Here is a 65,639-nt window from a genome sequence, read left to right on the forward strand (position 1 = left end):
TTTCGTACTTTTCTTCGTTTTATCTCGTTGTTAATTTCTTGGCTCAAGTGCGTTTGTTTTAATTGAGTCGTCCTCGTTCTTCTTGAGTCTACAAGAATCCATTCCGATCTCGAGTAACAATTGTGCACCTTGCAAGCGACCGAATCTGAATCCAATCGAGAATCAACATCGACCAATCCATTTGAGTGGTAAAAGGCAAGAGTGTGTGAGTTCATTTGAGTGGTGCTAGCCGAGCACAAACGAGTGTAAACACGAGTGTGGTGAGGTTTCTTTACTACTAACGTGTTTGCTAAGTGTTCTTTGCAGGTACTTCTCCATGGATTCCGATTCATGTGGTGGCGATTATGACTGTTATGACGATGATGGTTGTAGTTATGAAGGGGAGGACTATGGGAGCTATGAAGAGTGTGACGATGGGGAATATGAGACATATATAGGAAATGGTGATCATGAGGAAATTCGAGGGGAGAATTACTATTTTGAAGGAGAATGTGCAGAGAATGGTACTCATGTGTCTCCCGAGGAAGATGAGGATGAAGACCCTTGTTGTGATTCGCATGGTGAAGATAATGAAGCAGAATATTCTTGTGCTATACATCATGAAGATGAAGACGACTCGAGGTATGACTCTCCTTCGCATGTGTCTTATGGGTCTTATGGTGAAAATCTTTATACAAATAGGACTCGTGGAGGGTATGTCTATGGAAGTAGTGGAAGTGCTAATGTTGATTATGGAAGGACTTCTAGTGGGCATGCATATGCTTCTTCTTGTAGTACTTCCTATCCGAAGCAAATGGGCATGAGTGGGAATGTGAGTACTAGTTGGAGTCGTCCTATGTAAAAGAAGGTGGTTCCAAAGAGGAGATTCATGGAGACCAAGGTGAACCTTTGTGGTAGAGAGGGAATCCTTGTGCTTGATGACGATTGTTACACCAATTTCATCACCCCTCGGGCGGCTGAAGAGTTAAGGCTACCTTGTGTGATTAGGAGAAATCCTTACTATGACGAGGGAGGGTATTGGGTTGATAAGAGAGTGATGGTATTCATTTCACTTGGTGAGTACCAAGAGGAGGTTTGGTGTGATGTGCTTCCAATGGATACTTGTCACGTATGTTTAGGTGGCCCTTGGTTTCAAAGGCATGAGATCCCATATGAGCAAGAGTGGCATCGATTTGTAGTGGACAAGAATGGAAAATTTCTCTTTCCATGCATACTTTCTAGGAAGAGTCCAAGTACAAAAGTGCGAGATACCTATGTGAAATGGCCTACCTTAGCTAAGGAAGCTAGTGGAGAAGAATATGAGAGATGGGAGTCCATAATAGATGAAATCTTCACTAGCTACAACTATTCGCAAGAAATGAAGATGGACTTAGCCGTCCAAACTTTTGACTCAAAGCTTGTCCAATATTGGGAGTATGTGAAATGTTGTGGGAGACGAGTGAGGAGTCCAATCAAGACTTGGGAGGACATGAAAAGGATATTGAGAGGCCAATATCCCAAGCCCCATGTGAGAAGAAATAAATCTTTGAAGGGTACCTCTTTTGAGAGAACCCCATGCTTAAAGGCAAGGACGGCGGCCCCAACCATTCCTTCCATTGGTCAAAGGAGCTTACGTGAACATCAAGGTAAGATCACTTATCCTTATACTCCTATATCTTTGTGTGATTTTAATGCCGAGTCAAGTATGAAAGTTACCTTATCGTGCATTAAGCCTAAAGCTTCTTTGTCGTCTATTGGTAATGCCATTATTGAAAGTGTCCCCACACTAGTTGATCCTATTGATGACCGAATTTATCCTTCTTGTAAGGCCGATTTGTGTCCACCTAGTGTTGACATTTGTGCTTTTAATGATAGTGCATTATCGAATAAAGGTGCTCAAACACTAGTTGATCCTTTAGATGACAAAATTGATTCTTTTTGCAAGATCGATTTGTGTCCATCTAGTGTTGACACTTACGAATTGAATGGTAGTTTGTCATATGGTCACCATGTTAGTAATTCTTGCGAGATTGACATACTACCAACTATTGTTGAAACTTGTGTTGATCAACTTGTTTGTAATGATAATTCACTACTTGAGGATCCTTGTGACGTGCTTAATGAACCTCTAGTTAGTGATGATGTTGATATAGTTGGTCAATTGAAAGAATATGACATCTCACCCTTGCTTGTTTCGTGTCAAAATGAGTCTCTTGATCGTACTTTAGTGTTATGTGATAAGACTCCAACTTGTAGTGGTGATGTGTGTCATGTAGATAGTCATGTGAGCGAAAATGCATTGAAAGATGACATTGGTTCTTTTGAGAGTGAAAAGACATGCTTTGATTCCTCATTGTTCATGGATTACTCTCTTGTAAAGGATAATGTTTTATTTGAGGATGACATGACTGTTGAGAGTGAAATACCTAGTGGGATGTTTGGTAATGTTGAACGTTTAGTTTCCTTTGGAGGCTATAATGTGATATGTAACCCACTATGGAATGAAGACACTCTTTCCCATAATGGAGATCTTCCTTTGAGGAATTGTGATCCATTTGTGGGGAAGGAAAGTGTTACAAAGAAAGGTAATTCTTGTCTAGAAATTGCAAATTCTTCCTTTCATGTTCAACTTCATAGTAACCCCTTGGATAATCTTGTCCTTGAACCGTATGGTGAGGTTACATTGGGGAGTGATATTGATGAGGAAGTTATTTTACGTGATACCTTCCTTTATTACTTGTTGGCATATGATGACATTCTTGAGCATATAGGGAGTGCTTCTTATGTGGGAGAAGGCTCTTATGATCTAGCCGATTGTGTTCTTGACCATGCTAGATGGATGTTCGTCCTATTTGATCCAGGTGCCACCTTGTGTGATTTGAAAGCACTATCTTGGGGGAGTCCTTGCTTGAAAAATGAGAGTGTTCTTGTTTGGACATTATGCTACATGTCAAATAGAACCAATGTCGAGTTGCATACTTCGTATTTTGAACCCATTGGTTTTATTACTCCCTTATGTCATGAACCTTGGAGGAATCAACTGCTTGATACCTCATGTGTGCAAATGTTAGTCATGATTGTCATAGATGTGTGGTTGTACCACAAGTTTGTTCATCCTTGGCATGAATATGTGATTATTGCATTGTGTGCTAACCCTCAATCCTTGAGGAGTATGTTTTTGTTTGTCTCCCTTATGGTTTTTCAAGGTTTAGATTCGAGGACAAATCCTTTTCAAGAAGGGGAGAATGATGCAAGACGAGTTGCCTCAAAGACACTTAAAGGACCGTCTCGTAGAGCCAAAGTTTGGTTGATAGCATGGAGAGGACGGATGGGAGATGGAACAGCATTAAAGTGGCCACCGAGCAAGGAAGGCTATACGCAAGAGGCCACATCCGCAAATTCAAGATTTCCATCTCCACAAGACTAGCCAAACAAGGCCCTTGCCTCATTAATGGCATTTATGTAATAATAGGGTCTTCTATTATTTAGTTAGTATAAATAGTTAGTCTTTCATTTTATTTAGGGACTTTTGACATTTGGATGAATTATGAGTGATTTTTTAGAGTTGTCTCTAGAGAGAGAAACTTGTGAGAGAGGCCATGGATGGCTCTTGTGAATCTTTGATTGTGAGAGGATTGGTTGCTTGGGAATTCAATTCCCTTGAGGTCATCCTAAGAGGTTGGTGCTTGTTTATGCTAATTAATTGAGGTCTTTAGGTTTGATATACCTTTAGGTTGCTTTTAATTCCATGTTCTTGTGTCAATCTATCTATCCTTTACTTTCCTTGTTAATTTATTGCTTCCGCGTATCCGTTATTGTATCAATTGGTATCTATTTAATCCGTTATGTAATAATAGGGTCTTCTATTATTTAGTTAGTATAAATAGTTAGTCTTTCATTTCATTTAGGGACTTTTGACATTTGGATGAATTATGAGTGATTTTTTAGAGTTGTCTCTAGAGAGAGTAACTTGTGAGAGAGGCCATGGATGGCTCTTGTTGAATCTTTGATTGTGAGAGGATTGGTTGCTTGGGAATTCAATTCCCTTGAGGTCATCCTAAGAGGTTGGTGCTTGTTTATGTCAATTAATTGAGGTCTTTAGGTTTGATACACCTTTAGGTTGCTTTTAATTCCATTTTCTTGTGTCAATCTATCTATCCTTTACTTTCCTTGTTAATTTATTGCTTCCGCGTATCCGTTATTGTATCACTCCACTAGACATTTCTCTTATACTCGTGAGACCGGTAACCTAGGGCTCTGATACCAACTGTCATGACCTAAATTACGGATCGTACGGGCACCTACCAAATTACCTCAGAGTAGGCGAACCCTCACCAACCACCCATTATTGAAACTCATTTTTCCGATCAATAACTGATAATCATAGACATTAAGTAAGAAAACATAAATGACACTCTTTGCAAAAGTACAACTTACAATTTCCCGGGACCTAGTCTAGACGTATACAAGAGCTTCTACAATACACAGGAATAACCTTAAAATAAAATGACACAACTTCTGCCTTGGAGCGAGATGCACAGAAGTTGTATGAAGATCTCCACCACCGCAGCCAAGTGAAACCTTCAAACAATAAACTGAAACATATCTACACTCGAAAAAGATGTAGCAAGAGTAGTATAAATACACCATACGTACTGGTAAGCATCATAGGCCTACTAAGATTAGTTCATGTAATATGGAATCGCATAAACAGATAGTTACACTTCAACAAGAAACAATGGAAGGAGTTGGTAGCCAATCATGTAACTTTGGTTGGACTATGCAGAGCTGTGATATTCCTAGACCGAGTAGTGCTCCAGGTACAAGTGAATTAGGTGGTGTCAGTATAGTTTGATATCACCCTGCTCAAGTGGAGTCATTTACGGAAAGGTAAATATAACGATATTTTGTTCACTTAAACTAAGAGACTTCTAACTAATTGTTTTTGAGATGAACGCCTTGAATTTTGCTATGTTGTAGGTGTAACGGTTTTGAAGAAAACCCCTTATTGACTCAGCTCACACAAATTGTGAGCAACAACGTTGTAGCTCATGATCAATCAGATGAGTCAGATAGTGATATCCTATCAGATCATGCAGAAACAGACGATGATCACTCATCTGATGATGATGGCCATTCTTATGAAGACGTTACTGCCCAAGGTGATGGCAACGTTAGCTATCATTCTAATGTGATTCCATATTTAGTTAACATATAAAAAGGCCCGGATGATTTTGCCTTCATGAGAGATGACGGTCCAGTTCGGCCTGCACTTTGGGATCATCAAAAACCTGAATTGATAAATTCAGGTAAGTATGCTGGCAATGAATATTCATTTTGTTTGTTGGCCCATTTTTAGGGGGTTCGTAATTTTCCTTGTAGTATGAAATTAGGTATGTTATTTCAGAACAAACAGGAAATGAAAAGCGCAGTGAGACTATATTGTCTCAAAGAAAAGAAAGAGTTCATTTGTGATCAGTCTAAAGGTAAATTTTGGAAGGTTATTTGCAAGCGTCATATGTTGGGATGTGAGTGGATGATCCTTTTTAGAGAAGTTCACTACAACACAAGGCATATATTGCTAGAAAATACGTTGTAGCTAAATATGAAATTTTTCGTGGCTAAACATTTTAGCCACAATATTTTTTTCCGTAGCAAAATGTAGCGTAGCTAAAAGTTAGCTACAGACTTTACATGGTTTGTGGCTAAGGACTTATATTTATTGCTATGAAATATTTTTGTTTGTAGCTGCGATGGTAAAAAAAAAAAAAAATTGCCACGAAAAATATACTTATAGCAAGTGATTTTATTTTTTTGCCACGACAAACAAAATTTATAGCTATCTTCATATTGTGGCCATAGAGTGTTGTATTGTAGCAAAAGATTCAATCTGTTTGCCATGCTAACTCAAATTTTATGGCTATTTCAACAGCTTATTCTCGTAGCAATAGTACTCATATTTAGTTACGAATTAAAAATTCCATAGCTATGAATTAATGTATTTGCCACAAATACTTTTATATGTAGCTAAAAGTTCATACCTTTAGCCATGAAATATATATAGCTAAAAAAAAAAAATCATTAGCTACGTACGAAAAGTGAAAATTTATAGCCATGTTCTTGATACGTGGCAATTATAAAAGTATATGTCTAGCTACAAATTCAAAACTCATAGCTAAGATCTCATCACTTTTTTGTTAGGATGGACAAAATTATAGAAAAGATTTTTTTTTTTTTATTTGCTATGGAAATGAAATCATGTTCTCATTTGCGTGGCTATAATATCCATGTGCTACCAATTCAAAAATATTGTAGCTGCTAATGAACATGTTTAGCACAAATATTGTTAGCCACAGTAATTTATAAATGTAGCTGAGAATTTACTTTTTACTTGAATTTAATAGACAATTGTAACAGAATATCTTCAATTGTGTAATAAATAAAATATATTAGAAAAATGGATTAACAAAGGTTCAACAATATTATTCAAAATAATGAAACATCATTTTATTCAAGCATATCAATATATTTTTACAATCATGTACCCTTCGATTTTGATGCTTTCATCACTTCTCCGCAAGCTGCAATAACAAATAAGAAAATGATACAATAAAGTATTCGTATATAAATTGAAGATCAAATAGATCGATAACGTCAAGTAAAAATATTGATAGAAGTAAAAAAAAATTAATAAAAAAACAAAGAGTACTTGTGGAATTTGCAAATTCATGTACTTCCATAACTGCTTTGTTCACCTCTTTTGACGGGTTATTCGTGGCACTTTTTTCTCGAAGAAAATTACTGATAAAAATATCACAATCTTTCGGTAGCATAAGTTTTATCAAGCCATAATTATTTATAAAGAAAAATAATTATGAAATACAAAATAATTATAAATAAATAACATACAGTTCAAGAACAAAATTCTGTTATTGTAAATGACATTTTAATAATTGAATAAAAGTTTTCTTTAAACAAAATTCTAAATGAGAGAAGAAGTAAAATAAAAAAATTACAAGAACGTGGATGTTTTATGCATGATAAGGCAAAAAGAAACTTTGTTTAATTTAAATAATAATGGGAAAAGGAAGCAACAAAAGAAAAAGGATATAAAATTTACTTTAGCGATGACTTGAGAACAAAAATGGAAACCAGGGATTGAGATGGGCAAAGATGACGGCACCTTTGTTGGGCTTTCTCTATTAGTCTTTTGGGTTTTGGCTCTTTATTCTCTTTAATAGGAAAATAAAATTGTGATTTAGAGGAGAAAAAATAGGGGGAAATAAATTGGAGGGAACTTTTTTGTTTTTGTTTTTTGTGTTATTAATTAGGTCTACTCCTCAAATTTATGCACAGCTTTTATTTTTTATATTGATTTCGTAATTAGAGGAAACTATTATGAAGCCATCACGTTACCTTCCTAAGTTTTACTCCTTCCGTTCAATTTTACTTGTCCACTATTCCCTTTATAGATTTTTATTTTTACTTGTCAATTTTCACATATCAAGGTAAGATCAAAAAAAAAAAAGTTTTACCCTTAGCATTTATTACTCATTTCAAATCATTTTTCTAACTCCAATACAATTATACACCATTTAATAGGGATATTGTGGTAAAATACCTATCTTAATCATTGTTTTTTAAACAGCATGAAAAGTCAAAACGTGACAAGTAAAAGTGAACGGATGGAGTAATACAAACTAATAAAAAAAAGTTAGGTAGATTTTTCTTAATTACATTGTAATTAGGTGTAAAGTAATTAACTTTATCCATTTTAGTTTAAAACTTGTTAATTATTGAACATTGTTTGTGGTTAATACTTATTAGGGTGTTCATGGTCGGTTGAGTCGGTTTTTGGTTTAGATCAAAATCAAATCAATTTAGCTGGTTTTTTAATTATTAAAACCAAATCAAATATAATTCACATCCATTGGTTTGGTTCGATTTTTCCGATTTTAAGAAACCAAATGGTATTTCTCTCTTTCATTTTATTTTTTCCTACGATTAAAAAAATTCATCCTTTTTCAACTTATAATCTATTATTAACATTTATTGTGGTGGCTACATACATATTTTCTTGGATTATAAAGAAAAATGTCTTAAATCTATATATAAGATTTAATCAAGTAATAAAGTTCATAAAAAATACAAAAATGATCAGCCTATAGACATTGAAATTTTACCTGATTTAGGTCGGGCCTCTACAAAACAAGTCCAATATCCATTAGGGTTTCTAGGAGGCTACTCTACCTTAATCCCTAGCTCACGCCTATATAAAGGAGGCATATTCCCTTAAAAATTCATCTCAAATATCCCATAAACTCATGGGTATTCAAGAAGAAGTCAATATGTGGCCGGATATTTCTTGACAACCAAATACTTAAAGAAGATCCACAATATCCTTTCATGGAGATCAAATACATCCAAGAAAGTCCACATATCCAAATTCAAATCATCTTACGTTCGAGAAATAAGCTACTAACGGCCCTCGAATTACGGAGAAATATTAGGAGAGAAGAATCAAGGGAGTAAACAGATCTTGTACCCGCAATATTCATCAATAAAATCTTTGTTTCAACATATTTTATTTGTGGTTGTCATTTATTTCCGCATATTAAAATTTGTTGCAAACAAATTGGCACGCCCACTGGGACCAAATCTGCCCTTCATCTCTTCTCCCACAAATTATATCCGCAAAATCTGGATCCAATTGTCATGAAGGCCGCAGGGAAGATCAACAACATTTAAAAAAGAAAAATACATATGATGTTGCATCCGATGAACGTGTATCGTGCTCGGTTGCTATTCACTCCTACAAGGGATCGTACTTAGTGTTCAATTTGAAGTCAAATATACTTTGATGATCAGTTCGATTGAGAAGTCCTGGAGGGAATATAATCATAAAACAATTGGTGCCTTAAATTATCCATATTTCCTTTGATAAGCCAAGTTGAAGGACTGATTTACATTGGATATTGTTATTCAGTGTATAACTTTGCTATATCCAAATATTCATCAAAGGAACTACCACAAAGTAAAGAAGGAAAACAAGGCTGACTTTGGATTGGAGTCATTGACCATTTGACTTAACGGTTCAGATAAAATTCCTTCATGATTATTTAAACTACACTTTGGAAAAGAAGTGTACATAAATGGCGTCTCAAAAGCAACGCAATGAAAAAATGTTGCCGTCGTGGATACTTTAGGCCTCGTCTTTGAGTTTCGGCAAGCCACACCTTGACAAGCTTTGAAGTAGGGGGCATTTGTAGACACTGAAATTTTATCAGATTTAGGTCGGGCCTCTACAAAACAAGCCCAATATGCATTAGGGTTTCTAGGAGGCTACTCTACCCTAATCCCTAGCTCACGCCTATATAAAGGAGGCATATTCCCTTAAAAATTCATCTCAAATATCCCATAAACTCATGGGTATTCAAGAAGAAGTCAATATGTGGCCGGATATTTCTTGACAACTAAATACTTCAAGAAGATCCACAATATCCTTTCATGGAGATCAAATACATCCCAAGAAAGTCCACATATCCAAATTCAAATCATCCTACGTTCGATAAATAAGCTACTAACGGCCCTCGAATTACGGAGAAATATTAGGAGAGAAGAATCAAGGGAGTAAACAGATCTTGTACCCGCAATATTCATCAATAAAATCTTTGTTTCAACATATTTTGTTTGTGGTTGTAATTTATTTCCGTATATTAAAATCTGTTGCAAACACGGCCAAATCTATAGAAAAATAAGAAACAATCAAATCATCAATTGCATATCTGGCTAGCTACGATATCCTTAATTAACCTATGTGTAAATTATAAAATAAATGTATATTTCAAAAAGAATAAAATCTGAAAAAGAGAAAACTATTGAGTTGTGTAGAATGGGTATACTCTATGCTACCAAACCTTTTACTAATTCTCAGGTCATGCCAATTAAAATTATTGCTATCACGCCAAGGGGCTGGTAGAGTATTGAGATCTTATCTTTGGGAGAAACACTGTTTTGTTTTGCTTCTGAAAAGAATCAATATAACCAAAATCACATATAAGGAACGATGGAGAAAGGATTCAACATGATCGATACAATGCAATAGATGTCGATTCACCACACTAAAACAAATCAATAACCATTAGTGCATTGATGCAAAGCTAGCAAAATATTACCGTAAACTATTCCTAAATTTCGTAATGTAAATTTCCAGTGTTACTAACCTTTTTTCCATATATGTTATATTACATGCTAACCAAATAAGGAAAAATTAAATTTTAGTTGATTTCAAAGTTCCAAATTTTAGATATGTATTTCAAATAAGAAAAGGTTTAATAATCAAATTCTAATTGATTTTTAACTCCTAAATAGGCAATTATTAAATGACTATTTTATCTATTACAGAGTCTTTTAATAAAGGGCAAAAAGTTTAATCAATATTTTTAAGGTCCTTCATGTTTTTAATATAGTATTAATTTAGTGTACATGCTTTGCACGTGTAGTATAGCGATTATTGTAAAATTTATATTTAAAAATAATAATCTTTTAATATCATGCATAACTTAAAAAATATAAAGCTTACAAGAAGCACAGTCTAGCTCTTGAATCTTGATGGTTAACTATAATATCAGTTAATATTGCAAAAAGCGCTTTTCGTTGCTTCTTTACTGAATTTCATGGAGGAAGGAAAATTTAAACTTCCAATGATATTTTCTGTCAAAACTCAAAGGAAAAAAAGTTTATCAATGGAAAAAGAATTCTATTTCAAATTAAACTCGTAAGAAAACTACCTAAATTTAAATGGAAGTTTCCTGTAGTTTAATTTTCCAATTTTGGTATCACTTTTTTTTTAATTATATAAAATTATACTACATAGAATAAAGAATAAGACTCCTAAACCTAATTAAAGGAACTTTAGTTGTATAAATGTTTCCTACTTTGGTTTTTCCTTTTTAGTGTTACTTTATCAAATAAGGAAGCATTTTAAAAAAAATTATTTGTTTTAAAATTTCTAAATTTTAGGAAAATATTAAATCGAAAGGTGCAAAGTCAGAACATCTTTGTGAAAATCTTTCCAAGTCACTTGTCATCATCTCTGGATTCCATTCCTGAAGCTTTATTCATTGGTCTGTGACAAGATAGAAAATATAGTTATGGTTGGTAAAGATCAGCAGTAGAACTGAAAATATTAGATAGTTTTTCAAGGAAGGACGCCTGTATTGAACAGCTCCCACATCTTCAAAGTTTCTCATGTCTTCAACCTTGTACTCTTGGTAAATATTGGTCGACTCTGGATCAAACACAACCAAATTTCAGTTTTATACACATTGATAAGCACCTATTCTGTGCGAGAATAAAAAATGAATTATAATTTATTCTGTTTAGGGGGAATATTTTCCAGTAAGAAGATGCCCTCTTGTAAATAGAAATACATAAGGATTGTTCCATTAAAAAGATATGACCTATCCGAAAAGAAATAAAATCCTATAAACCGTTTTATTTCGAACTACCAAACACATGGTTTCCAACACAACATGAGTTTAGGCTAATGACCTAGTTAAAGCTGAAGTTGATTCCTGTCTTCTCAATTCAAATAACGTCAGAGCAAAATAATCATAGACCATAATAAAAATACATAGAAATGAATTGCATTACTATACTTCTATATTAGTAATACCACTACCTCCATATGATCCTCAGGATAAGTTGACAAAGAATTCTTGACTGGTATAGTATTTTGTCTTGACAAATCACCATGTATATATCTGCAAATATATTTATGCGGTAAAACTTCAATGGGAAGATTGATTGGTATCGGAAGTGTATATTAGTAAAGATGATAAAACTCTTCATTTTGCAGCATTTTCAAAATTATTTGAAAATGATACTTTACAAGTAACTGTTAAGCATCTTAATAATATGCTTAAACAGCAAAACTCTGCTAATATTTACATCACTATTTTGGGTGAATAGATTCTTTCACTACATGATAGAATTGATAAACTATTTTCTCAAATAGAGACATTACAAAGTTCCACCCTTAATAAAGGGAAAAAGCAGGATGTTGTTGCTACTCCAAGTATACAGCCTCCACCTGAAATAAAGGATTTTAAATTAAAACCTTTTTTAGAATTAACTCAAATGCTTGATGAGAAATTTAAAGATCTCCATATAAAAGGCAATCATTTCTTCTTGGGATATAATCCCCTTTTTCATTTGGATTCTTCGAGCAAGGTGCCGGAAAGGCTAGGAATTTCCCTTTGTCTGGAATTTATTGATTCCCTGTAACTAGCAATAGTAGTTTCAATCTGGTTTATCAACTCTTGGCCTGGAATGGTTCCATCATTCAATTTTTGGAGTAATTTCTTCTAGAATTTTGTATAAAAAATCCTGTGAAGACAAGGTATATTGTGCGGGGTATTACCCACTTCCACAGATCATTTCATTATCCATGGGATAGAGGATTCTATGAAGAAATACATATTAGCTATTCCTTCAAAGAAAATATTATTAGTTTCCAAGTCTATAATCTTGGGAGAAACTTCAACCCATTCAGTATATAAACTTTTGAATGGTTCTGGTAAAAACTTTATAGTTGGACCATAATTGATCCACCATTGACAAAATCAATTGGGAATGCTTGGTTTATAAACATTGGCACATACCTTTATGAACCAAGAATGTTTCTTATTAGGATTTTCATATAAAAAGACTTTATTAAAAGCTTCGACATAATCCCAATAATTAAAATTTAACTGGGACCTTTTGTTCAAGATGGATATAATCGTTTTCTTTCAAAGTACTTAGTCCCCATTCATTGGGAGAGAAAATATTTTTTATAATAATTTTTGAAAAGTTATAAACTTTTTTGCTAATAGCAAGATAAAAATGTTGAAATTTTGCTGATCCTAAAGATGAAAGGACCATCTCATAATTCATACGATATTTATAAGTAATCGTAGCATATGATGCTTGATCAAAATACCTTTGCATTATTTGCCAAGGTTCATTTCTCCATTGGAGATCATCATTTTCGATGAGAATTATTAATTCTCAGTTGTCATTCTGTTCATAAGAATCTGTGTTCTTGTGATCACCATCTGCAAGGGCACTAGAATATAAAGGAGGCATATTATCTTTTTGTTTTTGGGATTTTATAAAATTCAAATATTGTTGATATGTGATTTCTTCCTTAGTATTACTCGAAGATTCGGCAATATTGGCGGTTATTAGCCTTTGGTTGCCCATTTGAGCAAGAATAGTACCACGACCTGTTCCTTTTGATGTTGTCCCTCTTTCTCCCCGTCCTCTATTAGAGTTGGGGCTAAATTGTGGCCTCATCCTGCAAATAAGATGAACAAGAGTTATGAATTCAAACATTCCCTTGTTAGAAAATCAAGGAGACTATTATCTGTCCCTTTCTTATAATGAATTTCAAAATCAAATGGAGCTAATAGTGCTTGCCATCTTGCAAACATTTGTTTAGAAACATCATGCTTGCAGTCTTTGTTAAACATAAACTTTGTAGCTTGGCAATCAGTTTTTATTAAAAACTTTTGATTATCTAAATCTCCTTGAAATTTAAGTACACATTTTACTATAGCAAGGAATTCCTTAGCCATGGTAGCATAGTTTTTCTGGCTATCATTCCATTTACCAGAATAAAATTGTATCAAATACTCATGTTTATCTTCTGGAGAATACTACTCCAATATTCCTCCATAGCCAATATCAGAAGCATCTGTTTCAATATTTTTTTGTCAAGTAGGGTTGGCTAAAGTAAGACAAGGAAGATTATGAACTTTTTCCTTAATCCTGTGAATTGCTTGAGTATAATCTTCAATCCAAGGTTTTGGGACCTTTTTTAATCTATCATATAAAATAGATGTATCTTTTGCTAAATCTTTATAAAATGGTGAAATATAATTTAAGCTTCCAAGAAATCGTTGAAGCTGAGTCTTATAAGTAATAATATCAAGAAATTTAGAAGCAAATTCTATACTTCTATTAATAGGAATAATTTTTCCTTTTTCAATATTATGACCCAAAAATCTAACTTTGGTTTGAAAAAGAGACATCTTTGGTTTGGATATAACCAATCCATTTTGTATAATTACTTTCTTGAATATATCAAGATGTTTAAAATGCATTTCTAGAGTATTCGAAAATACTAAAATATCATCAATATAAACAATGATAAAATTACTATAAGGCATGAAAATATCATTCATGATTTTTTGAAATTCTGAAGGGGCATTTTTTAATCCAAATAGCATGACATTCCATTCGAATTGCCCAATAGGGACATTAAAAGCAGTTTTATATTTATCTGCTTCGACAATTTGAATTTTTCAATATCCCGATTTTAAATCAAATTTAGAAAATATAATAGCATTGTGGAGTTGACCCAATAAATCCTTTTTATTAGGGATTGGATATCGAATCCATTTCAAACCCTTATTAAGGGGTTTATAATTAATAACCAACCTAGGAACTCCTCGTTCCTGTTCAGCATGTTTATTAACATAAAACGTTGTACATGACCATGGAGATTTCGAAGATCGTATAAGACCTTTTTGTAAAAGGGAAGAAATCTCATTTTTGCATAATTCTAAATATTCAGAATTCATTTGGCATGGTCTTGCTTTAGTGGGAATATTTTCTCAGAAAAGGTTTCTTCATATGGAAGAAAAACAATATGTTTTTTCCGTTCCCAAAATGCATTGGGATGATCACTACAAATTTGTAATGAAAATTGTCGTAGCTATGTTTTACCTGTTTCGCATGTATTCGGGTGTAGTCAAATACACAGTTTCAAAATTTGATTGTATGTATTTGGCTGACCGTATCATTTGGGTGAACTAGATGTATTTGATTGTATATGTTGTTCGGTTGATTTATATACATATGTATTTGGCTGACTGTATTTCTGAAATTGTGTATTTGAATACATCCTAATACACGTGAAATGGGTAAAAAATATAGTTACGAATTATAATTACAAAAACACTAGTTACAGTGGTTAGAAACCAAGAAATTATAGGTATTTATGTAAATTTAACCTTTAAAAAGCACGGAACGGAAGCCTCTGTCATAATGTGAATGGTCCAAAGACTTCGCTTGAAAGCCCATATTACAAATTGAGTTGGACTTTAGGTTCGTTCTATTCATCTTTTAAAACACTAAAAATTACTTGTACTACATTACAGCTTCAATAAAAACAATTTAAATATAACACAAATTATTTATTTAAAAGAATAATTTTTGTACCAAAATATAGGATTATTAAATTCCAATTACAAAAATTACAGAAGTCATCATGCCTTTAGAGATAATGAAATTGATACCTATGAACACATGAATCCGGTATTTTTCAGTTTAATCATTTTACATGAAATTCATTAGTAATTATTAAGGTGTATGGTAAGATGGATGTGATTAGTCATTTTTCATTGAAAGTATCGTGTTAAAGCCCTAGAAAAGGATAAATCGTGTAGACAAGACATGGCATAACAACTTTTAATGTAATTATATTTAAAACATATTTACCTTTTAAAAGGTTATATTTGCACTTCTAGTTGTTCTATTTGCGCTTAATTTGCAATATAACCACTTCTTGATTTGAACAAAAAAAGATTCGAAGTTGCAGTTTGAATTTCAGGCCACTGGCTTGAAATCCAATTGTTTTAGTTTGAAATGTAAGCTAGAGGCCTGAATTTTAAACTAAACATAATTTAACATTAAGATGGTCTGAAATTCATCTCTATCATAAATTGTGCCTTCTTTTAACTTTTATTAGTTTTCTCCTGCAATATCAAGTTTTTCATCAACATGCATCCAAGCAAACTTGAGGCCAATTTCTTTCTACTTATCTTTTTCCAATTTGGTCTGTATTGTTTTCATTTAGAATTAAAATAGTATTAGTTCCTTTGTTTCGATTTAGAAAATTCATTGCTTTGACGATTGACTTTTCTTTTTCTGAGGTTTGAAGTGCAGAAGAAATTATAAATGTGTCTTCATATTTGGCTAAATTTTAAATACATATTTTTTAAACAACCCGAAAAGTTGGCTATTGCTGCACTTATCACCCTCTGATTGGGAGAGCTTTCTTCTTAATGGGGCCCAAGATCAATGAGTATAGTTAACTTAAACAAGAAAAAACTTCATTTACTTTTAAATTTTACTCCCTCGTTTTTATTTATATAAAAGTATTTTTCTAGACACAAAATCTAAATAACGGAAGATTTTTTGATGCATAAACTAAATAGTACATGTGAAGTACAAAATTACATGAAAGAGGATGATGGTGTTACACACCTTTTCATTTTTTTTTCTCGTCGTGGAGTAATAATTATCTTTTTATATCATATCAATAAAAGTAAAACGAAAATGTTAAAATTAAATAATTTAAAAAAAATATATTGTTCTCTGTATATCAAACTAAAAAAAATGTGTGGGAAAATGGAGTAACTAGGACAGTCTGAAAAGTCAAGGATAAACTTGAAAGAAATAGTGGATTACCTGTGATTAGACTACACACACGTACGAATACATTTATGATAGTCAATAGAGTTGTGAAGAAATCTATCTTGATAAATGGATTTAAAGATACTAGTATTTCTTACGACACTTGACACGCAACATACACTTAAGTGCTCTCTTTGGCCCACTTAGAAGAGCCAAGTGCAACGTGGTATGTCTAGTTTGTCCTTCCCGCACAATTAATACGGCCAAATAGCGTTTACTGTCACTTTTCATAGCGTTTACTTGTCACTTCTAAATCTTATAATGAAAATAATTTCTATCGTAGAGTTTGAATGAAATTGTAATAGAATTTCATTTATGAAATTTATAGCTTTATAATAGTAATTTTTAAGAAATTTATTTTTTGCTGTAATTTAGGATTTTGTAAAATCTCTTCAACATTAAGAGTATAGATTTCTTGTTTTAGAAAACTGATTTGTTGATGTTTATTCATCAACCTGTCTTTTATCTCATTTATAATTCTGGAAAACGGTTCAGTTATAAACTGAAATTCAATAGTTTTTCCTTGAAAGGTTCCTTTAATACCTTTAGTATCCCATTTTTGGATAGGAAATGTTTTTTGAAAAAATGGGGTTCCCAAAATAATTTCATTTGAAATATCTTTTACTAAGACTAAACTTTGTGGTATACAAACTCTGTCTTGACAAATATAGGCTTTTGGTAATTTAAAAGTAATACCCATTTTTTGCCCATTACAGATCTTAAACTATGAGTAGTTTTATGAAAATATGTTGAAGGAATTAATCCTTCTTAAATACAATTTAAATCAGCTCCACAAGAGCAGTAAATTTCGTTTTGAAATTGTAATCAATTAAAAGAGTAACCTTTATGAAAAAATTTTGGGAAGTAATTATTTCCATAGTTGTGAGTTAGTTCGTCCTTGCGCTCCAAAATAGAGATATAATTGTCAACATATTTGTGTATACACCAAGGAACAAAAAATATAATTTGGTTAATCCGAAAAAGATATTTATAAAATTCATTTTGGAAACTTGTTCTTTCAATATTAGTAAAACTTGCAAAAAACCATTTTCTAAATGGCTCCCATTTGGGAGTATAAAATTCATTGCTAATTTTCAGTCTTATGGGTGATCCCCGACTAAAATTATTTTTTTTATCTTGATCCATTAAACATCTTTAAAGTCCATTTCAGACGCAGTCAATTCTATGTCTGGAATACTAGTAACAATATTATCTTAGTCAATCTTAAGACCACTGACTCTACTAGTGTCAGTTTCTCTAATCTGAGAAGTAGAGGCTCTGGATGGAGATTTGACAATATAATCATTGCTCAATTTCAGAAATATCTGTATTAATATTATTTTGAGGAGGTGCTACTCCTTCTATGACCCACTCTTTGGGAAAATCAATTTCATCTCATTTGATAGGTCTTCTAGTAACAACTTTAGATTTACCAAAATTAGTTTCTATTAAAATAGTCTCATTTTTTAAATCCATGATTTTACACATAGGATTCATAGTATATAATGGTTTAAAATATATTCTATAGCAGATATATATTACCTCTGTACCGGGCATATAATCATAACCATGTAATTTAACGTTTAATATTAAAGCATCTAAAGAATTATTATCCTGCAATGGTACCTGTAAGTTAGGATAAGTGTTATACCCCATTTTAACCCGGGAGTTGAAGCGGAGTACAACATATTGGTGATTCCTATATTGCTTTGTTTTAAGGAGTCGCCACCTAATTGATTTTACGGTGAATTAGGACACCTAGATATTAACTAAGGTAAAGCTAAAGCTAAACCTCTGTTAATGGTCTGCTTAACCAGTGTGATTCTAGATAAGGGTTCTATATTATCCTAAAGGGAAGGGGTTAGGCATCCTTTAGAATCCGTTAACTTACGGTTATCCGACCAAACTTGGGTTAATTAATCAATGTTGGATATAGTATTTCAATTTTAAGAAAATAGCTTGTGCAGATAAGACTTGCAAAATATAGCCATTTATGCAAAAAAGGATTTTAAATGTCATTTTATAAAAAGGACTTCAAGTAATAAGGTTGTTAAAATGGGACTAGTAATTCCACATAAGAGGAGATTTTAGAATGCTATTTGAAATAGAAGTTTATAAATGTCGCTAAGATTTAAAATAAAATACTAATAAAACTTATGGAAAAGAAGATAATAATTTGTATAAAAGAAGACTTCAAATGCTATAAAATTTAGAAATGTTGTTAAGATTAAAAAGGTGTCGTTTAGAATGAAATTTGTAGAAAATATAATAATTCGCATAAAAGGAAACTGCAAATGCCATATAAAATAAACTTATAAATGTTGCAAAAATTTTAAATAATGATGCTAATCAAAATAAAAACTCGCATGAAATGTAAAAGCAAAAAGAAAACGCGGGTTTGCGTAATGCCTTAACAAATATTTAAAACAAACTAAACGATGATGTATTGATTGGCTTCGTATTTTGATCAGTCGTGAAATTACGCGATATTCGACGCTAATTCCTTAAGCTTTTGTGACTCCTTAAGCACTTTTGTTGTTATTTTTTGTGTTTTTATGTTGTTTTGTAGGAAAAGATGCCCGGAGAGCATAAAAGAGCAAAATGGATCAAAATGGACCAAAATGGAACAAAATAGAGCAAAACAAGCCAAGTAGCTGAAATGAGTGATCGGAAGAAACCAAGTGAAAAGAAAGTCAAAAAGAGGTCAAACTGGACATTTTTGCAAAACTGTCAAAACTGGACAGTTTTGCAAAAACGGGACAGATTTGCAAAACTGTCAAAAGTGGACAGTTTTGCAAAAACGGGTAGAATTGCAAAAACAGAAATATGGGGGCAGATTTTGACATTTTTTGGACTTGAAAAAATTGGGGGGAGCTACAAAAGAGAGGCTAGGGCAAAACATTTTCTATCTTTGGTCATTTTGCAAGTTTTGGAGGCTAGGGTTTTCACCTACACCATTGGAGGAGAAGATTGGAGCACTTTAATGAGATAATTCTTAAACCTTTCTTCAATTCCTTGTTTTGTATTGAATATTTTAGTGTGTAGTATTTCATTTCTAGACTTGAATCTTGTTTATGAAAATATTCTTGATTAAAGTTTGGATTGAAACTCTTGTTTTGCTTATGTATTGAATGATTCTTATTGCTATTGAAGTGAGTCTTTGTTGATTTAATTAATCTCGTTCTTGAATGTTTCCAAAGGGATTAGCTAACCCTAGGACTCACCCATTTACTTAGATTGAGCTTGGAAAAGGAAATCTAGGTTGGGAAAGATTAATTAACAAGAATTTGGGTCATTAAACTCATCTAATAACTTGAGCTCGGAAGAGGATAGTTACTTGAGGTTAAATTGATTGTGCCTAATATCACACTCTAAGGCTTGGAAAAGCTTAGAGTGAAATTCATTGATTTGGTTGGAAGACTTTCAATGAGATTTTAGAAATCATTATCTATTGACATAAACCCGTTCTTAGTTGTAAAATCGTGAAATACATTGGATCGTTACTTGAGTGTAATCTCCTATTATCCATGCTTGTGGTCATTGATCATTTTACTCGCTTTCTAGGTAATTTTACATTTCCGCATTAATCATAATTTTCTCAAAAACCCAAAATATTATCCATCGTTTGGCTTTAGCTTAGTTGGTGAAAGTTCCTTACTTTCTTAATCGCCTAGCACATTGTTCCCTGTGGGATCGACCCCGACTCATAGTTGGGTAAATATATTGCATACGACCGTGTACACTTTCTCTTTGAGGAGTGTATTTGGACGTTAACAAAAATGGCGCCGTTGCCGGGGAACAATTTGGCGTATTTGAGTTAGTTTGGGATTTAAGCTAACTTGCTTTGGTTCAAACTTTCATTGCTTTATTAAAAAAAAAAAAAAAAAAAAAAAAAAAAAAACTGTCCAGTTTTTGCTTTTGCTAAAATAAATTAAAAAAAAAAAAAAAAAAACATGGCATCTTGGAATGAAAACGAAAATGGGTTTGATGGTTGCAATCCATATTTTGATGACCCATGTCCATATTGTGAAGGACCCCACTTTTGGCAAGATTGTGAATATGCTCCCGGGAGAGAGATGTGTGCACCGTCTCAATCCTATGATGAGAGTATTTGTAATGTATGTGGTGGCCAAGGTGGACATTGGGGTGATTGTCCCAATTATTTTACTTCCCCTCCCCCAAGTTGTTCTAACGAAAATGCGAGCTGTGCTTTTGAGTTTGACAGGGCCAACAACATGACAAGTGAAGGACAAAGTGCCGGATATGAAGGCATCATGGCAATGCTCCAAACATACTTAGATCGAGAAGCTAAAATGGAGGAAGAGCGAAAGCTCCTCCAACAATCCGTTTTAGAAAATGGAGAAGCCATGAAAAGAATGAATGATTCATTGGAGGATGCCAATTCCTCAATTGTCATGGAAGTGTCAACTCCTCAAAATGAAATGGTTGAAGAAGAGATTTCAAGTTTACAAGATGAGCCCGAAAATTCGTGTGACCACAACGAAAGTTGTGAAATTGAAGAAGTGGTTCAACTTGAAGAAGAAGAGCAAAATCTTGAAGAAGAAATCTCCAATTCTCAAAAAGAAGAAGTTGAGGAAATTTTGAAAAGCATAATGGGGAGGAACAAAAACTATGGGCAAGTCTTGACCAGATTGTGGGAAGAAGTTCAACATGGAGATGATGAAACTATCCAAAAGGTATATCTCACCATGGATGGATTTTTACAAGAGTTGGACGACTCTCACAATGAAGAAAATCTTGACAAAATGGAAATTTTGAGCCAAGATTGGCTAATGAATCAAGCTCAACAACTTGAAGCCTATGGAAATCACCGTGAAGGCATTTCACGGATGATGGAAGAATTTCTGAAAATGCATGTTGAGCAAAGTCAAGAAGTGGAGCTACTTGAAATTACTATCCAAAAATTGGAGGCCGAATTGAATGCAAAGATTGAGGCATGTGATGCTCAATATCAAAGGGCCATGGATTGTAGTTTTGAGTTGGTTTCCAATGAAGAAGAGGTCAAGATTGATTTTGATGAGCTAATGGCGAATTGCCAACCTACCAACCCAAAATTAGTGAATGATGCCGAAGTTAAAGAAATGATACTAGAGTTGCATAAAAGAGTTCATAATATAATTTTTGAAGACTCTAGTTCATTTTTTGGTGAGGATGTCAAAACTCATGCAAATTTGGAATTTGAGCGCGCTGGACCACATTCTAACCATTTTTCAACATTGTGCTTGGTTGATGATATGGAAGTTGAACTAACCAAGCCAATGGAGAATTTTGGAGATGAAGAAGAAAGCGTTTTCATATTGAAGTTTGCTATGCCAAGAAGACAAAATGGCATGCCTCACTTACGGGCCAAGAAGTGCAAAATGCGACACCTGAGGGTTGGCCTCTTTGACTTCCTACCACCGCCTCACGAGCATCATCGGAATCTTGATTCAAAGCTGGGGCGCAAATTCATATCTTCCAAATGGAAGGAAAAGTGGTAAAGGTAACCGTCGTGCCGCGACGTTAAATCAAGCGCTTGGTGGGAGGTAACCCATCGTTTTAAAAGTTTTAAATCGTTTGTGAAATTTTATTTTTTAGAATAGTTTAGTTTATGGTTTTTGACTAATCTGCAAAGTTTCAGAATTTTTGGAGTTGTTTTGAGCATGTCGGATATCCGGACAGCCCCCAAAACCAGTAAAAGCTGCGAATTTTTTTTTTCTGGTGTCATAACCTGCGATTCGCAGGTCATACCTGCGAATCGCAGGTCACGTCGCACATGGTGACAGAGACACAAAAAAAAAAAAAAAAAAAAAATTTGGTGACATCACCTGCGACTCGCAGGTCATACCTGCGAATCGCAGGTGGGGTCGCAGGTGGTGACAGTAAGCAAAAAAAAAAAAAAAAAAAATTTTTTTTTTCCAATATTTTTATGTTTTGTTTTGATTATGTGCAGCGAGGACACTGCAATGTTTATAGTTGGGGGTGGCATGTGGTAGCGCATTATATTTTGAAATTTGTTCAAAATTTCTAAAAATTTTGTTCTTTTGACATGTTGTGGATTAGTCACTCTTATTATTTTATCTTCTTTCTTAGCTTCTTTCATTAGTCTTGTAAGTTTAGGTGTAGGTTCTCCTTTGAGGAAAAATGTGAAAACTCTTGGCTTGTTTGGTACTAATAGAGTTAGTCTCTTGCATGTGAAATTGAAATGTGAATACCTCTCCAAATTGTTGTGAAAGTTAAAAAGCAAGGTGCATAGGAAAGAATGATCTTTGTGACAACTTTTTGGCTCATTTTGTGACTCTCTACCTACTAGTGTATTGACTTTGGATTATGAGATATTGAACTAGTTGTTCTTGCTTGGGAAGTGAAATTGATCCATCTTGACTAGTTCATATGCCATGTGTGTGAGTGTTTGTTGAATAAATCTTGTGTTTACTTTTATCATCTAGAACTTGCCCGGTTAGTCGTTCAATGCTAATTTTGATTATGTTGGTTGGAGAGATGACCTTGGGCTATCTTTGTGAAAAAACCTCTTTAGCCTTTGTAGCCTACCATTGCATAAATAATATCACTAGTAACCCCATTTGAGCTTATGACCTTTTCTTTGATTGCCACATTACAAGCCTTTACCATGTTTGATGAAAAGTCTCTCTTTTGAACCTTTCCCTCCTTGAACATGAAATTGTGAATTTGAGGCCAAAAGCCTAAGTTGGGGGTGTTAGTGTTGCTTGAGAGCGGTGAAGGTTGGTGTTGTGAAAAAGTCAAAAGAAAGGAAGAAAATTTGAAAAATACAAAAAGGTTGCAAACTTTTTGTGCAAAAAAAAAAAAAAAAAAAAAATGCAGGTGACACCACCTGCGACTCGCAGGTCAGACCTGCGATTCGCATGTGTCGTCGCAGGTGGTGCCAGCAAAAAAAAAAAAAAAAAAATTCTTCCTTTTCTATTTTTATGTTTTGTTTTGATTATGTGCAGCGAGGACACTGCAACATTTATAGTTGGGGGTGGCATGTGCTAGCACATTATATTTTGGAACTTTATAAAGGAAGTTGGAATAATTGGGGAAACTAGTATGCAAAGGAAGGAGTGTTGTTTTGAAATGAAGAGGAAAGTGGACGAAAGGTTTTGTGGTGTTCAAGGAGGGCGTAGTCACTTGTATCCCAAATACTTATCCTACCCTTCCCTAAGCCTACATTACAAGCTTAAAAAGTCCCTATGTGATCTCCAACTAAATGTTCTTGAGTTAGTGATGATTGAAAATAAGGGCAAGCTTATGGTGTGATATTTGTTAGCACTAGAATTTCTTTGTGAGTGTGAGTGACTTTGTGTATTTGTCCCTTGTGTTGTTGTTGTGAATACAGTGATTTTGGGACTTTCTTTCTTGTGAGGGCATATGGATTACGATAGATTGGTGATGTTGAAAAATCCAAAGTTGAGTCAACTGAGCATATCTAGTAAGCTCGTAGTTTTGAGTCACTTATTGAAACTTGAGTGTTGTTGCTTGATAGTTTTATATCTTTATTGCATTCTTGAAATTGTATTTTGAAATGAGGGAGTTATTTGGTTGAAGCTTCACATGCTTGTAGTCTAATTGTTGGTACCAACCAAAGTCATGTTTTTGTGCTTAAAGTAGTTCCTCATTGAGATTTTTGTTTTAGTTTGCTTGAGGACAAGCAAAGACTTTAAGTTGTGGGTGTTGATCAGTCGTGAAATTACGCGATATTCGACGCTAATTCCTTAAGCTTTTGTGACTCCTTAAGCACTTTTGTTGTTACTTTTTGTGTTTTTATGTTGTTTTGTAGGAAAAGATGCCCGGAGAGCATAAAAGAGCAAAATGGATCAAAATGGACCAAAATGGAACAAAATAGAGCAAAACAAGCCAAGTAGCTGAAATGAGTGATCGGAAGAAACCAAGTGAAAAGAAAGTCAAAAAGAGGTCAAACTGGACATTTTTGCAAAACTGTCAAAACTGGACAGTTTTGCAAAAACGGGACAGATTTGCAAAACTGTCAAAAGTGGACAGTTTTGCAAAAACGGGCAGAATTGCAAAAACAGAAATATGGGGGCAGATTTTGACATTTTTTGGACTTGGAAAAATTGGGGGGAGCTACAAAAGAGAGGCTAGGGCAAAACATTTTCTATCTTTGGTCATTTTGCAAGTTTTGGAGGCTAGGGTTTTCACCTACACCATTGGAGGAGAAGATTGGAGCACTTTAATGAGATAATTCTTAAACCTTTCTTCAATTCCTTGTTTTGTATTGAATATTTTAGTGTGTAGTATTTCATTTCTAGACTTGAATCTTGTTTATGAAAATATTCTTGATTAAAGTTTGGATTGAAACTCTTGTTTTGCTTATGTATTGAATGATTCTTATTGCTATTGAAGTGAGTCTTTGTTGATTTAATTAATCTCGTTCTTGAATGTTTCCAAAGGGATTAGCTAACCCTAGGACTCACCCATTTACTTAGATTGAGCTTGGAAAAGGAAATCTAGGTTGGGAAAGATTAATTAACAAGAATTTGGGTCATTAAACTCATCTAATAACTTGAGCTCGGAAGAGGATAGTTACTTGAGGTTAAATTGATTGTGCCTAATATCACACTCTAAGGCTTGGAAAAGCTTAGAGTGAAATTCATTGATTTGGTTGGAAGACTTTCAATGAGATTTTAGAAATCATTATCTATTGACATAAACCCGTTCTTAGTTGTAAAATCGTGAAATACATTGGATCGTTACTTGAGTGTAATCTCCTATTATCCATGCTTGTGGTCATTGATCATTTTACTCGCTTTCTAGGTAATTTTACATTTCCGCATTAATCATAATTTTCTCAAAAACCCAAAATATTATCCATCGTTTGGCTTTAGCTTAGTTGGTGAAAGTTCCTTACTTTCTTAATCGCCTAGCACATTGTTCCCTGTGGGATCGACCCCGACTCATAGTTGGGTAAATATATTGCATACGACCGTGTACACTTTCTCTTTGAGGAGTGTATTTGGACGTTAACATATTTTAGAAGTACAAAATATTCTTTTTAGTTTCTATTTGCCTGTTAATGATGTTTCAAAATTCTCAAGATAATAATATGTGAATCCTTTAATATATGGTCACGTCATTTTTTTTTTGCAAAATTGATTATTTCAAACAAAAACATGAAGAGAAGAGGATAATTTATGAAATTGATTGCTAGTTCTTTCTTAAGTTGACTACCCATAACTAAAACTAGTCCACTAATTCATCTAAAGTTCATCTAAATTAAGAAAATAACACAAAAAAAAGTTAGTCATACGATACAAATTAAATACACAAATATAAACAGATGAATATATAATTTAAATGGGCTCGACCCATTTTGAGATTGTTGTTCGCTGTTGGCTACTGCTGGGCTTCGGCCCAGCAGATACTTTTATTACTGGGCTGCTGCTGCGGCTGTTTGAACTGGGCCTGGCCCAGAATAATGATTTTTTTTTTTTTTTTTTGTTGTAGGTAGGGAGCTGGACAGAGAAGGGATCCAGTTGGGTTTTTAGCCCGACATCGAAAGCGGAGAGAGAGACGAGTCTTTGGACTCGTATGCGAGGTTCATGCGAAAAAAGAATGAAAGAAAGATTAGTATACGATCAATGGGTTAAACATAGAATATGAATTCAAACAACGTCATAAATTATGTATATATCACGTATACTTAAGGATAATCCATGCCTACACAGATTAACCACCACACATATACAAATAGGCAATCCTCATGACATAGACAGAAACTTCAAACAACTGCACATCATGTATTTTAATCAAACGTAAGGACAACTACCAGTTTATATTTCAATTTTTGTTACTTACATAGGCGAACAAACAGAACCCATAGCATTTTTTATGTCATAGAGAGGGGGACAGCGGGCAGTGACAGGTAGTCCAGCCCGAACACTCATGATATAATTCAAACGTAGAATCTAGCAAACATGTTATTTAGGCAGATATTTTAAGGAATTAGTCTATGACACATATACTTAAGATGGTCATTAATAGATTTGATAATTTCAAGTCACAAAGAGGCAATAATCTCAGCTGAATTGAGCAGAAACAGCCATGCTGTAAAATTAATAGCAAAAGCAGTAAATGGTCATGATGAGTTCAGGATCCCCTTTTGACATCTTTGCACATATTATATATAGGCAGTATTATGTTCAGGAATGGGATGAAAAAAAATGATAAATATGTTAGCTTATATGAGGGTCACAATAGGATTATATGAGTGGGTCTGGACTGGATCATGTTTCATACGACAAGATCAACAATTTGAATTTTCAGGCAAAGGCAGCAATCACAGTATGGGGAAAACCAGCCAAACAAATGACCACAAGAACTAAACAAGGGGTGACTGCTGGATATACACCATGCTAGGATCCTATTTTTATAATTAATTCTGGATGAACAAATATAAATAGAAAGAGCCAGATGCAAAGGATCAAGGATGATAACACAAACAAAACAAACAAGAACCTCAGGTCACTCTTAGCCCAATTGAGACTTAATTATGCCCTAGCTGCTACAAACATACTCATGCATCACATCAGTTTATCAAGCAATGTTTTGGGAAGCAAGAGTTTACACATTTGAACAGGATTTAACCTCAACAAAAATAAGAACATGATTTTAACAGGTTTAGATTTTCAATGGTATCATACTCAAATCCTTTGTAGAGTCACTATCCTATTTGAACTAAACTAAGAATTACATCTAACACAGTAGAAATTAAATCACATGCCCAGATGACAAGGGAAAAAAGAGGCTGGACTAAAACAACAAGATTTGGGAATAACAATGTCTTGACCATGCCATTATTATCAACTCAACTACCTAAACTTTATGCTAAACAGGTTCAACTTAACAAGCTGAACTATCACATGAATATGCTTGACTGGACTGATCAACCCAACCCAGGAGCCAAACTGAATAAGCATCTATCTTGGCCAATCAAACTAAACTAACACTTAAGTGCACTCAATAAGCTAACTGTCATGCTTGAATAATTCAAATCTAACATGAACATGCTTGCAAAGACCAACATATAAGTAGTTTAAACCAAAAGCACCAAACTGGACCAAACATAATCAATTGACAGGCTGAATCTTCATGCTTAAAATAGGCAGATCAAACTAACACAAGCATGCTGCACAAACTTGAGCTAAGGTCGGTTATAAGTATAAAGTAAACTCAAACATTAACCAGGAGCATTCAAAACAGATCCTAAACTGAACTAACATATAATGCAGGCAAACTAATATTATTATCCGAAAGGTGGGTAGACAGCTAAACAACGGTTCGAATATCGGCTAGGCAATACTCGAACATTGTTGTGTTCATACCAACAAATCATCACTTCCAATCTGATATTCAAATAAACACATATCAACACACATTAAGGATAAAGTAACTGAGTAAATTTAAACCTATACGAACCTATGCAAAAAGAAAACTATATCCAAGTAAACACTGATACAGTTATTCATTACCCTTGACAAAAACCATAGCAAACAGCACAGAACAAATAAAAAAAAATAAAAAAAAATAAGAAAATACGAAGGGGAAAGGGAGAATCACCTGTTTCGGGTGCAGCGAAATGGGTACGGGGGAGTCGATCTATCCGCGAACACTCCGAATCTCCTTCGACCCAAACTCGAATCAAACTTGGGTGTTCTCGAATTCGATGCAATACAAAAAGAAAGAAAGAAAAAAAAACAGAAGATCAATTGCCTATTTTAAATCGATGTGGAACGTTGTAACGACTACGATCTTAATGCTTTCTGGGGAATTTCTTGTGATAGAGATGAGGGCTTAATGATTTCTTTTTGGGGGTTTTTCCGATTTTTGATTTTTTTGAGGATTTTGACCACTGAAAATTTGTTCCTTTTTTGAGGGTTTTGGTTCGTTGCTGTCCGTCTCCCCCTCCTCCTCGTTCTCCCTCTCCTTTATAGGTTTTTTTTTTGTTTGTTTTTTTTGTGCTGAAAAAGGGAAGGAGGAGCGGGAGAGAGATAAAAGTGGGGACAAGGGTGAGTGGGGAACAGGGCATGGTGGGGAGCGGAGAAGAAGGAGTGAAAGGGGGAAGTGGGAGCGTCGGCGGAGAGGCGGGAAAGGAGAAGAGGCGGCTAGGGTTTTTTGGGGGGTGAAGGGAAAGAGGAGAAAGGAAGAAGAAGAGGCGGAAGGCGGAAAAAATGAGGGGAAACCCTTATTTTGATGAAAAATGTATCGGACCCGGTCCATCCGTGGACCGGGTCAATTTTAGACTGGGTTCTAAAAGGATGGACTAGTGAATTAAAACATGTACTGGTCTAAAAAAATGGGATAAAAACGTGGTCTAGTCCAACAAATATTAGGAGTTAATCGGACTTTGATTTGGGGTCCGGTAAGTCAAAATACGGACTGAGTGCAAGAAATAGTTTGGCCTCTAAATTTGAATAAAAGACCCATTTTGATTAACGATGTACCAAGGGTACCAGAATATCACCTAGTACGAAAAATGTGTAATTGTAAAAGACCCGGGTAAAAATTATATGATGTCGCAAATGACCGTGCAATAATATTTAATAACAAACGCTATCATTAAAATGTGCGAAGTAAATGCGATGCGTATGCGGAAGTTGGTAGAAACGTTGAGAAATGCAAGTTTGAATAATACTAAATAATAGCAGCAAATAAATAGCGGTAGTAATACTGCTAATAACAAATAATGATAATGGTAATAATGATAATATTGATGATAATGGTGATAAAAAATAATAATAGATATAATAATAATAGTAATAACAAATATTGATAATTAAAAATGATAATAATTATTAATAATAAAGATGATAATAATTAATAATAAAATAATAATAATAAATAACAATTATTGATAGTGGAAAAATGTTAATAAAATAATAATAACAATAATAGTGATAATAATAAGATAATAATGATAATAATAATAATAAATAACAATTATTGATAAAACAATGATAATAATTAATAATAAAATAACGATGATAATGATGATTAATAATTGATAACAAAATAACGCTGATAATAATGATTAGTAATTAATAATAATAATAATAATAATAATAATAATAATAATAATAATAATGGAAATAACAAGAAATAATAATTAATGACAATTAGTAATAAAATGATAATTTAAGAATAATAATAACAATAATAATAATAATAATAATAATAATAATAGTAATAATAATAATAATAATAATAATAATAATAATTATTATTATTATTATAATTATAATTATAATTATAATTATAATAATAATAATAACTGCAACGGAATAATAAAACGTGGGTGTTAATAAAAGACTAATAATTATAGTAAAATTTAAATGCATATTTTTTAATTTCTCAAAACACTAGAAGTATTAATAGGTATTTCGGGGGAGAGGCGGGACAAAATTGGGTGTCAACAATAAGCATTAAAATAAACAGGGTCATAGGCCAAACTGGTTTGTACTGTCCCTATAAGGTTTTTTTTTTTCCAATTTCTATTGCTTCCATCTCTTAAAGCTGCTATAAAGCTTTCCGGCAAACCTCTTAATATAAGTGGTTTGAATGCAACCTGTACTAACCCAAAATGCATAAATCTATGGGTTTCCTTATAAGGAGCTAAATCACTTTCAGATAATAATCTAAAAGTAGCATGGTCCCTATCAACTGTAATTGTTTCTTCAGTGGTTTTAACCACTTGTCTGATACCTAATTTCTCAAAAGTACCCATTTGATTTATTAATCTGGGCTGGATCTTAGGAATTGTCCATTTATTAAGTAAATCTAAGTGTTAAGGCATATCATATTCCTCTTTTTTTTTACTATTTTTAACAATATTTTTTCTTCTAATGATATCCATTAGAGAAAGAGCGTTGAACATATATCACCTATTCCTACTTTCGTACCATGGCTCTGATACCATTAACTACAGGATCGCACTCTGGGATGGCGCTTCAGAGGATCTTTTATAGGTTAATAACCCTGGCGATGGGTTTGTCCAATCTCAGAACAACTCCCAAAATAGCCCCAAACGCCACCTCGACTAAGGGGGCACAACAACAGGACCACCGCCTGAATTAGAACAGTCCGCCTGGGTTATTCTCTAGTGTGATATAGTTCAACACAATATGTTTAGCCTATCATATAGACTAAAGATAATATAGTAAATTTTTAAATGAAATAAAAGAAAAGGAAAGGAAATTACCTAAGTGAGTTGTGTCGTAACCAGAGAAGAGAGAGATGTAGCAAACTTCAAACTTTTATTTAGTAGATTTTTTTCAAGAGAGAGAAGGCAGTGTATGAAAGCTTGCCTTTTCTCAATTACAAGTGATCCTTTTATAATGGATCCTAAGACAAAACGACAAAATACAATTTTTAATAGATCCATGAGGTTATTACCTTCCAAGACATTATTACTAGTTTCCTGAAATTGTGAAAAGAAATTATAAAACTCATCATCTTCTTTTCCCTTACTAGTACAGGGCTGTCCTATTTGACAAGGAAGACATCCATCATCTGAACTAGTCGAAATATAACTTTCATTGTCAAGGACTCTAATATCTTCATCTGATGAAGAGTCACGTGATGCATCTGACTCAAAACCTGAATCTTCTGGTTCTGAATTCAACAAGATCTTGTATAAAGATTCTTTTAAGTCGTTATCAATGTCAAGGTTCTTAATTTTTTCCTTGACTTTGCAATCCTTATAAAAATGACCAACTCTGCCACATTTATAACAGGCCTTAGGATTTTTGGATTTAATAAAATCCTTCCTTTGTTTGAAATATTTCTTTCGCTTGGATTTCTTTTTCAAGCGTTTTTCTTTCCATTCCTGGAAAACTTTTTTCTTTTTGTGCCTGTAAGGCTTTTTGTTTGTGGCATTTCTAATCCAAATTGTCCACAAAATTCTCCTAATTGTTGTCTTTCAGTAAAATCATGTTTCTTAATTTGTTGATTTAGCTTAATCTCATTACATAAAGCCAAACCTTCTTGCATACATGTGCCTGCAAATATATTTATGCGGTAAAACTTTAATGGAAAGATTGATTAGTATTGAAAGTGTATAGAATTTATATAATTAGGATAAATTAATATATATATATATATATATATATATATATATATATATATATAACAATTAAAAAAATAATATAAGACTTAATGCTCGAATCACCTGCTGCATATTCAAAAAGAAAAAATAAACTATTAATTTCTACTTACTTTTGTCTCCATTATTTGTGGCTGCAAAGTAAAACAAATAGAATTAGAATTGAGAAAAAGAGTGACAATTTAACAGAAAATAAATAAAAAGCGAAATCTACGCAATGGAAGAAGCAATACGTGAGAATCCTAATAAACTCAAACAAAAACTAATAAACCAGAAATCACAGAGTTGTGGTAAAGTTTAGCGGCTAACTCACGTTAGGTTCATTATAGGTTCTTTTATAGATGCCTTCTTCTAACCTAAGTAGATTTTTCCTAAGGCCTTCATGCTTTTAATATAGTATAGATTTATTTAGATTTAAAAATTAAATTATTTATTTACTTAAAATCTTAATTATTAGGAAGATAAGTAAATGACTATTTTGTCTACTATAAAGTCTTTTAATGAAGGATAAAAAGTTCAATCAATATTTCTTCATGCTTTTAATATAACTGGTCTCTACGAACGTGCGTTGCACGTTATTCCCTATCAATTATCACAAAAAAGTAAGGATATAAAAGTCGTTCAATATTATAAGATTATTTTGATCAATCAACATTTATATTCATGCTTTTATAATAATATAAATAGATAGATATAGATAAGATTATATGAGGCTAACGGTGATAAACTCTTCTCTCTCATCCCCTAATTGCTCAACCTGAGAAAAATCTTTGCTTCTCTCCCAATTCTTTCGAGAAAATAAATCAAATCTCAATCTTGACTATTCAAATGGAAGAAGAAATAAAACAGGTCTCACCTTTGTGAGTTCAAATCGCAGAAGAGAGATGGCCTGTAGAAATCCCTTCGAATCAAGTTTCTAATGGATCTCAGCCGAATAGGCCCAATACTTAGTTAGTCTCCGCACAGTTTTCATTTAATTTCTCATGGCCCAGTTCGGGAAATGACCCGTGGCTCAAGATGTATTTAAAACGACAGAACCTTATACACATTTCAATTAATTCATTTTGGACAAAAATAAGAAAACGACTCTTTCTCTCTCTACTTTCTTCTCTCCTTCGTATTAGGGTTTAACAAGTTCAAAACCTAATTGAGCGCTTTATGACGAGGAGAAGATGGCGACTCAAACAAAGCAAGAGTCAATTCCCCAAGATATAATCATCCAAATTTTCTCATGGCTTCCTATTAAGTCTTTAATGCGTTTTAAGTGCGTTTCGAAATTTTATAATTCTCTTGTGTTGGAACGAAATTTCGGGGATCTCCATTTGTCCCATTATTTTAAGATCAGTCGTGGCGATACCAAATTTATTGCACGCGTAAAGGATGTTTGTTACGCTATAGAAGAGCATGATGAAGATGGAAGTGCCACCATGCATCAAACTGAGTGTTTTAATAAGTTGTATGATCACATTAACGGTCCTCCTGATGAATATCAGGATCATTTCATGTGCGATAATGGTTTGTGTTGCATATGGGATGTGACTTACAATGCCATGGGAGATGTATTTTTGAAGTATATTGCAATTTACAATCCCACTACAAGAGAAGTAAGATTTCTTCCACACTTGAAAGATTTTGAGCCAACAAGTTTTACCTATTATATCTGTTCAATAGGTTTTGAGCCAAAAGAAAACAAGTATAAAGTTCTTTTGGTTATTAATTTTTCAATCGAATTATCAAGAGCATGGGTTTTCACTTTAGGCATAGATAAATCATGGAGGGAGATTAAATTTGAACATGGTTATGATATTCCTCCATACAGATCCGGAATTTGCATTAGTGGCATTATCTATCGGTTTGGCGGTGCTCCGGAGTCCTGTATAGCTGCATTTGATGTTAAATCTGAAATTTTCAGAAGTATCCCAACGTGTCGTGAATTAGTTAATACTTTAGATGTAAGCAAATATGATTATATGCTGATAGAAGTAGAGGGAAAAATAGCAATCCTGGAATTTTTAGATTTTTGGTTTACTGAAGACATCCATCTATGGATTTTTGGAGAGACTCGAAAAGACGAATGGGAACATCACATCTTTCGATTTCCTTTAGGATCGGAAGGCATATACTTGCGTTCCCATAGGATTCGCAAGTATCGTGGTGAAGAGATTGTATTTGCAATGAACATCACGGCCAATGATGTTTTGGTTTGTTTTTGTTATGATGTCAAGAAAAAGAGCTGGAGACATTTTGAAGTCCAAGGAAGTCCTGTTTCGGTTGGAAGCATTTGTATTTATGCTGAAAGCCTCTTCTCATTAGAAAATATTGGCAGTACTCATCACCAAGTACAACTACAAGGCAATTAGACTTGTTCTCTGTTTGCTTTACTTAGAGTAATTTTTTTTTGTTAAACGTTAATTTGGTTATTTGTATTAAATCTTTTGTTGTAGTTCAAGTATCTGTTCTGAAGGATAGGAGGAAGAGTGGTTCTATCATTTATTAGTTGTTTAATTTGGGTATTTCAAATACATGTGTATTCTTATTCTACATAAGATTTCTCATTAAATAGTGCAGGTGATTCTTTGCCCTGTGATCTCCTAGCTAAAATCTGTATGAACTCACATTTATAAGCTCTAATTCTAATAAAATTTATTTGTAATTTAATGAATATGTAGAATTAATATGTTATGCATTGATTTTTTGTTGTTGTTGCGTCTGCTGAAAAATCCTGATCTAGGAAAACTCCATGACGACTCCCCCCATTGACTTCTCTGGTTGTGGAAATAGTTTTCTCTCAAAAAATGTAGCTTATCTTGATTTTATGATAATGGAAAATGTCAAGTCCTAGTTTTAGACAAGTAAATGAGAAATCTGAGAAGTAAAATACTCTAATTGGATCCTCTGGGAATGAATGGACATCAGGTCAGCAAGCATGTAATATTTTTAAGGTTTCCAGCATGGTTTCAAAGAGTCTGGTTGTTTTCATTTGCGATTTCATGCTGGTTTTGAGTGAAGGTGCTAGTTCATGGGAAAAGGGTTGCTCTGATGTGCTGCAATCTGCTTTGCTAGACATATACTGTAATATATTAACCCGGAATGTATACCTGTTTCATGGTATTTACTAATTTTCTTGGCAGTTTAATGGAATGAACTTTTAAAAAGAACTATACTCTGAGTTCTTCTAGGTCTACATCAGGAATAATAAGTAGCAAAATATGGTAGCTGGATCCAGAAAGCTACTACACAGTGTTACATTTTGTAGTTCCTCTTATTTTAGTTTAAGATGTTGTGGAGGCATATAGATTAGGAACTATGTACTATATTACATAAGCACTATGTTATGTATTGACTTTTGTTGCCACTTGATATAAGTAATACAGTATATTATTTTTTTGAATCAAAACAAGAGCTTTCTTCCAAAAATCTGATTCACAGTAGGTTAATTTTCCCCCTTTTGTTTGATTTGTTGAATTCATGATGGTATAATAATAGCATTCTCCAAAGTAGCAGTGAGTTCATGATCATGTTGACTGCTCTGTTAGTGAATATAACGCACATTGTTGCTTGCACAAGGTTTTCAAAAACCATCCTGTATCGAAGAGACATTCTCACAGGCTCTCTCTTACAAAGAAGATCGAAAAGTGATTTCTACTTAGAGTGGTCTGAAGTCTAGATTTCTTGTAGTTGTTTTCCCTTCATACTCCAGAATTTATAACTCCAGCCTGAGATAGATAAAGTTGTCATACAATTCTAGTTACTTTTTGTACAATCTGTACTACTCTTATTCTCAATGTATCACATTTCCAGTATATAGATGCAAGTTCATTCTTCGGTCTTTAAGTCACTTCGAACTCTATCTGAATTGAAAATTTATTCCATATTTCTCTTAACTGGAAAAAGGTTTTGTGTAATGAGACTAACAGAGGAGTCAATAGTTCATTTTTGGGCTTTCTGTTTCAATAACTAGCTTTGGTTTTGAATCCTTAACAATTAAACAGATGTCTGCTTTTACTTCCGTTTGCAAGGACAATGAGCCTTGTAATTTGTCAATGAAGATATATATCATTGTGGGACAACTTAACACCCCATACATGCTCAGGCCTATCAACCGGAGCGTGGACAACATAATATGGAGCCCGCTGAAAATTTGGATGAGTTTGACTAATACAATGTAAAGAAATGGACTTTTGCCTAAACCTAACCTCAAAAGCTAGCTTATGAGATGAGATTTGAAAGACTAATTCTTGTTATGAGTTTATTGAGATGAGATTTGTAAAGACTAATTCTTGTTATGAGTTTATTGTTTACTGTCATTTTTAATTCATTTATTAATGAAGAACATTTCTTTTTAATTGTTGAACCGGAAATAGTTGATTTAACAAGGCTATTCATTTAGAGAGTTGACTATGTACAGGAAAAAAATGATATTTTAATTTGATTCTCAACATTATAGAAGCAGTTGATGGGCTTCTTGGGGTGTCATCACAAGTGTTGTGAGATTTAAGAGCCAATATTCCCCCGTCCCACCTACACCTTCAGTGGAGAAAGAAACAAAGAAAATAATGGAAGGTACCAAGCAAGGAAGAGAAAGAAATGAGGGGGAAAAATGTGTTTTTCATTTCATCTTTCTTTTTTTATCAACCTAATATGTACCAAGAAAAAATAATTCAAGACTATTGCAAATTTGTTGTCAACAACCTGATAATCGAAATGTGCCGAGATGGTAACCTGATGACCAAGAGTAAACAGTTCAACTAATTAATCATAGTGTTAAGGGTTTGAATCAGGTATGTGGTCACTTATGCGAGCTGGGCTTTACGTATATATACATATTAAGGAGAAATATTTATGAAACGAAAAGATAGTTTTCTATTTACAAAATATAACATTACGAACCCTATAACAAACAAATTATTTTTTAAAAAAATATTTTTTATTTTTTAAAGAAATATTTTTTATTTTTTATTTTTTTCACTCAAAATTATGTATGAAAGTTGTATGAAATATGTATATCTCGCTCAAGACTTAAAAAGTTCGCTCAAAATTTAGTGTATGAAATGTATATATCTTGTTCAAGGCTTAAAAAATCACCTCAAAATTGTATATATGAAAAAGGTGTGAAATTTGTATCTCGCTCAAGGCTTAGAATTTCGCTCACTTTTTCGTGTATAAAGTTCATGTTAGATTTCTCTAAAATTAATGCAACTACAACAACATTGTATACAACTTTAATACAAAATTCAAGACTTAAAATAATCCCTTAAATTTTTGTGTATGAAATATGTATATCTTGCTCAAGGCTTAAAAAATTTGCTCAAATTTTGTGTATGAAATGTGTATATCTCGATCAAGGCTTAAACATTATGCTCAAAATTTTATGTATGAGAATGGTATGAAATATGTATATCTCGCTCAAGACTTAGAATTTCATTCACATCTTGTGTATGAAAAAACTTCAACATTTCGCTTACACATACACATATATTTCATACATTTTTCATACACAAAAATTTGAGGTAATTTTTAAGCCTTTGAGCAAATTTTTTTTTTAAATAATTTTTTTTAAAAAAATAAAATTGTTTTTTTAAGTTTAAAATAATTTTTTTAAATAAATGTTTTTTTAAAAAAATTATTTTCTGAAAATAAAATAAAAAAATGAAAAATATATGAAAATCCGTCACCATCCTATTGGCCTAGTTTGAATTATACCCTATTTAATTAAAATTTAACCCATAACCCGATATCCAATTAAAAGACCCATATCCATACCCGGAAAATTCGAGTCAAGTTTCGAAAAACTTCTTCAATGGCTTCTTCCTAACAGAGTTTTAGTAAAGGGTCTAAAACAGAACAACTTTAAAGTATACAAAACTATATTAACACAGGAAATTTCATTACTTTATCAGATTAACCAGGGAAAAAAATGTACAATTACTTAACAAAACTCATTTATTTGAGAGAGAATGGAGACGTAGATACATTGCACATGGCAAAGATTATCATGGTAAGTGCAATTGCAGACGAGAGTATTATTATACAGGGGCATATCTTTCCTTTTCAAAGTGCTCCAATTCGGATTACCATCACAAGCGTTTAGCTTAAAATCCCAGTCTTTTTACCCCAATTGAGCTGCTATTTCTTTAAGAGCTTCAACTGCAATCAAAGTAAACGAGTATCAACCTTTTTATATACATTCCCTTAAAAGAAGTGGAATTTATTGACCTTCATCTTTACGAAGTTGACAATGTAAATTAAAATCCTTTCAATCTTTAACTAAGAATTGTCTAGGTCCTTCAAAATATACTTTTCTTTAGCCATTTGAAGTAGTTTTTTTAAGCTTGACCCGAATTTTTCCGGGTATGAGTATGGGTCTTAATTAGATACTGGGTTATGGGTTAAATTTTAATTAATTAGGGTATAATTCAAACTAGGCCAATAGGATGATGACAAGTGTCCCTTCGTTAAAATAAAGGGTATATATGTGCCAAAATGTAATAACAAGGGTATACTTAGCTCCAAAATACAACGGTAGGGGTATATTTGGCCTCAAAGTATAACGAAGGGTATATCTGGGTTTTTTCTAATAGTACAGGGATATATTTGGTCCTTTTCCGTATATTTTATAATGGGTGGATTCAAATTTACAATTTCTGTTTGCTCTAAATTCAAGTTGAAGTGTATATGATCAACTCATCTAATAATTTGAGTTATTGTTAAGATTGAACACATCTTCAACAGTGATTAAAGTATTTTGTACAAAGTGGTTGAGGCTGCTATATTCAACTCTCGTACACATTAGTAGATATGGTGGTTATGTTTCTATTACGCGACAATCATCATTAATTCAGAACTGGGATTATTCTTCTTAATATAATAAAGACTTCATGATTTGACAACGTGCGCTTACATGTTTGGCTTGTATATTTGTAAATTCATTAAAAAATTGTATAGCTGATAGTTTCTTGATTTGTTCGTTAGAAGAATCTTTTAGTGCTAGTAGTGATGAGAGAACGTGGGCAGAATTTCAATTACACATCATTTTTTTTAATTTTTCCAGCAAAAGAGTTAGTCAAAGTCAAGTTGTTTATGGAACATGCTTCGCATTGTCATTGGAATAAACAATTGGTCGTAATATGATGTCTGATTCGATCGCCAGATTATGTATATATCTAATTTATATACAACAATGAAAAGAGGGAGTGGTGCCACACTCATATTTGCTAATGACAACATCAACCTACTTCTTCAACAAGAACATTCCTATTTCTTTATAAACGATACTAATATTTTAGAAAAATCAAATTAAAGTTATAAAGAAATGACGGTAGATGAGCAGATGCGGGAAAAAAAAAAAAGTACTGTTGAGATTCTTTCACCGTTAAGTAGAGATATCCGATTCAAACTTGGCCTCTTAATTTGATGAAGAACCGTTCATCAAATCAATCAACAAAGTCTGAATATCAAATATTTAAATTGAAGCAAAAAGATAGTGTATAGTTAGATGAATAAATTTCGAATGCAGAATAACTAAAGTGAAAGAAGAAAACAGATGCACTACAAGATGAAGAAAACTCTGTAAACTAAATATTTTTACATGCTATCATAGGAAAGTTGTATAGGTAACTAAGAAATTATAAGAAGCAAGTTATTCATACACATTCCTTGCCCTGATTTACATAATAATCGTGCTAGAAGAAAATTTACACACTAGATCAATTGCAACACTTACACCATAATCTCTTAATTAACGTCTCATCTCTGTTAGCAATGTTATACGTGTCATACACTTGGACCGTCTGATGAATATTTAGCAGATGGAATTGAATCCCAACTAACATTTTCTTGGCCATTTTGCATACTCATTTGATGCAAATTAGGTGACATTTCTGAAACACTCCAAACTTTCACTGATTTATCAAGACTTCCACTATAAACCACCCATTTTTTCTCACTTCCACTTGACTCTTTATCTTCCTGGACCGCTAAACATTTAACCGGTCCATTATGGCCAGTTAATATACTCAAACACATATGAACCGGACCGTCCCTTTTCCAAACAATAATATTTTTATCAGCTGAACCACTAAAAACCAAATTTCCAGCAACAGCAAGGCAAAGAACTGCTAATTTATGCCCTTTAAGGACCCCACCATGTGTCAAATTTTTTTTCTCACGTTCCCAAAAATTTAAAACACCATCTGATGAACCGCAATAAACCACTGAACCGGATTTATTAACCGCTAGAGCCGTAACGGCACATTCTTGGTTAAGTAGTGTTTGTACAAAGACGTGATTTACGTGTTTTCCCTTGGATTCTCTTTTCCAAACTTTGACGGTTCCGTCAGCTGAACCGGTGTAGACGATTCCATCTACACTGGCTACAACAGAGTTGACGGCATCGTCATGAGCTTTAACGGATTCTAAGCATTTGGAGTTATCAACTCTCCATACTTTAAAAGTTCTATCCCATGAAGCTGAGTAGAGAAGGCCTTGGCTATGGTCCATGCTTAAGCATGATATTGCGTCGCAATGCTTGATCCAAAGGGCTGTGCGATTGCGCTTTACCTGTTCAGACGTAATATAATAAGAAATTAAAAGTGTGTCATCTCTCTTGTAATATGAAGAGAGTTGCTAAATTTTCACATCAATTTGATCCAAATTTGGCCACACTTATGTAAAAATCACCATAACCTCTATTGTATAATTTTAAACTAAGATAAACTTTGAAAAGAAAAGATAGAAATAACATTAAGTAAGCATAAATTATTAAATTTGACCTAACTAGTCATATAAATTTACCTTATTTGGGCCATTGTGACCAAAATAGTATGGGCCAAAAGACCTTATTGTAATATGAAATATGGTACAAAAGCAAGCAAATCACTTGGCTAAAATCTCATTAATTACCATTGAAAAGCGAAAAAATGTCATGACCCGTGAACAAAGAATCAGGTCTATAAGTGAAAAGCAAAAATTTAATGAATGCTTTGACATTTAAGCCAAATGTATGAAAAACACTGAAATTGTCCTTTTAAATGAGAGTTGATGAGAATTTCACACATTTTTTTAAATTTATCTTTATAAAAGAAAAAAAAAATGAACATTTATATAAAGAGGGTCTTAACAAGTCATGTAATTGACGGTAAAATGAGCATATTAAGATTAAATAATTTCAAGAATATTTACTTCCTCCGTCTTAATTTAAGTGTCTTATTTCCTTTTTTGGTCTGCTCCAAAAAAGAGTGTCTCTTTCTATATTTAGTAAGTTTTTCAATTCCAACATTCTAGGTAGCAAGTTTAAAATCACAAGATTTAAAGAACTAGACACGTTTTAAATTTAAGACTATAAAATTCAAAAATCTACCTTTATTTTTTAATCTTCGTGTCCAGTCAAACTAACACACTTTTAAACCGGGACGGAGGGAATATATTTCTTTTTTAGAACAAACTAAAAAAAAAATAGTATGTCATATAAATGAAACATGAGAAGTAATTAAAGGTGTACGCAATTTACCTCCACATAGTTGCTGGGCTTGACGGAAGCCTTGAAAATCTCAAGAAGTGTCGGTAAACTCCCAGCACGTTTATGGTTGTTAGGATTCTTCGATTGTACCTTCCAAACTCGCACTTTTCCATCTTGATGACCTGTAAAAATCTTCTCTCCAGCAATAATGATAGCTTTAACAAGACCGCTATTTGATTTAAATGCAGAAAATTCCTTCAGATCCTTCCAAACACGTATGTTCTTGCTATCCGAACCAGTATAAAGAATATCATTCTTCGCAGCTAAGGAATAAATATGCCCTTCTTCACGAACGAGAGACCCAATGAGCCCATTTTGTGGGAAGTTCTTTGGAACATCATCGTCAAATTTGTGCCAAGGAGATTTAGTGCAAGGTGAACAACTTTGGTTCCATGGAGACAACATTGTAGGGGACCCATCACCACTAAGGCGATTTGGGTCATAGCCTGAGAGACTGCTGTGACCGACGTCGAATTCGTCGTCCGTCACGGCAGTTGACGACATGTTGGGCACGGAGTGAACTATATGCATGTTACGAAACTTAATATTATGAGGTAGTAATATAGTATTATGGCGACAAGTTGAATCTAACATTTGAGGTTGTAAACTTTGTACGCAATTGGCTTTCTCTTAGTTACTCGTTTAATCTTCGAATTCTTTCAAAAAAACAAAAAAAAAAACCGAAAATTGAGGAGAAAAAGCAAATGCAAATAGAATGAAGAGAAAGGAGATGAAGAGAAAATTTAGTTGGATGAAAAGGAGAATGGTTGAGAGGTTTTGTAGGGAATATAAACAGATTGAAGGTAGGAGAGGAGAGAGAGTGAGAGAATGGGAAGTGAAAGGATATGTAACCAGATATTGACACGTGTACGGTGGACATTATTTCGGGCTTGGTTAGTGTTTGGTTTCCATAAGTTATTTCCTTTTCTTTTTTTTAAATATAATATTTTAAGTAGTGAAAGTGCAATATTCTTTAATTTCCCTCGCTGTATATGGACAAAATCATCTTCATACGTTAATTAGTTATTAAACACCTAAAATATAAACTTTGACGGAATTTTATTTAAGAGTAGTGCATAATTTTTTATCTAACAATCCATTTCCTTTCTGTTGCCAAAAAGCTCTCCACGGTCATGTCAACTTGTTAATCTTTTTTTGTAATGTATAATTTAATCTTATGTTAATATGATATAAATCCCGTTGAATTAGCTGATTAAAAATAGTTAATGTTAAGTGTTGAAAACATTGTTGCAACTAATTTTATAAAAAAAGTAGTTATGCATTTGGATAATTTGAAATTGATATTAAGCGGTCAATGAATTTGGTAGAAAAAAAATGTTTATTACAAGTATTTTTTCTATTAAAATTATTTAAATGTCCTCAAGCTTCTTTTTTTCTTTAATTAAATCACCATCCAGCAGCCTATTCTAACCTAACTTGTGATGGTGTCAGATTTGGCACGACCCCTACTTGTAGATATAGCATAATCCCATAACTTGTGTGAAGAGCTTCTCTTATTTAGAATCCACTCCAACAAAGTTAGCCTTTCTATAGCAGTGATTGACCTGAAATTACCCTTGCCTCATTAAAAGCTTAATTTGATTAATATGCTGTATGTTGATGTAACAATTGTTGATGCACCATTAAAGCTCCTTCATGAGTAGAGTCAAAGTTTCAAATTTTGTTGCTGCACACTCCAAAATATGAGAAGAAAATTATGATCCAATTGGCTTTAAGAGTCTCTAATATATTAAGCACTCCTCCTGCTGCTTCACCAGAAATTATCTTTACAGCGGTCATCGATTTTGAGCTTCATACGGTTAAATGTCCTCAAGGCTATCTCTGGAAAATACAAATCTACAAGAATTTTTAAATTAAAAGGACATAACATGTAAAAACATAAGTTGCACGGGAATGACTCAGTCGACCAACTTATTACTTTATGACATATGGTTGATCTAGGCTTAATTATAAGCACATTTAGTATTTATCAAACGAATACATAAGGTAAAAAGTGTATACAATAAGTTAATTTAATCAGCTTATAAGTTTAACCAAACACGCTTATATAGACTATGAGATTTGTGCACATTCTTAAAACCTTCATTAATAATCTAATACTATTAAAATCAATGTTAAAATTTCACTTACCCAATTAGTGGCAGACCACCTCAATGATTAAGGTTTATTTTTAGATTAATTAAGTAGGACTTTAAGAGCCTAGTGCTTGGGCTAATTACTTGTTTACGCCTGTATGATTTGGTACATTCATTTTAGACGTACTAATTATCATCACACTTATTGCTAGGCCGCATCATATTCACAATGCGATTTATAGGAGTAGTTTGTTAGTTTTATCCAACCTCTGAAATGGTGACACGAGACTCAAAGCATAGAGTGCTAAGAAATATGAAAACTGAGGTGTTTTGATTTAGTAAAACATTTTTTCACATTGATAAGCAAACAACAAACTTAATGAAATCGTTCTTAGGCTTAATTCAATGTACTATCTAAATATCTGACAAATTACCCTGCCAAGTCGTTCTCAAGGAGACATTAATCAGTGTTAGATAGTCTGTTCGGCAAGATTTCAAAATCTGCTCATTTGAATTGTGTCTTTTTTTGTTGTTAAAAATTGGAGAATAACAATTTCTGTTTGGTTAATCAATTTGAAAAATAATTTTGTCAATACTAGAAAACAATTTGTGCTTAGCCAAGGTTTCAAAAGTGCTTTTGGGGAAAAAATATTTTTTTAGCTTATGAAAAATAGTTTCTGCTAGTATTTAAAAGCATATATTTTTCTTAAAAATTTGACCAAACATCTCAACTCTCTAAAAGCAAGTCCTTTTTTTTTAATGGAAAATAAGGATTTTTTGCTTCAAGAAAATTGACCAAACAAGCTATAAAAGGTCAAAAATTTCAAGTCTATAATACGAATTCGGATTTGACTTAATTATATATTACCTAGTGTTTGCACCAGATCAATACACTTTACAATGATCAAGGAAACAATGAGGTGACAATACACATTAGTTAACCATAGTTAAGTAATAAAAGAGCATGCCGAAGACCCATATATCATATTATTATTATTATTATTATTATTATTATTAATTTGGTGTAAAAATTGTGTGCGAGTAAAAAAAATTCCAGTATACCTTGTGGGTTGTTGTGCAATTAACCATTTTCTTCTCCTTATTGTAATTAGTATCTCAAAAAGCAATGGAACAAAATCATTAAATCAACCAAGTCTTTCATGTCCGTTAACTGTTTTAAAGAAAAGGTGACAAAAGTTATTCTTTAACGGAAATAGAAGCATCTTATCATTAACTGAACTGTGCATCACCTGAATTTTCTGGCCAATAATGGAAGGTGCTTTGGAACATGTGCATCACCTGAATATCAGGATCAAGTGCTGAACAAAATTAATGGAACTGTGCATCACCTGAATATCATGATCAAGTGCTGCATTTGATGACTCTCTCCATGCTTCGAATTGATTCTATTCAATCGTATGAACTCGACTACCTAATTTGGAGCAAATCACATATACTAACCAATATATTCCTATCTGTGTGATATGATGATATCGTCTCTGAAATGCCTTTGGTTTCACAACAGGAAAAATATAAATTTGTGATAAAATATTTTTGATCGAAGTGTCTCATAAAATTGTGACGAATTAATTTGTGATGACAAATTTATGATGAACCTGATACGATGGAGCCTAAGTCACTTGTTTGACAATTACAAGTAAATGTCTTATTGGTGATATGCTAAATATTGTAACTAACCTGGCATGACATGTTAAAATTTAATTAATAGTGGGTAAAAATCTCTACATTAATTGTCCGTGTATATATGTAAATTAATAGTTGAATTAACTTCTAAACAAATCCCATTTTGTTTAGTTAGAGGCTTATCTGTCCTACAAGATAATTCCTCCCAGGCCTAGCTACTCAACATGATTAACACCTTTTAAGAGGTTAGTAATTTGAGTTATGATCTTGGTAGAATACTTGTGTGCTAACTTCACAGTGTATAACCACAACCTAATAAATTATGAAAAGGACAAATTAATTTGTCCTTTAAGCAGTGCTTTTAATGTACAAGGTATATGCCAAAAGGGAAAAAATAAATGATGGATATAAATCTATAAACCTTCTAAATATATAAAATGAAAGGACGAAATTAGATCCAAAGACATTGATGGTTTTTATTGGCCGGCTGCTAAAATACAAACTGGAAAGTTCCACAAATTTTACATTTGCAAGTGGTTGATGGGAGGAGTTTGCTTGATATGTACCTTACATTTTGAAACTCATAGCTTCTTCCCCCATGCATAGGGAAAGAGCTCACACCTTACAGTTATATATCTTAAGAAATATCCAAGTATATCCTATGATGAGATATGCCTGAATACAACAAAAATGAAATTGTGTCATCTCTAAAACGTAATCTCATTTGATATCACTGAATCGTATTATCTCTAAAACGTAATCTCATTTGATATCTCTAAATCGTGTTATCTCTGAATGAAACATATATTATCCCAATGCTTATCCCCCTTAAAATCAAAAGTTGATGGTTTTGCCACCTATTCTCTCATTTGATATCACACTTCTCCATATACGTCCAAATTCAGAAACCGTAATCACTTTTCTGAAAGCTAAACTTAGTACTATGTTTTTAGTTCCTAACATTAATTCTCATTTAACCCATGATAACATTCATTTACAAGAATGGCATGACATGTTCACAAAATTAAAATAGTATTTTTGGTATTTTATGAGCCGAGGATCTATCGGAAACAACCTTTCTATCCTATAAAGGTAGAGGCAGTGGCAGATTTAGAATTTTCATTTAGGGTGTTCAGAAAAAATAATTGAACCTAAATATTCACTGTAATATATGTTTAGGGTGTTCAAAAGTTAATATATGTACATAAACACATAAAATTAACCATAAATATACACTGTAATTTTTTGTCCAGAGTGTTCGGATGAACACCCTGGGCTCTTGGTACATCCGCCCCTAGGTAGAGGTATGGTCTGCGTACATCTTACCCTCCATAAACCTCACTTATGAGATCATACTGGGTATGTTGTTGTTGTTGAATTTAGATCTCTTCTTGACATTCTTAAATTTCATGTCTAATCAAACTAGGGTAATTTACACAATTAAGATCTTTCAGTGCCATCATTTAATTTTTGACCTCATTCGAAAAAGCTTTGCAAAAATAGATGCACGATCAAATTAGGTAGCAAAATCTTGACGAATGATTAGGATTTCAAATTGATGGACAAACTTGCGGATCGTCTAAATTTGGCCTTAAATCTTGATGATTTCAAATTCATTGCGAGAACAAGCCTTATCAATTTTCTATCACAAGAGAGGGAGGAGAAATTCTGGGGAATATCTATATTTTACGCAACGTTTAACACTATCAAAAATTAAACACATTACTTAAGAATGTCATTCCGTGAAGTTTTCTTGATCAAATTAAGTAGCATAATATGAAACGGCGACACTAATAGGAGCTCCATCCCAATTCATGTGGTATAGTTTGACTGGACACGAAGTTTAAGAATTAAAGAAAGACTTTTGAATTTTGTGATCTAAAATAAATCAAAGATATTTGTGTGGTTATAGATCATCTCGTTAAGCGTAAAAGATAAAGTTTAAAATTAAATTGTTGTTAAATAAAAAAATGTATCATTCTTTTTTTATGAAATTAAAAAGAAAAGCGTATCAGGTAAATTGGGATACAGGGAGTATATAAAATTACACAAATTTATGTAATGGTACACAACGTCATGCTATACATATTGTTTCACTACATAAAGATATCACGACAAATTGACACTAGAATGAATGAAACACGGAAATACACAAAGGACACAAACCGTTTGCCACAATAGGAAAACGGACGGGCTTTACAACCAAAACATGAACTCTCACAAGCTAATCAATGAATTATTTTAGGTTTTTCGTTGTCCTAAAAGTTTGAGCCGTCAATTTCAACGGCCTAGTTAACTGCCTGTGGACAACTCGACACGTACACCAAAAACACATTCTGACACCAAATTCTAGGAATCCGCCAATCATCTGCCACGTTTTAAAGAATCATATTTTTCCATGCCACTTTCGGTAGAGAGCAATATATAGGTCACTGTAATTTCTCCACATATAGAGTACATTGGGTCCTATTTTGAATATAATACCCATAATATACTGCCACGTAGTGATTTAATGAGCCGTATGATAGAAAAAACTACAAAGTTAGTGAAGGTGGTGATAGGTCATAGACTAACATAGGCCTATATGAAGAAATTTTGATAGGAGCAAACATTACTGCTCAGGTAGTTTTGGGTAAAATAATGAATAAAGGGTGCATGTGCAAGGGCCTCTTTTAACTGTTGTCGTCCTTCACAATCTTGGAAAGTAAATAATGGAGGGGTCATTTCATCATTCTAACACTTCCTGCAAAATAAACCTAATGGAGTAGTACATTTCCAATATTTTTACCTATGATGTTTTTATCTACCTAATACCTATGAAAGCACCATGAGTTCCATGCACTTTTCTTCTTCCTTTTTTTTTTTTTTTTTTTTAGGAAAAAAAAAAGCTCTGATTTATTGGGGCGAGATGTGCGGTGAATGAAGTGCGATGGCAGGCAGGTTCGATTGTGCAGTTCGGGGTACACAAATTCGATATTACCCCATAGCTTTGATTCATACCATTTATTTGTTCTAAAATTTTATTTAATACGTAAAGATTATTATTTTAGATTCTACTAATTAACTTAAAAAGACTAAAATTTTAAACTCATAAACTTATTATCCTGAATCCAACTTTTACGACAAGAGGACGCCTAACATTAAAATCAAGCGATATAAGGTATTGCTTTTTCAGTACAAACTCTCCATACCACATGTGAGCACATTGTTTTTACCTTTCACTTGAATATGAGACCAATGATATATAGTGTTGTCAGAAATTAAACACAGCTTCCTTCTACTATTTGGTGGTGGAAGTAGAAAAAAGAACCATGGAAAATAAGAAATACAATCTCGATCAACAATGTGTAGTAATATGTATTTAGATCTTTAAGTAATTATAATACCTGAAATTACTACACTGAATAACAATAAGAAGATATGAACGCGCACAATGACGGAGTCACCTTTGTCGATAGCTGAAATTTTATATTGTGTAGGTAGGTAAGAAAAATTTAATGTACATGTACTATACGTTGAATTCGCTTGATTTATTTGTATGTTCACTTTTTTTATGTTGACTCCTACGTGAAATTGTCGTTCCACCACTAACGAGCATATATAGAAATATAATGCAAGACAAAGACTAGTGTTATTCTTAATTTTATTCTTTTGTGATGCTTTAATTCCTTAGTATGCTAAACATTATCACTCAAACCCCAACTTTGAACACAAACGAATTGCTAATATTGTTAAGTTCTTAGTAGCACAGGGTCTTCAAATGAACTTCAATTAAAAGAAAAATCACGAGAAAAATATTATTTTGCTTGCTTAAATAATAAAAGTTGTATAATTTGGGTATGCTTAGTGCCCTAGTATAAAATCTGGGCAGTTAAGATTTTATAAAATAATTGTTTTGCGTCATTGACTCAGTAGAAATCTTCTTTAAGATTGGGTTGTTTTTTACTATAAAAATAACAGTATGGAGCTAGCACGAGTTTCTAGATGTAGAATTCAAGAGAACAAAGACAAAACCCTTAAATTGTTCTAAAACAATCCAAACAATTCAAGTAGAGACTCAATGTTTTTCGTTTGTGACATTCCAAAGATATCTCTCAAGACCATGCTCATTTTTTGTTGTTCGTCGAAATTTTATCTACCTTTTTTATTTGCTTACCTAAAGGTGTTATCATTTTGGAATATGTACGAAAAAAAAATCTAACCATGACACAAGGGACATCATGTTCAGAGTGGTAACTAAAAAAAAAAAAAAGGTATGCAACCAAAGTTTTTCTCTTCATAGAAAAGTTGTTGAAAAATAAAAATTATACACATAAAGTGTAATGATACTCCTAAATTGTGTATAATTGTTGGGGTAATTAAAGTATAGAGCTAATATGAGAGAAAAATACTTCTATTACTTTCAAAAATAGAAAGAAGAGACATACAAGCTCTAACAAAAAAAACTCTCAAAAGACACCTCACAAATCTCTCAAGGATATTACACAACTCTTCTTGGTTGTGCTGTGATGATCTAATATCTGATGATAGAAAGCTTTACAAGCTTCTCTATTTATAGGACCAAAACTAGGTAGGTGGAAGGTGTGAGGAAGCTTCAATGGTGAGTGAGAGGAAGGTGACTCCTAGGTGTGAGAAAGCATCCTTTGTCATTCATACATTTGGAGGAAGCTTCATAGAAAGTGCTAGGATATGTCCTGGAAATTTCTTCAATTCTCCCCTTCCAGGCATATTCAGAACAAGCATCCCGACTATGTCTCTGCATAGTTCTAGCTTATCTCGTGTCACCACCTTTGTCAACATGTCTGATGGATTCTCCTTTGTGTTGATCTTCACTAGTCTCAACAGTTGTTGATCAATCGTCTCGCGTATCCAGTGATACCGAACATCAATATGTTTTGTACGGGAATGGTACATGGAGTTCTTGCTCAAGTCTAGAGCACTTTGACTGTCACAATGTATCTTGTACTCTTTCTGCTGGATCCCAAGTTCTTGGAGATAGCGCTTTAGCCACAACATTTCTTTACCAGCTTCAGCGGCAGCAATGTATTCTGCTTCTGTTGTAGATAAAGCGACACACTTCTGCAATCTTGATTGCCAAGAAACAGCTCCCCCTGCAAAAGTGTAGATATATCCTGAAGTAGATTTTCTACTATCAATATCTCCGGCCATATGAGCATCTGTATAGCCTTCCAAGACTGGATCAGCTCCTCCGTAGCAAAGACATAACTTCGTGGTACCCTTCAAGTATCTGAGAATCCATTTGACTGCCTCCCAATGCTCCTTCCCGGGGTTAGAAAGAAAACGACTCACTGTACCCACTGCATGAGCGATATCTGGCCGTGTGCATACCATGGCATACATCAGACTTCCAACTGCTGAAGAATAGGGCACCGCTGACATCTCCCCGATCTCTTCCTTGGATGTGGGACATGTTCTTTTGCTCAACTTGAAATGATTCGCAAGTGGAACACTAACTGGTTTGGTATTATTCATGTTGAATCTCTCAAGTACCCGTTCAATGTACTTCTCTTGAGATAGCCATAACTTGCGATTCTTCCTGTCTCGAGTGATCTGCATCCCAAGAATCTGTTGAGCTGGTCCTAAGTCTTTCATATCAAAAGACTTAGAGAGTTCTTTCTTCAGTTGGTTTATCTTTATTTGATCTTTCCCAACGATCAACATGTCGTCTACATATAGTAGAAGAGCAATGAAGGTACCTTCTGGAAGTCTCTTGATGTATACACACTCATCCGCAGTAGTCTTCTTGTAGCCTTGACTCTTCATGCATGAGTCAAACTTCTTATTCCACTGCCTTGGTACCTATTTCAAACCATACAAGCTTTTACATAGCTTGCACACGAGATTATCACTTGAAACCTCAAAACCTTCTGGCTGCTGCATATAGATTTCTTCTTTCAAATCTCCGTGAAGAAATGATGTCTTCACATCCATCTGTTCAAGCTCGAAGTTCATACTTGCTGCCAAGCCAAGTATAACTCGGATTGAGGTCATCTTGACAACTGGTGCAAAGATCTCATCAAAATCAATTCCTTTCTTCTGTTGGAACCCTTTGACAACCAACCAAGCTTTGTGTTTCACCACTTGTCCGCTTGCACCCTTCTTTAACTTGAACACCCATTTGTTTCTCAGTGCCTTCTTCCCTTTAGGAAGTTCTACGATCTCATAAGTTTGATTTTTCTGTAGAGATTCTAACTCATCCTGCATTGCTATCAACCATTTTGCTTTATCCTTATGAGACATAGCTTCTTGAAAACTCTCCGGTTCTCCATCTTCAGTAAGCAAAAGGTATTCAGATGATGAGTACCTTTTTGATGGTATATGGCCTCGTTCAGATCTACGAGCAGTTGGAACCATCTGAGAAGAACTACCATCATCTGTGTCGTGTGATGGTTCTGGTGAGGTGGGTTGTGGCTCCCCTTTCTCAGCACTCTCTTCTGTCTCCTCATCTTCTTCTGCTTCTGAGTTTTCTTCTGGTACTTCGTCATTATTTCTTAAGAACAATTCTGGTGCTTCATTTGAAACTTGAGCACCCTCATTTGACTTCTGAGACATCGTGGATTTTTCAATGTCTTCTATTGTCAAATTTTCGTGAAACACAACGTCCCTGCTTCTGATCACTTTTTTCTCCTTAGGATCCCATAACCTGTATCCAAACTCTTCATTTCCGTAGCCAATGAAAATGCATGGGATAGTTCTCGCATCAAGCTTCTGTCTGAGCTCTTTGGATACATGTGCATATGATGAACACCCAAATACTCTAAGATGTGAGTATGTAGGATCCTTACCTGTCCATAGCCTCTCTGGAACTTCAAAGTTGAGTGATACTGAAGGTGATCGGTTGATGAGATAACATGCGGTATTGACTGCTTCTCCCCAAAATGGCTTTGGAAGTTTAGCCATGTTCAGCATGCTCCGGACACGCTCCATGATAGTCCGGTTCATTCTTTCAGCAACACCATTGTGCTGAGGGGTGCGCGGTACTGACTTCTCATGTCGAATGCCATATGCTCTGCAATATGCATCGAACACCTTGGAAGTATACTCGCCTCCATTATCAGATCGGAGACATTTCAGCTTCTTTCGTGTTTCACGTTCCACCAAGACGTGAAATGACTTGAAGCACTCGAACACCTGGTCCTTCGTCTTCAGGAAATACACCCACACTTTCCGAGAAGCATCATCGATAAAAGTCAGAAAATATCTGCTTCCACCGAGTGATTCAACCTCCATAGGACCGCAGACATCAGAGTGTACCAAACTTAACAACTCTGATCTTTTTGTTGCAGTGAAATTAAATGACACTCTGTGTTGCTTACCGAAAAGACAATGATTGCAAGGACACAGTGCAGCGTTCTTGTCAACATTTATAAGATTCTTCTTCATCAAGGTAGTCAACCCTTTCTCGCTCATGTGGCCGAGTCTCTGGTGCCATAAATCCTTAGAAGCCTCCTCTGCAATGTTAAGGTTGTCTGTACAAATTCTCAAATGCGTTTTGTACAATGTGCCACAAATATGTCCTCGAGCGATTGTCAAAACGCCCTTTGACATTTTCCATGTGCCTCTGCTAAAATGGTTTTCATACCCTTGTTTGTCAAGAGATACCACTGACAGGAGGTTGAGCCGAAGATCTGGCACATGTCTGACATCCTTCAAAGTGATTGTGCTCCTGGTACCTATCTTTATTTGTACATCACCAATTCCGGCTATTCCAGAGGAACTGGAATTACCCATCTTCACCGCTCCAAAGTCTCCAGCTTTGTATGTTGTGAAGTAGTGCATGTGGGGAGTTACGTGGTAGGATGCTGCAGTATCTACCACCCATTCCGTGTCTTCTCTTGAGACGTGAAGGCATGTCTCATCATGGGTAGTACAGTACGCTACATCACCTGAGACTGTGATGAGCGCTTCACCACCCTTGTTCTTCGGTTGAGAACTGCTCTTGCCTTGCTCCTCTAGCCATTTGTAGCAATTCTTCTTCATGTGACCCTCTATACCACAATGGTGGCAGGCATAAGAAGGTTTCCGGCCATCCGATGATCTCCCCCGACTTTTGCCTCTACTTTGCCATTTTCCTCTATTGTTTCTTTGTTGTTTTCCTTGTGATCTTCCTCGATTCTCCGTCACAAGGGCATGAGTCTGATATGTGCTCATGTCTTTCCTTCTTGCCTCTTCATTGAACAATGCATCCTTGACCACAGACATGGTAAGTTTGTCATCTGGGGCTGAGTTGCTGAGAGTCACAACTAGTGTTTCCCAACTATCAGGAAGGGAACTAAGAAGTAGTAGAGATTGCATTTCGTCTCCAAGTGGCATTTCTACACAAGATAATTGATTTACCAGACTATGGAACTCACTAGTATGTTCGGCAACAGAAGTTCCACTTTTGAGCTTCATATTGACAAGGCGTCTCATCAGAAGGGCCTTGTTCCGAGCGGTCTTGGCCTGGTACATGTCTTCCAACTTCTTCCAAAGGGCATAAGCGTCGATTTCTTGTGCAACGTGGTGGAAGACACTATGGTCAATCCATTGTCGGATTTGACCAATAGTTTTTCTATTAATTTTCTTCCACTCTATTGACTTGGGCGGGTCAGGATTAATACCCTTCAACTCTATTGGATCAAAAAGGTCTTTACAACTGAGGAAATCTTCCATCCGAGGTTTCCATAGCGTGTAGTTGGTAGCCGTGAGCATAATCATAGCTCCAGAAGATGAAGTTGACTCGTCAATGGTCATTTTTCACCTTCTGAATAATTTTCAAAAAAAAAATTGAGGGACCAAACTGTAATTTTTCAAAATTACAAAACTGACCGGTGTCGTGGCAGCTAATGCAGGAGCACCAAGGTAATTCTTTTCTGATGTGGAAGTTCAGACTATGCTGCAACCACAGAGCATACTCAGACAGAACCTTGGCTTTGATACCACTTGTTGGGTTAATTAAAGTATAGAGCTAATATGAGAGAAAAATACTTCTATTACTTTCAAGAATAGAAAGAAGAGACATACAAGCTCTAACAAAAAAAACTCTCAAAAGACACCTCACAAATCTCTCAAGGATATTACACAACTCTTCTTGGTTGTGCTGTGATGATCTAATATCTGATGATAGAAAGCTTTACAAGCTTCTCTATTTATAGGACCAAAACTAGGTAGGTGGAAGGTGTGAGGAAGCTTCAATGGTGGGTGAGAGGAAGGTGACTCCTAGGTGTGAGAAAGCATCCTTTGTCATTCATACATTTGGAGGAAGCTTCATAGAAAGTGCTAGGATATGTCCTGGAAATTTCTTCAATAGTCTTTTAAGTAACAACGAACATAATCTGCCCAAAGCTGAGAGTATTAATTATGTTAACAATTATCATTTAGGTTAGTTTAACTTAGCACGCAGTACTAGATTGGTACGTAATCAACAAAATAACGTAATTTTTTTTTTGGATTTTTCTTAAATCCAGGTGTGTAACATTTTTTATTTGTTTCTATACTATGAGAAGTTTATTAATAACTTTCAATTTTCTATGGACTTATAGTGGAAGGTAACAAAGAGGCCTAAAATGAATTTTCTAGACGTAATCTTCCTTTCCTGTCGTAATAAGATTGTTTTGCTCTGTATTATTGGTTTGGTAGTTTGGTTCATTAATTTCTCCAAGTCACCTAATCAGTTGATTGCTAATCAAGAAAATTACCGTCATCATTGACATAAAGGTGTTCAGATTTTCACATCAAGGCGAGCAATTAACATCTTTGTTTTAGGCACACTGTCCAGTGACATATTATCTTTAAGAACATATTTTTCTTGGGTAAAGGACATAAATGACTATCCGGCCCAAACTAATCCTACCGGATGGCCCAAGTTACTCCGAACCCAATTTGTAGCCACTAAACTAATTCCAGGGGCGCTAAAGAGAACGTTCAGACATTCTCTTCCTTTTAATTTTAGAATGTTCAGACATTTCTCCTTTTATTATGTTAAAAGAAGCACTGCATGATACATTTCTAACTTTTTGAAGATAATCTTTCCTTAAACTTTTCGGTCTTCTTGTTGATCAAACACTGAGACCGTGTATAGAAAATGTATCGAAAATATATCATAAGTATAGAAAATGTATCATACGCATAGAAAATGTATCAAAAATGTACCATACGTATAACAAATGCATCATTGTTGTATATAATATGTATCCCTACCATATATGTATAGAAAATGTATCATAGGTTTGTATTATTGTTGTTTAATTTTTGTATAATAAATGTATCATCAACCTATACTCACTAATCATATATATATTATACATTAGTATGTACATTATACATTGATTATACACTAATGATTCACGTATTATACATATTCCATACATAAGTATAGGAAATGTATCATTGTTGTATAGTTTATGTATAAACTGTATCAATACTCTTGTATAAAAAGTGTATCATACGTCTAGATAATGTATCATATACAGTATATAAACTGTATAATTATTGCATAGAAAGTGTATATAAATTGTATCATTATTGTATAGAAAGTATATCATACGTATAGAAAATATATCTTTTTTTTTATTTGCAGCGAACGTTTAGTGACTACTTTTAGAAAAAGTAGCGACTAAGTGACCACAAAAGGTCAATTTTTTTTTTTTTTTGGTAGTAGATGGGCTGGGCGGCTAGCGCCTGGTATTAATTTGGGCCGAAGGGCCACCTCGCGGTATTAGGCCCAAAATAGGGCCTTTTTCAGCCATTTGTATTTGTTTTGGCTGGGGGCCTCTCAATGTCCTTTCTCATTTTTCTTTGCATTGTAATATGTGAAGCTTATTATAAACAACTTTAGATTCTATATGGACCCATCCTTGTAAGTTAGAGGAATACCAGGTTTGAACCCCAAGTTCAGATCTCACGAGGCCAAAGCCCAACGCAATCTATGCTTCTGCAAACATGATATAAATCTGTGCACAAATGAACAATAATATTTGGACCTGCAGAAGGCCTATAATCAACATTTGGACTTACACGACAGCAAGTCCATGAACCGTGAAAGTTCATAGGCAAGTCTCCAAAATAAACTTTCAAAGAATTACTCAACATCTGCATCGAAATCACCACCATAAAAGGAATCTAACAACCGACTTACACAGTCTTCAAATAAATATAATAACACTAATCTGTATTTAGTCACTACTACTGTTCTAAATCCTTTCCCTATAAAACCCATACATGTTCCATTCTAATAATCTCTAAACCAAACATCATCAAATCTATAGCGCTCAGACACTCATTCACAGGTCTAACATCTTTCCTCCTACTACTACGAGTTCTTTTGTTGCATACCATATTTATAATGGCTAGTAATTCCATGGTCCCAAAAAGGCATTTTTCACAAACAGACAAGAAGGTTTCTACTATTTCTAGTAATGGACATGATGAAGATGATTTTCAAGTAGATATCCAAGAGGAAGAGGAAGAAGATAATCAAATTTCAAGAGGTGTAACCAGCCATATTTACTTGAAGCCACCTCATTCTACAGGGCCAATGAACAAAGATGTAGTCTTGAGGCGAATACGTCAGAGGAAGCAAGTGAACAAATTCAAAGCTGCTACTCAATCATTGCTTGGATTTCCTTTTAAATTTTCCAAGAATGATAATACTAATAAGGTCACTAATCCTCAGATGATTAGATGGGTTGATGATGCTTTTGCAGCACCTTAGATTAGATTAGGTGATGTATTTACTAATTATGCTCTTCAATCCAACCCCCTGTTCACTCTTTTTACCCTTTTTAGCGATTTTATATCTGAAGCTTACTAGTTCGATTAATACGGAATATCGTTGTAAATATGCTTTGTAGTGCCTCTGATCAGTTGCATTTTTGTACTATTATTTTTCTTTTTCTTGATCTATGAACAGTTCTTTCTTCTTCTCTGTTGTATCTCCTTTAGTTAAATGATAATTAGTCTTGGCTTCTTGTTACTCATGAAACTTTATCAAACACCAATAATGAGCTGGATAGTAGGTGTGACTGGCAGAAACTTGGCTATACTAATTTGGCTTTTCGCCATCTCGAGGTAGTAACAAGTATTTCTCCTTAAGGAAAGAAGGGAGAAAAAAAAAAACAGATTACTATATTTGGTTCACGAATCAATAACGACCCAACATCATTTTTTTTTATAACAGGACCCCAACTCAATTAATGAAGTATTGAGCTCCATAACATTTATTTACATAAGGTTGACGACTGCTTCTAATTTAGGTCTAAGCGCAATTTCAAACACTTTTTTCCTAACTTCAACTTTCGATGCTCATTTTTTTCTAACTACAACCAAATATTGTCCATCGGGCACTAGCTAGGTATGTTCGATATTCTAGTAACTAGAAGACAAAAATAAAGAATATCATAACACCATACTGACCATGGTCAAAAACTGATCTAGCTCAAGTAGAATATTGTACAGATGGAAGACCAAGTTGCACTTGTGGCTAAATATTGATGTCATAGAGAAAGAATCTAATAAGAAGCTTCGAGTTGTTAGTTACTTGCAGCTATAATTTTATAAGTTATAAATTGATAACTTGAATTTTGCACAATTGGCCATAAGCATTAGATTAAAGTCGTTTCCAAAAATAATGCATATATTCATCTGGATGAAAAAAGTCAAAAAGATTCTTGCTTCTGTGGAATATCTTTCAAGGTTACTTTAGCAAGACTTATCCGTTTAAAGAGGCAAGAAATTCAAAATATTCAGGCTTATTTGCAACGTTTTCTTTTTTTTATTAGGTCATTTCTAAACAACTCATCATCTTTGACACTCCATAACTGTGCAGGAATCTATGAGCTCTATTAGGAAATAGATTAAAATAAAGTATTAGCTCCACTAGCATCTTTTCTGTTATTCGTTTTTAACTTTGATTAATTTCTAAACTATCTTTTACTTATATTCTGGATGAGGGAATCTAGATCTCAGCTCGTATATTTCAATATTTGTACTGTGCATGTGTTCTAATGTTCTAATAAAGAAATTGAGTTATCATGAAATGTGCATGAGAAACCAATTTTGAAAAATAAATGGAAAGATAATATGATGTATCTTATAGAGGAATCAATCCTCTGTTTACAGAAAAGTAAAAATATCTGAAAAATTATATAACGGGCCGGCCTAACATACATGGGCCCTATAAAACTACCAGTGGATTTGGGCTTTGGTATTTTGGAGTTGCTAATTTGGGCTGCTAATCTAGTTAATTGTTGGGCAAAAAACGTATATGTACATAGCAAGAGGGTATATTTACAGAATATGACGATACTCTTTAGTTTACGAAATATATCAATAGATTTCTTGCAAAATCTATACTAATCAGGTAAATTAAAAAGAACAATAAAACACAGTAAATAACGTAAGGAAACTTCCCTTATTTTATCCACTTTTTTCTCCCATTCAAAATTAAGAGATATTGTTCCTGATTTTCTCCAACTTTTGCTTTCTTGTTTTATCTACTTTTCTCTCCCCATTCAAAATAAAGAGAAATTATTCCCCAATTTTCTCCAACTTTTGCTAGAAAAGTCCATTCCAACCGGTTATTCTCTCATTCAAAATTCATACACAATCAATTTCTCGGTATGAATCAGATTACATACAAAGTATGTTATAATTTTTGTAATTGATACAAATCAGATTTCATACAAAGTTCATACACCAGAAAACACATATGTATAAATTTTGTATGCAATATGTATAACTGTATAAATTCGTTATAATTTTTATGTATAAAAGTTGTATGTATATCTTGATTATGATAAAGTACATATAAATTGTATAAAATCTGATCAAAGTGTGTATAAATTATGAGAAAATATGTATAATAAATCTGTAATTGACACAGACCAGATTCTATACAAAGTTCATACACTAGAAAATAAATATGTACAAATTTTTTTAACGATGGGAGATCGAGTGAAATAAAACTGTGACATGCCTCCATCTTCATCAATTGGGACTATTAGAATATTATAATGATCTCTCTTGTATGACCTGCCCCATTTTTTATTGAATAATTCCAAAAAGAAGGGAAATTTGAGTTTCTGAGAGGCGATCCTTGCAATCTAAACTTAATGCTCGCCACCGATTGATGGAGTCCACTATTGGTTGCGATATTAGCGAACTGATCTCTAGGCTTTCCAAGCCTGAACTTAGGATCAACTGCATGTATTTACTGGGGCTAATTAGCCTTTTTTTGGCTAGTTCCCCATATTATATAACTGCAAAGGGGGATATATGAGTATTAATAAGGGTAAAAAAACGTATATGTAAATGTTAAAATTGGCGGAGAATTGTTCATCGATAAAGCTGAAATCGTATCATATTAGGAGAGAAGATGAATTTTGAAAATAGTGTCCATCAACAGTTGTAGAGGGAGAGAGAGGGGGAGATAGATAGAGAGAGAGAGAGAGAGAGAGAGAGAGAGAGAGAGAGAGAGAGAGAGAGAGAGAGAGAGAGAGGGAGATAGATAGAGAGAGAGAGAGAGAAATCTTTTTGAAAAGAACCACATGGTAACCTAAAATTAAGCTCACATTTAAAAATCAGATTCTCTTCCTTAAAAAAGAACCACATGGTATCCTATTAAATCCAAATCTAGTATACTTTGTAATTTTGTTGGTATGTTTTGTAAATAAATAAAAATATCCTTATGCTTTGTAATATAGAGTTTTAAGTAGTAGTAGTAGGTCATTTTCCCTCCATTGTTCCCTTTATTTTGTATGTTCCCCTAAATCTCCCTCTAAATTTTGGAGAAAAAATAAAGAAGTTAAACCAATTTATTTTTCTCACATATACCCAAAGTTGGGAGGTATGTAGTAGCATGTTAAATAATTTACAAAAAAAAAAAAAAAAAAAAAAAAAAAAAAAGGAGATTTAGTATATAACAATGTGTTGGAAAAAAAAAAGTTAAAAAGAAAAATGAAAAACAAGGTGGTTGATAGCAGATTAAGGCCCAGTGGACTCCAAAAAGTAATTACCATAATTGTGAGAGTCAAGTTCGTAGGCTGGGGAAGACTGTCAAAATCCAGAATTTGTGGAATTTCTACCAAATCTATAGACTGGTTAGTGGTACTTTGTCTTTGCTAAAAGGTCAATTTTTTTTTTTAATTTTTTATCTTGTGTGGAAGTTGTATCTGATAGTTTTTGTACATCAAAGGGGTATAAAACTCTTAACTCAACTTATAAAGTAGGTCATATTTTGTACAAGAAATTAACTTTTCATCATTCATGTGACACAAGGAGGCTCAGACAAAATTTTCCTCTACTTGGCGTTGTTTATGATACTTTTAGTTAAATTTAGAGAAAAGACATAAAATCACCCCTAAACTTGCATCGAAAACTCACTTTAGCAATTTAACTTTAAGGGTGTTAATATACTCTCCTATTCTTGTTTGAAGTGAAATAAATACCACCCCAAATGTTGATGTGGCCAAAAAAAAGAAGGGAAATTCAGGCGTGTAAATTTCATAAAAATAAGGCGGGCCCACTGATGTGTATATTATTGTACAGTCTATATATATAAAGCCGGGATATAGGTCTGGTGATGTGGCGCTCTCTAGGATCAAAAAATGTATTTATCTAATTTCTCAATTTTCGCCTTTTTTCTTTCCATTTAATTTAAATACAGTACTTATACTTAACTATTAAATGCAAGCAATTATGGTTTAATTGCATCTATAAGACCAAAAGCACCGTTTCACATTTCTTTTTAAACCAACTGCTTCAAATCTTAACCATTTCGCAAACTGGCATCCAAAGTTCGTGGAAAACCAACTGTTTCAAAGCAAAGTTTTAAGGTTTTCAAGTCATCCAAACAATTACTAAAGATACTTTAGTAAATATAGAAAGAGAGAAAAATACTATTTCAACATAATTCTCCATAAACACTCGCTTCGAACAGAATCTTCCAATTCTCGATTACAATGGCAGAGAAAAAAATATTGTATCAACATATTTCTCCAAAAACTCGCCGCTTAATTCAAACAAATATCTTCGAGCTCTTGATTCACACGACACAAAGGCAGTGAAGAAACTAATAGATGAGAGGAAATCTTTATTGTCACTGGTAAATCTTAACTTGATTTTAGATCTGTCAGATTTTAATTTAAACTATTATAGCGTGCCGTGTTATTCTTTCTTTGTTTTAAATTTTTGGTTCTTTAATTTTATCATTTGTTTTTGTTTTCCTACAATATGAGAGTTAATCAAGTGTTATGTACTTTATTACGTTAAAGTACTAGCGCGCAATGCCATTATTTGATAACGTTAAAAAAACTACAAAGACGGTAATAACACGTACGTGTAATTACCATCACCACCTATGGTATATTATCTTCCAACGTTTAATCTGCATACGCTCTTTGTTGCTATTTTTATAGTTATGCGGCTTTGTTTAGAATACGTGAAAGAAGTAATGCAAAGAGAGAATATATAATTTCAACTACAAAGCTCCACTACTCAAGTGATGAAGAGTAATTAGGATATTGTCTCCCACTTACTATCGGGAGACAAAAAATAAGTAATGCAAAAGAGATTAGTTTCAGAAGCTCCAATATGTGGGTTTTAGTTGCATTTAATTGATTTTTTTACATCTTTTTTTAATTCCCTTTTTTACATATTTAAATTATTATTTGAAAGAAATGAGAAAATGTTTGATTTAATGGAACATATGTCATAGTTGCCAACAATTTATATTCATAAACAAAATACAAATGAAAAGGTATTAGCAGGAGAAGAAAAAAATGGGGAACATTGTTAATTTCTTATTTTCTATTTTTTTTCTTTTCCTTCTTCAATTAACTTCATTTTATAATGATTTAAATGAGATTTTTTCATAATTAATGAGGAATAGTTAGAAATTTCTTCCGGCAGAGAATTTTATATAGGATGTTACAAAGTCATGAAAAATCTTTTATTAGCATAAAGAATCCGCGACTTTTGTAGGACAAAAAAAAAAGTTGAACCAAACTAACACACACAAAAAAAAAACATAAGTAGGTTTCACACACTAATTTAGTGTGTGAAAGGACCAAACTGCAAAAGTAACAGTTTGACCTTTCACGCACGAAATTTGTGCGTGAATGAGAGGCCGTGAAATTCAACTTTTTATTCATCAGCTCCTTAGTCAACAAATTACAATTTCAATCATTGTTCTCAATTGTACATGTAGAGTAGCCAAATGTAGGTCTTTGGAATTGCAGACTCCTCTATTTTTTAATTAATAATACATAAAAGCTTAGGCGGATTCAAAAATTTTAATTTATGGATTTTGAATTCTAGAAAAGTCAGTTTACTTTGGATAAATTATTTATGCATATTAAGTGATTTCTTAACAAATAAATATTTTTAACCAAATCTAGTAAATACTTACTTCGGGCACCTTTTCAACCCCTAAAATGACGATCCGAACGTCTACGTATCATTGATGTATTGGGCCTACATTATTGTACGCAGAAAAAAATATCAGGTTCTATATAAAATATTGACGTTTCGGAGTCTTGACACACGACTAATCGTTGGTCAAAGTATGGAAAAAACACTAAGTTTTTTCAAATAAAACTTACTTCGGGCACCTTTTCAACCCCTAAAATGACGATCCGAACGTCTGCGTACCCTTGATGTATTGGGCCTACATTATTGTACGCAGAAAAAAATATCAGATTCTATATAAAATATTGACGTTTCGGAGTCTTGACACACGACTAGTCGCAGATTCTTAGCATAAATATATATTTCACAAGTGTGGTCTATAGTATAATGATGTGACATAGTTCTTTGGCCAAGAATTCTGCATTTTGGCTTAATTTTTCTCTCATTTCTTCTTTTCATCATTCAACTCAATTGAATTTTCAGTTTCTTTACTTTTCCACCCTTCCTTCCATTTCTTTTCATTCAATCCAATTGAAAATGATATTATTTTGACGGATTTACCTTAAGGGATCAAATTAAATGTTGGCTCTTCATTATTTCTGTAACTTCCACGCATAATACTTATTATTTCTTGTAATTAGCTATAAATAATTTCTTCTTTCTTTCTTGAGCTATCATGGTACATATACGATTTTCCTTCTTTTAAGAGCTATTAAGTTTTACTTCGTTTGAATAGAGGGAATTGTCTGCTTCATCACATAATGTAAATTGATTTGCATTGGATTGTGTATTATTTTTAAGACAAAATAATAATTTTTCTTCTTTATTTTGTTGATAGATACAAATAATAATCTTAGTGAGCATTTTTGAGCAAATTAAGTAAAATTCTGTAAGTGCCATTATAACTTTTGATTTTTCTTTAACTATTATGATTATTCTATTTTTTTTTGTTCTTGTATCATTTATTAGTAAGGAATAGATGTTTCGGCTCTGAACAAATAAATTTCCACTTCTTGATCCAAAAATGTAACAATAATCTTTTCCTTATGATCAATTTCTACAGTGCCAATTTACTGTGATGGTTCTATTTCTTTTTCTTTTTTAATGTAGCATTTGTTAGTGTGCAATATTAGTCTCGGATCTATGTAAGGAAAATAAAAATACTATCTCTATCTTAACTTAATTTATGACGAGGACACTGCCGGTGACAACATCAGAAAATCAGCAATATGGGCACCAAATTTCGATTTTCAGGGAAAGGTAGTTTCCAAATAGGTCATAAATTTTTGCGGCGAGTATCATCAATAAACCACCAAAATCAATTGAGAGAATTCTAACTTTTCTGATGCCGACATTGTTGTTTCCAGCGGAGATGATAAATTGATCTCTTTTCCAGTAACAAAAATTTTCTGGTCATCATAGCTGAAGAGGATTTGTTTTCAAGAATTGAGAAAATTATTTCTTTAGTATATAAAACAATGAAAACCTGCAGTATATAAAAATGGGAAAGAAAGGGAGAGGTGGGGATGAAGAAGAAAGGGATGCAGGTGGAAATATGATTGATTGGTGTATAAAAAATATTTGTAAGAAAATGGAAAAATAGGGAATTAAAAATAAATAATCAAAGTTTAGATAATTTTTGACATGACTTTGATGTGATGTTGATGTGATAATAACGTGACGCGTGTGTAATACGTCTTACATTGTGAAATTGGTATTATAATCTTAGGATGTTATTTATTCCACTTCATATAAGAATAAGAGGGTATATAAACACCCGTAAAGTTAAATTGCTAAAGTGAATTTCGGTGCAAGTTTAGGGGTGATTTTATATCTTTTCTCTTAAATTTATTTGAAATGAGCAGTATGTTTGAAATGATGATATATAAAGAATGAGGTGAGCCAGTGTATATTTTATAGGTTCGACCGAACTCAGTAGTCTTAGTTTAGATTATGTACTTATTTTAAGAAATTCATTGATTGTGTATAAATTATCAACTTAGAACCCAGTATGTTAACTTATTGCACCAAATGTGGACGTAGCAACCTCTCAACTCTCATGTTCAATAGTAGAATTTAAGGGCAGCATTCGATTTTAGGCTAATTTTCAATAATAAGGACAAAAACATGAATTATTCCATTTAGCACTGTTCTGGTCAAAATTTCCAAATTAATAAGGTCTTAATCACAAAATGTCACGGTGGTGGAGTACAATATTACGACAAATTTTATTGAAACTTAATATGTTTTTGCTGATTATTTGATATAATTTTCAAGTAATTAGTTCCTATAATATGGATAATAACTAGTACTTCCTCTGTTCCAAATTATCTCGTCGCTTTTCGCTTCTTGAAATTCAATCCATGTGAACTTAATTTGACCAATATTTTAAAGTGTGTTTTTCAATTATATTGATGAGGAAAATTGCAACATAAAGTACTTCTCGTGTAATTTTTGAATATCCAAATTTTAATTTGAAAATATTAATTTGATCTAATCTAATTTCTTAGCTTTGAAAATTAGTCAAATTAACTTTAGAAAAGAGAAACAATACTTATTTTGGAATGAAAGGAGTAGTTTTTAGATCAGTTAATATAAAAACTCTTTTACGCTGTCCGAACAAGAGTTTAACATAGTACATATATTAGTCATTTTTTTCTTTTCCTTTTCTTTTTAATTGGTGGTTGACATTATTTACTAAAGTAAAGGTTAGAAATCTATAAAAAGTATGCTCAACCACATCATTGTTTTCATGATTACCCCTAACCTCCTGTTTGGATGGTGGTTTCCCGTGGTTCATTAATAAATAGTTTTCTATGAAATCATGTTTGTTTTTATTGTTTTTAAAATTATGTAGTATGGTGTTGTAATCCGTGATTCATTCCATGATTATATAACCATGAAAAGTCTCAATTTTTGTAATTACGGATTTGGTGGTTTTTCCGTGGTTACGTACTTCATTTCTCCATTATACCTCACGCTCCACCATTCACCCCATGCACCCCCACCCCACCTCTGCGCCACCCCACCCTACCACTCACCCCCACCCTACTCCACCCCACCCCTGCCTCACCCTCTATCATCCATCCCACCCCACCCCCGCCCTACTACCCACCCCCAACTACTCCACTCCTTTGCTACCCACCCCAACCACCACCTACTACCCCTCACCACCGCCCAACCCCACCCCACAACAACTCACCCCCAACCTACCACCCACTACCCCCACCCTCATCCTACAATCACCCACCTCACACCACCCACCCCTCTCCCACCCCCACCCCCACCCACTACCCTTCACCACCACCCAACCCCACGCCCACCCTACCACCCA

General features: G+C 33.6%; 2 protein-coding genes across 2 annotated transcripts; one reads left to right on the forward strand and one right to left on the reverse strand.

Moving 5' to 3' along the window:
- Positions 1-32,372: 32,372 nt before the first annotated feature.
- LOC132623533 (F-box only protein 8-like) lies at positions 32,373-34,191 on the forward strand. Its single transcript, XM_060338308.1, has one exon. The coding sequence runs from the start codon at positions 32,815-32,817 to the stop codon at positions 34,000-34,002; it is 1,188 nt and encodes a 395-aa protein (XP_060194291.1). The 5' UTR covers positions 32,373-32,814; the 3' UTR covers positions 34,003-34,191.
- Positions 34,192-39,144: 4,953 nt separating this feature from the next.
- Positions 39,145-41,941, reverse strand: LOC132627939 (protein JINGUBANG-like). The gene is made up of 2 exons (XM_060343566.1): positions 41,151-41,941; positions 39,145-40,201 (listed from the first exon to the last, which is right to left on the reverse strand). Exons 1-2 carry the CDS (start codon positions 41,751-41,753, stop codon positions 39,416-39,418), a joined length of 1,389 nt encoding a protein of 462 aa, XP_060199549.1. The 5' UTR covers positions 41,754-41,941; the 3' UTR covers positions 39,145-39,415.
- Positions 41,942-65,639: the final 23,698 nt, after the last annotated feature.

This window comes from Lycium barbarum, chromosome 2, assembly GCF_019175385.1.
Source record: "Lycium barbarum isolate Lr01 chromosome 2, ASM1917538v2, whole genome shotgun sequence".
In the NCBI taxonomy this organism is placed as follows: Eukaryota; Viridiplantae; Streptophyta; class Magnoliopsida; order Solanales; family Solanaceae; genus Lycium; species Lycium barbarum.

Coding starts and splice junctions, on each gene's coding strand:
- LOC132623533 (XM_060338308.1), top strand. CDS start 32,815: ATGGCGACTCAAACAAAGCAAGAGTCAATTCCCCAAGATATAATCATC.
- LOC132627939 (XM_060343566.1), bottom strand. CDS start 41,753: ATGTTAGATTCAACTTGTCGCCATAATACTATATTACTACCTCATAAT. Junction 40,202..41,150: donor AGCCCAGCAACTATGTGGAG/GTAAATTGCGTA, acceptor ACGTCTGAACAG/GTAAAGCGCAATCGCACAGC.